Source organism: Ruditapes philippinarum, unplaced genomic scaffold (assembly GCF_026571515.1).
Source record: "Ruditapes philippinarum isolate M1 unplaced genomic scaffold, ASM2657151v2 ctg3441_1_1_1_1, whole genome shotgun sequence".
Taxonomy (NCBI): Eukaryota; Metazoa; Mollusca; class Bivalvia; order Venerida; family Veneridae; genus Ruditapes; species Ruditapes philippinarum.
This window is the reverse complement of record NW_026856432.1, coordinates 34,547-106,635: the sequence shown is the minus strand read 5'-3', so window position 1 is coordinate 106,635 and position 72,089 is coordinate 34,547. Positions and strand designations below refer to the sequence as shown.

General features: G+C 33.4%; 3 protein-coding genes across 3 annotated transcripts in view; 2 read left to right on the top strand and 1 right to left on the bottom strand.

The window, feature by feature from the left end:
* The window catches only part of LOC132746507 (ras GTPase-activating-like protein IQGAP1), a gene marked incomplete at its 5' end in the record, with an annotated part of 20,811 nt that extends 19,092 nt beyond the window's left edge, over positions 1-1,719 (top strand). The window contains 2 exon segments of the mRNA XM_060735690.1: positions 379-487; positions 1,181-1,719. Of these exon segments, the coding sequence (XP_060591673.1) occupies positions 379-487; positions 1,181-1,300 (229 nt within the window).
* Positions 1,720-20,043: 18,324 nt separating this feature from the next.
* LOC132746506 (adenosine deaminase-like protein) lies at positions 20,044-70,558 on the bottom strand. Its single transcript, XM_060735688.1, has 10 exons — positions 70,457-70,558; positions 63,646-63,715; positions 62,889-63,016; positions 62,583-62,643; positions 61,909-62,153; positions 24,480-24,529; positions 23,217-23,299; positions 22,101-22,239; positions 20,588-20,688; positions 20,044-20,294 (listed from the first exon to the last, which is right to left on the bottom strand). The coding sequence occupies exons 2-10, from the start codon at positions 63,679-63,681 to the stop codon at positions 20,097-20,099; spliced, it is 1,041 nt and encodes a 346-aa protein (XP_060591671.1). The 5' UTR covers positions 63,682-63,715; positions 70,457-70,558; the 3' UTR covers positions 20,044-20,096.
* On the top strand, positions 55,794-60,151 carry LOC132746505 (uncharacterized). The gene has a single exon (XM_060735687.1). It carries the CDS (start codon positions 56,382-56,384, stop codon positions 57,966-57,968), a length of 1,587 nt encoding a protein of 528 aa, XP_060591670.1. The 5' UTR covers positions 55,794-56,381; the 3' UTR covers positions 57,969-60,151.
* Positions 70,559-72,089: the final 1,531 nt, after the last annotated feature.

Here is a 72,089-nt window from a genome sequence, read left to right as displayed (position 1 = left end):
CAAAACGATTGATTAGTCAATGGATTAGATAATTAAACAATTATAGCATGGGCATGTGAAACATTACAGGTGCAACATTTGCAGACAGAACAATTACTTCTTTACAACAACAATATCTTTCCTTACAAAAGTGCAATTTTATTATCAATTTAAATTTAAATTCTAACACCTTTCTGCAACAACCAAAATCTTTATATCTCATATGTTTTTGGTCTGTCATGATTGTACTGCTATTCATAATGATATTACTTATAATGAGCTACTTTGAAAAAGGCACATATGACAAGAAAATGACTTACATAAAAAAAAAAAAGAATAACGAGGAGAACATGACATTTAACTTTATGTATGAATAAACTATGCTATGATATGTTACAGATTTAAGAATGCCCAGTTTGAGATTGCAGCTACAGCAGATCCTGGTATATTCCAAGTCAGTGCTAAATTTATGGGTATTGATGTAGAAAAAGTAGAACTTGTCTTCCAGGTAATATACCAACTATTTAACTTAACAAAATATACCATATCAGTGTTGTTATATCTTATTGGTCCTTTGGGTTCATTAATTCCATTACATAATGATTGTTGATGAATGAATACTGCTTTGACCAGTGCAACGGGAGAGCACTTTTCATCAACTTGCATGTTCAATGTTTCTTGCCCCTAAATATCGGGTTCAAATCCCTTTAGGAACATGGATTGCTTTCATGTTACATAAACTATCATGTAACATAAAGCTCACAGAAGGTCAATGGTTCTACTCTGCTGCCGACTTTTTTTTTGTTTATGGTTTTACGTCACATCGACACAGTATAGGTCATATCGCGACGTTCCAGCTTTACTGGTTGAGGAAGACCTCGGGTGCCCTTCCGTGCATTATTTCAGGCATGAACGGGCACCTGAGTAGAACCACCGACATTCCGTAAGCTAGCTTAAGGATAGCTTCCTCACATGAAAGAATCCAAAGTCCCTGTCGGGATTCGAACCCACAGCGATGAGGCGCAAGTGGTTAGAAGTCAATGACCTTAACCACTCGGCCACGGACGCCCTTGTACCAGAAAAAAGTAAAAATTGGATATCAAAAGGTCTTCCTGCAGCAGTAAATCTGGAAAGTCATCATATGACATCATCATCGATTTTGCAGCTTTAAAATAATGAAATATTGTTTCCTCTTTTGCAGGACTTGTTACAGCTACAGTATGAGGGTGTGGCCGTGATGGAAATGTTTGGAAAGACAAAGATTAATGTAAATCTTCTCATTTTCTTAATAAATAAGAAATTCTACAGTGGTGGGAAATAAAACTTCAAGTGACTTGTGGAGGAGAACATTATTTCTAAGGTGTTTCAGGATGCTGCCAAAATGTGTTATTATAGTTTGTACCATAACACAAGAAAGATGACTTGTTGAGGTCATTGTATTGAAGGCAGGATGATAAATTGAATGTCTCTCAATTTTTACCATTTATTGATTTTTTTTTACAATTTGATAAGAATATATATATATATATCTTATTTTAATATGGCATTTCTGCATATACTTTTTTTTGTATCAAGCTATATAGAATTGCCTGCTAGATCTATATATACAAAATTTATAAACCCTTAATATACATAGTTGATAATGAATTTACTTATTTATTGGTTTAAGAGCATATTAGGCAAGTTGTTAAATATTACGATTGGTCATTCGGGGTTTTTTTAGCCACAATATGTGTGAATAAAAGTTAATAAATATATTTTTATGCCCCCACAATGTGGGAGCATATAGCGTTGCACTTGTCCGTCCGTCCGTCAGTCTGTCCGTACGTCCCGAAATCTTGTGAACGCAATTCCTCTTAAACCGGATGGCAGATTTTGCTTAAACTTACAGGGATGAACAACCTTAATGTGTAGATGGTAGTAAAGGAAGGAATTTTCGCTTAGACCAAATTTAACAGAATTATGGCCCTTTGTTGATTTTTTCACTAGATACATGTACTATGTAGAAATTTTGTGAACGCAACTCCTCTTAAACCGTATGGCAGATTTTGCTTAAACTTACAGGGATGAACAACCTTAATGTGTAGATGGTAGTAAAGGAAGGAATTTTTGCTGCGACCAAATTTAACAGAATTATGGCCCTTTGTTGATTTTTTCACTATATACTATGTAGAAATTTTGTGAACGCAACTCCTCTTAAACCGCATGGCAGATTTTGCTTAAACTTACAGGGATGAACAACCTTAAGGTGAGATGGTAGTAAAGGAAGGAATTTTCGCTGCGACCAAATTTTACAGAATTATGGCCCTTTGTTGATTTTTTTTCACTATATACTATGTAGAAATTTTGTGAATGCAACTCCTCTTAAACCGCGATGGCAGATTTTGCTTAAACTTCCAAGGATGAACAACCTTTATGTGTAGATGGCAGTAAGGAAGGAATTTTTGCTGCAATCAAATTTAACAGAATTATGGCCCTTTGTTGATTTTTTCATTATATACTATGTAGAAATTTTGTGAACGCAACTCCTCTTAAACCGGATGGCAGATTTTGCTGAAACTTCCAGGGATTGTAACAACCTTAATGTGTAGATGGTAGTAAAGGTAGGAATTTTTGCTGCGACCAAATTTAACAGAATTATGGCCCTTTGTTGATTTTTAGTTTTCAACTTGTGGCACATGTAGTCCAAAAAATATTTGACCTAGAGTCATAAGATTGACAAAACAGTGGCGTGTGGGGGCATCCGTGTCCTATGGACACATTTCTAGTTTTTAGCTCGACTTTTCTATGAAAAGGGGAGCTATCCTACTCGCCCCGGCGTCGGCGTTGGCGTCACACCTTGGTTAAGTTTTTCGTACCACCCACACTTTATTTCAGAAGTATTACAAGTATGGCTTTGAAACTTACCATACTTGTTCACCATCATAACCTCCATCTACAGACAAGAGTACATAACTCTGTCAAGGTTTTTGACAGAATTATGGCCCTTTTTTGACTTAGAAAGTGTATTGAGCTTGGTTAAGTTTTTTGTACCACCTCACTTTATTTCAAAACCATTGGAGGTATTGCTTTGAAACTGACCATACTTGTTTACCATCACGACCTTCATCCACAGACAAGAGGACATAACTCTGTCAAGGTTTTTGACAGAATTATGCCCCTTTTTGACTTAGAAAATACATTGAATATGGGTAAAATCCACTTATTGCCTTAACCCTTTGAGATATTGCTTTGAAACTTTTAATGCTATTTCACATCATTACCCCCATCTGTACGCAAGAGAAGGTAACTCTGTCAAGGATTTGTTTTAAAAATTAAGGCCTTTTATCGACTTAGAATCTTGGTTAAGTTTTTAGTACCAGTCCACTTTTTGACTGAACTGTTTGAGATATTAATTTGAAAGTTGGAATACTTGTTTACAATCATGATTCCCAAACATGTCCAGGAGAAGGTAATTCTGTCAAAGATTTTATTTGAATTATGGCCCTTAACTGTCAATGTTTTGTATTATAGGCAAGCACTAAAAAACTTAAAAAAATCTAAAAAAATTCATTCCTATCCACTTGTTCACTTTACCATAAATTATGTCATATAAACATTGCTGTAATATTCAAGGGTATCAAACAACTAGTTCACTTTAAAAATACAAAGATTCTTGTATTGCCTTTTACTGCAAAAACTTTTTTTATTGGCAAGCAATAAAAAAGTCGAGCGCGCTGTCTTACGGACAGCTCTTGTTAGCTCACCTGTCACAAAGTGACAGGGTGAGCTTTTGTGATCGCTTTTCGTCCAGCGTCCGTCCGTCGTCCGTCCGTAAACTTTTGCTTTAAATGACATCTCCTCATAAACCACTGAGCCAATTTCATCCAAACTTCACAGGAATGTTCCTTTGGTGGTCACCTTTAAAAATTGTTCAAAGAATTTAATTCCATGCAGAACTCTGGTTGCCATGGCAACCAAAAGAAAAAACTTTAAATATCTTCTTTTAAAAAACCCTAAGAGCTAGAGCTTAGATATTTGGCATGAAACATCTTCTAGTAAGTGTCTACCAAGTTTGTTCAAATAAAAGCCCTGGGGTCAAAATTGGCCCCGCCCCAGGGGGGCATTGATTTTCCCTATATGCATATAGTAAAAACTTAAAAAATCATCTCTTAAAGAACCCAAAGAGCTAGAGCTAAGATATTGGCCATGAAACATCTTCTAGTGAGTGTCTACCAAGTTTGTTCAAATAAAAGCCCTGGGGTCAAAATTGGCCCCGCCACTGGGGGTCATTGATTTTCCCTATATGCATATAGTAAAAACTTAAAAAATCTTTTTTTAAAGAACCGTAAGAGCTAGAGCTTAGATATTTGGCATGAAACATCTTCTAGTGAATGTCTACCAAGTTTGTTCAAATAAAAGCCCTGGGGTCAAAATTGGCCCCGCCCCAGGGGGTCATTGATTTTCCCTATATGCATATAGTAAAAACTTAAAAAATCTTCTTTTAAAGAACCTAAAGAGCTAGAGCTAAGATATTGGGCATGAAACATCTTCTAATGAGTGTCTACCAAGTTTGTTCAAATAAAAGCCCTGGGGTCAAAATTGGCCCCGCCCCAGGGGGTCATTGATTTTCCCTATATGCATATAGTAAAAACTTAAAAAATCTTCTTTTAAAGAACTCAAAGAGCTAGAGCTAAGATATTTAGCATGAAACATGTTCTAATGGGTGTCTACCAAGTATGTTCAAATAAAAGCCCTGGGGTCAAAACTGGCCCCACCCGGGGGGGGTCATTGATTTTCCTTATATGTGTATAGCAAAAACTTAAAAATCTTCTTTTAAAACAGCCAATGAGCTAGAACTTAGATGTTTAGCATGAAACATCTTCTTATGGGTGTCTACCAAGTCTGTTCAAATAAACAAATAAAAGCCCTTGGGTAAAAATTGGCCCGGGGTTGGGGGGGGGCCTATATACAGGTGAGCGACCTCAGGGCCATCATGGCCCTCTTGTTTCAGTCTTGCCAAGAAATATAAAATTAAAATCGTAATATTTGAGCTTATCTTTGGACAGTTTGTCTCAATATTTTGACAATAAGTTTTTATTGACCTTTTATATCAAGTTATATTTTTTTATAATTGACATAAGCTCACTTTGGGTTAGTCCAATTTTGCCTTATAGTTTTTAGTTCCAAATAAATCACAGGTAAGAACTAGAAAAGTGTTGAAATATAATATAGTATAAAATTGTTTGCTTCAATTTAATGTGGAAATGTAGGGATTGATCGTTTTCTTGTTATATTTTCATTGAATAGAATTTTTTTTTTCTGAAATGCACTGTTAAACAGTACCAAGTAAGTTTTATTGTTGACTTTGTATTTTTATTATTTGATAATCTTTGTTAAGAAATGAGCCGCGTCATGACAAAACCAACATAATGGGTTTGTGACCAGCATGGATCCAGACCAGCCTGCGCATCCGCGCACGGGATCCATGCTGTTCGCTTACAAAACCTATAGCAAGTAGAGAAACTGATAGGGAACAGCATGGATCCTGATCAGACTGCGCGGATGCGCAGGCTGGTCTGGATCCATGCTGGTCGCAAACACACTATGTTGGTTTTTTCGTGACGCGGCTCAAATATTGTTATGAATATGTTATTTAGAGCTAGTCTCTCAGTTTGTTGATGCATTTACTAAGATCTGCCTTACTCTATTTTGTACTGTTACACATATAGTGCTTTTGTTGAAAGATTAAATTAATTGTTCAGAGATATAAACTATGTCAGGTTCTACATTTTGTATATTAGTTTGTTTTCTTCAGCTTGTATTTAATCATGTTAAATATGTTTGCTTTTTTCAAGGACAGATATTCAGAAGGTGTGCAACAATACTGTCAAATCTCTATTGCGATGAAGGCAACCCATATTGCAATACATAAATTGTTCTTAAACTAGAAAACGAAAGCTATGGTTTATTTCTGAAATAGTTAAAAGCTCTACAAACTTTTAATAACACTGTCTTTTTAGAGTAAATGTATGTTTGGAGGCTTTTCAGGTCTTTATCAAACCATAAAAATTAAAGTTGCCAGTTAACTTACAAGATTGAAGGGCCTTAAATAGTCACAATATTTTATAGTACAAATGTTTATTTTTATCAAATATTAAAGAAGTACGAGGGTTCTATAGCACAATATTTATAAACCAACTTGCATCTCAACATAAATACTGTTTAAACCAATATAGCAGTAAATATTCAGCAATTAAGATAAAGTTATAGTGTGAAGAATGCTAGCGGCGTTAATTCTAGAGTTCTATTCTGTCTACTGCTCTCTCTGGCGTAGGTTCGATCCCTGGGAGATGCTTTGGTAGTTTAGCGCGGAGGATGGTAGTCTAGTAGTGGTGTAACTCTCCAGGAACGATGGTTAGGAAACTACCCGCCTATATGACTGAAATACTGTTGGGAAAAGGCGTAAAATGAAACAAACAAATAAAACTGTCTACTGCTTATATTTAGCATTTTAACCCTTACCCTGCTGAATTACTTGGATGGACTTGTCCAGATTCCATTTTTGGAACTGTCCACTTTCAGTGTAGGGATATTTGAAGTTGGTCAGCAAACAGTATAGAGCCAGGTGAGTCTGCGCATCTTGTACTGATTGCTATATACTGATGATAAAAGCTTATCACTTATTGTTCCACTAGGGTAAAGGCTAATATTCAAATACCTTTTACTGGTAAATGATAATGAAAGACAAATTTATTTTATTTATTTAGCATTGCAAGGGAGATTAGACAGTAAAAGTTTGATGTTTTGTAAAAGACTGAAAAATCTGTACATTGTATTTAGCAATTTTGCGTAGTTTCATGTTGAAAAAAAGATGATATTCCGAAGTCCAAAAGTCATGAATTCAGGAATAACCTTGAAAACTTTCATGGAATACTATCAAGACTTTGTTCTCTATGTAAAGCTTTTTATAATAGTAGAGCATCAGTATGTTGATCATGCTGTAGATAGTTTATTTAAAAGTGATTTAGGCGATGGATGTTGAGAATTTAGTATCATTGAAAGAGTAGCACCACCAAAACACTAGTTTAGTTGAGATGATTCTGTAAAGTTAAGACTTGATTGAAAAGTTGTATTTCTGCCTTTCTGTTATTGTCTGTCTGTTTGATAAAACAAGCAAACATTCTTTTCTTTGTAAGTTTTATCTAAGATCTTACATTACTTCTATGCATACTGTTCTTTCATGAATTCTTTTATGAACAATAAAAAGAATCTCAAATTTTCATATATCAAATAATTGATATTCCAACTTTTTTCAGCTTTTGTTTGTGCCATTCAGTTTACTGATGTATCTTCATATTTTTTCACAATAGTAGGAGGTACCCTAGAGTCATGGAAGTCTTTAGTCGGGACCAATTTTTTCTCATATTTTGTAATATAGATTTTGATGTATATTTTATTTATTTAATACTTGCACATATTCCCATTTTTGTGGACCAAAATACGTCTTTTGTAGCCCCAGAATGATGTATTTACAAAATATGACTGTTATTTTCACTATATAGCATTGTTTATTGTTCAATAATACATGTTTATACATTTGTAAGTGCTTATAGTTATTCAATTACCCAGAAGTGCTTTTTTTGTTATTATATATTTATGCATTTTGACTTCAAAGGATTCAAGTATAAATTTGAGGATTAAATTTTGTCATTTTTACTTTATATTTCGAAAAAAGATAAAAACATGGCAAGTAATCAAGTACTACTATGTTAAGCTGGTTTGTTTATTATTTATTGTTTAACATGAATTGTTTGTAGGTTTAAAGCAACAATGTGTTACTTAAAGGCCTATTATGCCTCAGATATAGAATGTACTTTTATTTTTATTTCTCAAAAGCTTTTTTATTTTGGTGTACTTTTATAGTATCAAAAATGTTACTCATTGGTCAATTGCCTGAACCATCTTTTTTATCTGTTGCTTTTTGGCATAAAGTACAGTTATAGTGAATTAGTATTTTGTATGGAAATCAAAATTCTATACTTTGTTAACATTTTGATACTTTTATTACAAATAATTTAACATTTATCGCTACTCACATTCTCTAAAACCATTATTTAAACATTAAAAAATGTTTTTTCCTTTCTCAAGATAAAAACATTAATTTGGTTCTGAGGCATAATGGTCCTTTTATTTATATTTCAAAGTGGCAAAACTCTAGATGAGGTAAAAAAAAAAGCTCTTGGAATAATTTAACTCAAGAAAAATTCAATTCCAGTTTTAAGAAAAATAAAGTTATTCACAATCCAGGACTGGTATAACTTTGAATCCATTATTCAAAATTTGACAGTATTTTTATTCCTAAAAATTTACTTGGATATTAACTGCCCTAAGAGAACTTGATCAACAGAATACTGGCATTTCAACTATGACAATAGCTTTGTAACATTTAATATAATTCTCTGTTATTTTTTATATCAGTCAAAGTAACCATATTTTACTAATTCTACGCAAATTCAATGCCTTTTGTGTTACTAATAAGATAAACTTAATTTATTAATTTATATGCCTCGAGATTGCCATTTTAAAACTTTGTAGCTTTTTGTTATAGCTAGATGTTTAATTGTATATGCAATTTTCATTTTATTTATTTTTTGTATCTTTAAAAAAAAATTCTTTAAAGAAATATGAAAAAAAAGTACATCTGTATAAGAAAGGTATTTCATTGAATGATTTTCTGTTAGACTTTTTTTATTTGACATTATGTCGTTTTTTTGTTGTTGTTGTTTTCCCCCTTTCAGTTTAATTCTTTCTTAAAAGCTAATTTACTTTAATATGATTTTCTCGGAGTTGTTCATTAATTAGGTTTATGTTTGGTACGTATTTCAATTCATGAAGGAGCGTAGTTGTTTCCTAGAAGAATCTGTTACGCACATAATTATATTTTCACTTTTTATTGTAGAAATGCCTTGTTGAATCTGTGTTTAACACATTGTTTATATAATTATAATGGTCATATTGGGGTAAAGTAACTCGTTATTTTATATTATCTTCCAAACTGTGTGTTCATCTTGATGCAATACTTATACTAGATAACAAACTGGAGAAGATTGTATATATAAACAGCTTTCAATAAAACAATTAAAAGAATGTGTTGCCTTAGTGATTGTATTTTCTATGCAAGAGCAGATTTTGGAATAAGAGGTCTGGTGCCAACTGATATTTAGCATTTGCTTCTTAACCAGCGTTGGGAAACATACAAGTTTGAACTTTGTTCAAGAATTTTTAGACCTAATGTATATTTCCATGAAAACATTTTAAATCACTTAAAAACACTTATGTCACAATTAGGAAAGGCCGTCTGTGATTTATGGAACAAACAGGAGCATTGTCAATGGCTACTAGATAATGCCATTTGTAATATTGTCAAAGGTCAAGGACACTGTGGCCTTGACAACTAAGAACTTGTCGAACCAAGGAAAATAGAGGTTGGTTGTCTCCTATTGTTTTTGCAGTAAAAAATCTGAAAATGGCCTTGACCACTTTAACCTCATCAGACCAATAATTAGAGAATGCTTTGAAGGCAAGGCCAATGTGGCCACTAGAACCTTGCCAAGCAAATAAATAAAGAATGTTGTGGCTAACAGGCCTATGATTGGGTGTGTAAGTTGGTCATGACTAGTATAGATCAGCCCCATTTATTTTGAGGTCAAAGGACAAGGTCACAATGGCTTTGACCTTCAAAAGCTTGTCAGTACAATAACTAGTGAACACTGGCCTACAGTTCTAAGATTTGGTGTGTAGGTTGGTCATGACAAATAGATGATCCCTGTCAATATCAATCTAAGTATGTCAAAGGTCACCATTGCCTTGGACATTAAAAGCTTTCTGACAAGCTACTAAAAGAATGCTAAGGCTTGCAGATTAAGATTTAATGAAATTGATCATGCCAAGTAGACAAGACCGATTGATTTTTAGGTCAAGGTAATTCTGGCTCAGACAAATAACTAGAGTATGCTTTGGCTTACAACCCTAAGATTTCGTACATAGGTTGTTAATGACTAGAACATGATCCCTGTTGATTTTGAGGTCAAATCATTGACTTTCAAAACCTAGTCAGACCAATAAGTAAAGAACACTTTGGCCTGCAGTCCTAAGATTTGGTGTGTAGGTTGATCAAGACTAGAAGATAATCCTTATCAATTTTAAGGTTAGTAGGTCAAAGGTCACCATAGCGTTGACCATTGAAAGCATGTCTGATAAGCTACTTTAAGAAAACTTAGGCTTGCAGTTTTAAGATTTGAAGGAAGGTCGATCATGCTTAGAAGATTAGCCCTGTTGATTATGAGTTCAAAGGTCAATTTGGCCTTGACCACTGAAACCTTGTCAGACATATAGTAAGAGAACGCTTAGGCTAACAGTCTGAAGATTCAGTGCATAGGTTGTTCATCACAAGTACAGGAAAATATAAGAACAAAGATCAACAATGCAAAGCAACATTAGGCCAATGCAACCCACGACAAAAACAGTCACACTGGACTACAGCAAAGGTATTCATTAGGGCACCGAACATAAACCAGGAGAGGCACAAAAGTCTGGATTTGAGTGGCCGTACCAATAAATGATAACAATTGACAATTAAATAAAGAAACCCCTCAATGTCAAATCTATGTAAAAAGCTTTTTAAAAGCAAATGAAAAAAAAACACAGTTGCATGTATAAAAATAAATTTTCATGGAATATCTGTGACTAATCAATATGATCTTCGTTGAATCCTTTGGCAGTTTAATATTTGACATTTTATTTGGAACATGCAAATTCAAACATTTACGCAGTATTGAAAGATACATATTTTGTCTTATTTGGTGAACTTCAAAACTTACAGATGCGATTAAATGAGCATAAAAGTCGCCCTGGACTGTCACTTGTCAAATCTCAAAATATGCTCATAACCAGTTTATATCTTCAATAGCTTCGTCATATCAGAAGCTAGGAAGCTGAGACCTTAAACTGAGTATGCCATAAACATTGCTTTAAAGAAATGGCATATTAATTTCAAAATAACATACAAACTAACTTACCTGAAGAAAATATATGCGAATGTTGTAAATATTTATGACTCAGTAGCCATTTTGTCAAGTTTGCAACCATTTTTCTTGCTTAAACCAAGTGTGCAACCACTTCACGTCCTGCCCCTTGTTTATACAATACTGTATCACATTACATTATTTTTTTTGTTACTGTTAATCTGTTAATCTAGATTTTGCCCTAGTGGACTACTGTTTGTATTGAAACTTAAGCTGTAAATTTTACCTTATATCTTAAGCTAAAAATTTTGACTTATACATTTGTATATCAGTTGACCTACATTTTGACCCAATAGCTGCTTTTTCATTAATAGTTATTAATATTAATTGCCCCTTGTATTTTAACCATGTGACCTGCCAATGGGTCTTAACGGTAGAGCGAATCAAACATTGTGGAATTTGAAGGCTATAGAAGGAACACAATGTGACCTTCAAGTAAGTCTTGATAAGATGCGTTCAATATTCTATGATCACGGTAAATATTGGCTATTTCATCGTGCATATCCAGTAACGCAGGAATGTGCAATTGACGTAAAAGAAACGCCGAATCTGTACAATGCTTTTGCCAAAACGAATAACACAGCAAGTAAATGAACCAAAATATTTGATTCTTTTTTAAATTTTTTGATTCAATTTTAAAGAAATGAATTAGCGCATAAGGTTGCTACGACATTATACTTTAACCAGCATTACAATTTATTTCAGGAATATGTTTGCTTCTTAAGATCATTCGTGAGAAAGACAACGTGATTACCGTTTTGAAGGTGACTTTTGTGTTTCGTCAAATAAATATGTTCATTGACCACATTTAAAACATTATTTTTTTCATAGTCTGTATACCTAAGACATTTGTCAAACTACGTACATGTGTCGTATAACAATAGAAGGAGGCTTGTAAAATACGATTTAGCTACTTTTAATGAGATAACCGCCGATGCTTCAGTGCTTTTTGCACGAATTCGGCGTTACCTGTAAAATTGGTCTTAATTATGTTTTATCTTCTAAATTAAGTGTAATATGACACGAGTAAATTGAAAAATGTCTCAGGTACACGGAATATGAAAAATAAACATAAAGTAATATGTATGTTATTGTAATAAAATATGTCAACGAAACTATCCATACGCTAGTCAGGTCGTCATTTTCACAAATGATTTTGAAAATTAAACAACTTCATGGAAATATTTTTGACAAGGTTTTAAGTATAATGTCTTAGTAACCGTATGCGCTAATTCATTTCTTCCAATCTGGTATAGAATGAAAAATAATGGTCCATTTACTTATCTCGGTGCTCGTTTTAGCCACTTAATTGCACAATTCTGCGTTACTTTTGCATAATTCCTTCGTTATTTACACATTCCTGCATTACTGGATATACACGGTGTATTTGGTGACCTTGACTTTTGGTGGATAGTATGGTCAAGATTAAAAGTTTAGAGTCAAATAAAAACAAACTTACAAACCTTGGACAATATTCTCCCGATCTATCAATCTCGGAGCATATAATACGCCTTGATGTTCTCTACAGCTTTCGAAAACTTTCATTCTTACTTAAAGTACAATGTACTATAAAAGAAACATTTTCAGCGGCACACGAGGAGGACAAGGACCTCTTAAATGATTAATCTGCTGCTTATCCAATAAAAATGACAAGTTTTGCATGAAATATTACACATGAAATATAACAAATTCCTGAAATTTACACAATGTTGCTAACAAAATATGTTGAATTGCGCAATGGAAACTGGGTCAAAGCCTTGTAGCTTCAGAACAGTTGAAGATGAGGAACCAAGATAGTAACCAACACCAAAGATTATAATTTCAGTAAGTGTTAAAGATCTTATGTTATGAAAATTGCAATCGAATAAAAGAAATTTTGTAAAAATACTTTATTCATACTGATTTATTTTCCATCGATGAAATAAAAGTCTTCTGCTTGAAAGACCGCAATAGAACCAAAGAGAAAGCATCACATCATCTGGGACATTATTTAGAAACTTGACCCCATCCATGAGTATCATGCATTTTAAAAAATCGAAATTTATATCGCATATATATTCGTTTATGTTTTATTAGTAACCATCACTAATTTCTATTTGAAATGTATTTCTAGCTTATATTGTAACGTTAATTAATCTGTTCCACAAGTCTGGAATTTACAACTGTATGTTTGGGACAGTGTGGTGGTTTTTGTTGTCCAACTTTGTGTCATCTATTATTACGTTTGCAACATTTGTTTTCTATATGAAAACGTATTTGAAGTTTTTGGTTAATCATTTGATTATATCATAATCTATTCTTAGATAATAAAGACGTCTGGCTCTGCCAGACATTAGCAATCAAAGTTTTGTGTTTGTGATAACTTTACTGATAATGACACAAAGTAACAAGGAGGAACATGTACCGTGGTAATAGTAAAACATAAATAAAATCATAAGTAATGCATCGGTCAATGGTGTAAATCTTCACAAAATGCTCAACACCGCGAAGTGAACACCCCCATCCTCTCTTCATTTCATCAAGCAGTGTATATAGGAATGACCATAAAAGTATACCCCGCTAACCCAATGCTTCCTTGGGGCGGGGTGTGATTTTGACTATAAATGGCTGGTAAATAATAATAATAAATGTTAGCACATCTTGATATTTCTATAGAAGACTACATTGTGTATGTACCACCTCTCTAAAGTCATGTAACTTACTAAGGGAGATAACTTACAATGTAGATTTTCAAGTAAGATTAGTTTCCCTTGATTTCAAATGAAATTTTGTTTTCCTAAGGCTAGATTAGAAAAAACAATGTGGTTCCTGTCTCCATATTAATAAAAAAACGTGTGCGTGCTCTTAAAATGATGAATTACTGATTTTAAGGCATATATTATTGATGTTAGTATCATTTTAGTTCAAAATATTTTTGAAACCATCAATAAAATCTTCGATTACACACGCTTTCATTGAAAAATCAGTCTTTGTCATTCTGCCCTCAGAAATTTCAAGTAGATTCACTGAAATGTGAAAATAATACTTGATGTAGCTTAATATTCCTTTTAAAATACTTGTAAGGGGTAAAAACTATGCTCTAGGTACAAAAATATGGATGGAAGCTGAAGGGCACACAGGAAACACATCGACTTTTTTCATTGGCCTAGCAATATACAGAAATTCATTTCAAAATGAGGGAGACAAATCGTACATGCATAATAGAAAAATCTGATCTGTGGTAGTTACTTCCCTTGGATCATAAGCCCTTTCTGGGCAGAATTCGGTAAGGGATCGCAAACCCATCTCACTCGGCTGTTGCGAGCTGAAAAAAACTCAAATAACAGAGGCACACGCGTAGCATGAGTTGTGTTTTCTAGATGTATGTCACAATTTGATAGCGATTTTTTTTTGACAATTTTACAAACACACATCTATATACACGTTGCACAACTCATGAACATTTCCTTTCGTTAATTTTTTTGACACCGCATTCAGCATGTTTTACTTTTAAGCAAACGCTAATCACCAGCACAAAGCAAGAAGAATAAGCCTTGCCTGATTTTGCACCATTTACTCATATCCTCAATTTCCCTTATATCTTAAAATAGTCAGGACTTTCAGAAAAACAAAACAGTTAAATACCTACCATCTGCTCATTACCCCTGGACATTGCAATAAGGATTTCTTAAACGTGTTCAATATCACAGTAACAACTTAAATTAAAAAATAAATAATAAATTCTGATTTTTATAAATTGGCGAATTCCAAAAAAAGTTAATCCAGTCATCATTCAAAACACTGTACCTCGTCAGTTCACTATGTTACATCATTTTATAAGTTAAGGATATCCAACTTTTTGGCGCCAAACATATTCCCCGCTTTGACAAGACAGTTCAGAAATCACGGGGAGGAACTGTTAAATTGAATGGAGTTTTTATGATAACTTGTCAGGAGTTCTTCGGATAATTCTGATAACTGCCACGGAGTGTCTGGAAAAACGGCTTCAGTACAGTTGAAGATGAGTGACCTAGATAGTAACCAACACCAAAGATCATAATTTCAGTAAGTGTAAATGATATAATATTATGAAAATTGAAATTGAATTAAAGAAATCTTATAAAGATACTTTATTCATTCTGATTTTTTACTATCGATGAAATAAAGTCTTCTGTTGAAACCCAAGAGAAAGCATCACATCATCTGGGACATTTTTTTTAAAAACTTAACTCCATCCATGAGTATCATGCATTTTAAAAAATCGTAATTTATATCGCATATATATTGGTTTATGTTTGATTAGTAACCATCACTTATTTCTATTTGAAATGTATTTCTAGCTTATTTTGTAACGTTAATTAATCTGTTCCACATGTCTGGAATTTACAACTGTATGTTTGGGACAGTGTGGTGACTTTTGTTGTCCAACTTTGTGTCATCTATTAGAACATTTTCTACGAGTATATGAAAACGTATTTGAAGTTTTTGGTTAATCATTTTATTATATCATAATATATTCTTGGACAGTAAAGACCTCTGGCCTTACCAGACATTATCAACCAAAGTTTTGTGTTTGTGTTAACTCTACTGATTATGACACAGTTTAACAAAGAGGAACATGTACCGTGGTAATAGTAAAACATAAATACAATCAAAAGAAATGCATCGGTCAATGGTATAAATCTTAGCACGTCTTGATATTTGAATACCACTTCTCTAAATTTATATTACACAATTTAAAAATAAAGTCACTTTACACACGGGGAACCTAACTAAGGGAGATAACTTACAGCGTATATTTTCAGGTAAGATTAGTTTCCCTTGATTTCAAATGAAATTTTGTTTTACTAAGGCCAGATTAGAAAAAGCAATGTGGTTCCTGTCTCCATATTAATAAGCAAACGTGTGTGTGCTCTTAAAATGTTGAATTACCGATTTTAAGGCATATATTATTGATGTTAGTTTCATTTTAGTTCAAAATATTTTTGAAACCATCAATAAAATCTTCGAATACACACGCTTTCATTGAAAACTCAGTCTTTGTCATACTGCCCTCAGAAATTTCAAGTAGATCCACTGAAATGTGAAAACAATACTTGATGTAACTTGTTATTCCTTTTAAAATACTTGTAGGGTGTAAAAACTATGCTCTAGGTACAAAATATGGATGGTAGCAAAAGGACACACAGGAAACACGTCGACTTTTTTCATTGGCCTAGCAATATACAGAAATTCATTTCAAAATGAGGGAGACAAATCTTACATTCATAATAGAAAAATTTGATAGTGGTAGTTACTTCCCTTTAATCATAAGACTTTCTGTCATAACCATCTGTGCAGCATTTTCTGGCAGAATTCAGTAAGGGATCGCAAACCATTTAACAATAATACATCTCATTCGGCTGTTGCGAGCTGAAAACCTCAAATAACAGAGGCAGAAGCGTAGCACGTGTTATACTTTCTAGATGTATTTTTTTTGACAATTTTACAAACACACATTTATATATACGTACGTTGCAGGACTCATGAAAATTTCATTTTGTTAATTTTTTTGACACCACATTCAGCATGATTTACTTTAAATCAAATGCTTATCACCAGCACAAAGCAACAAGAATAAGCCTTGTCTGATTTTGCACCATTTACTTATATATATCTAAGAATAAGTCAGGACTTTCAGAAAAACAAAACCGTTAAATATCTACCATCTGTTCATTTCCCCTGGAAATTTCAATAAGAATTTCTTGAACGTGTTCAATGTTACAGAAAGAACTTAAATTAAAAGATAAATAATAAATTTTGAATTTTATAAATCGGCAAATTAAAAGAATGAATCCAGTCTTCACCTTGTCAGTTCACTATGTTAGTTCAGGATATCCGACTTTTTGGCGCCAAACATATTCCCCGCTTTGACAAGACAGTTCAGAAATCACGGGGGAGGAACTTTTACACGGAGAACGGAGTTTTTATGATAATTTGTCAGGCGTTCCTCTGATAATTCTGATAACTGCCACGTACGGAGTTTCTGGAAAACGGTAGGATTTCGTCGGAAAATATTTGTATTTTCTGAAGAAACACTCGTCAAAATGGTTATTGTAACTATTAAAAAAGAGAGTTTAAACTTTGATGATTAAGCTTGCCTTACAAATTGTATTATGTGTCAGAAAACACCCACACACACAACATTTTATAGTGCATTTTTCATCGCCTCGAGTTTGAGTAAAATTTCAAAATTATTTGTTCATTCGTACATATTGACTTGTTCATTTATGATCTTCTTCCTTGCAATACATAGTTACCTAATCATAACGGAAATTTGCAAACATAAAACCCCGGCTAACAAGTTTATGCCCGATTTTTCAGAGTTCTTTAACTCTGAAGATGTCCTAGAGCTTTGTTACTGCCAGTGTCTTTCTTGCGCTAAGTTACGTTACGTGTTAGGGTTTTTTTATTACTAAGTATTCGATAAGGGTGTGAACTGTAAGCACACAGGGAACACATTTACTGTTTCCATTGGTCCAGCAAAACACAGAAATTCATTTTCAAAATGAGGGAGAGAATTCTTGCTTTCATAATTGATGATTTGATTTGTGATAGTTACTTCCATAAGTGGTTAAGTCGTTGACTTCAAACCATTTGCCCCTCACCGCTGGAACTTTTTAGTTTGGATTCTTCTTTTAAGTGAGAAAGCTATCCAGTTCCCCTGAACTGCGTGAAGACGCCGTTATGTCTCAATGTCATAAAGAATTTCAGATTTTTGTTAAATTTAACAACGCCGTACAAGTGAAAGCGCAGTCTAGTGTGGCAGGGCCTTACGGAACTTCTTTGGTTCTATTAAGGTGCCCACTTGGGTCTAAAATAATGTACCAAGGAGCACCTGAGATCTTCCTCCACCAGCAAAGCTGGAAAATATTTTGTTTTTGTCGGTATCAATAAACTGTTTCTACCAGTATAGAACTCTTTTAGATTCTTAGGGACTTCTTCCTTAAATGTAAAGAACATACAAGCTCATTTAATTTCTTTCAGGCTTCTTACTTTAAAAATTTACAATATTCATTATTTTAAGCACTTAAAGGCCCCTGACTCTAAATACTTACAAGCTCCTTACTTTAAGAACTAACAAGCTAAAACTTGAAATTGCCATAGCTTGCACTAACAGACCCTTTTTAAAGGCTCTGTCCTGCGGGGACAATCATAAATATGGTAAAACTTTTGCTCAAAGTCCTTCACTCTGCAACTTGGAAAAATAGCCTTTGCTATTTTGCACCAAACTACAAACCTAATGGCCCAATAGACGGATTTTCAGAAGCACATTTTCACTGCGCTGGCCAATGGTGCGATAGAAGTCCGTGCTTTGATATGGATCAAATCTGTGGCGTTAGTGTATGTGAGGTATAATTTCGGTGTTGTATAAAAATAAAACATTATAAGAACTGGAAATATAAATGAAAATTCTTTTTTATTGTTGCTTTAAAAGGCTTTGTAAACTAGATGTATACATAGGTGGTATGTTAGGATCACAGACTCTTTATACCCAAGGCAAACTCTTGATATTGAATCATTTTAGGTGACCTTGTTCATGTGCATGACGCAAAGTCGCATGACAAGCATTTGTGACTAAAAAAACTCAATTCATGTTATTTGAAAATTCCTATATGCAAGAAGTTATGACATGGACAAGTTTAGGCACACACGCAAACCCTGAACAGCCATTCTCACAACTATGTCAAGCTCAGTGCAAGCGGGCTTGACAAAAATCCTCTGACCCCTAAGCATAATACTTCAAAGCATAAGCAAGATACAGCGCCAACAAATTTTAATATATTTTTTTACCTTTGACCTAGTGTGACCTTGACCTTCATTTTGCACAAAACAACTCAACATGAAGAACATTTTTGCTCAGTTATATTAAAATCAATCCATGTATATAGATGTTATACTCGCAAATGATTGATTAATTTTGCTATTTGACCTTTGACCCCTATGTGTGACATTGACCTTTGCTACAGACACCCGAGTTTTCGGCGCAACACTCCGCCTAACTATTTGTCCCAAGTTGTATTAAAATTCCTCCACAATGGCTTTGACCTTCAAAAGCTTGTCAGACCAATCACTAGTGAACACTGGCCTGCAGTTCTAAGATTTGGTGTGTAGCTTGTTCATCACAAGTAGATGATCTATATTGATTTTGAGGTCAAAATACAAAGTTACCATGGCCTTGACCATTAAAAGCTTGTCTGACCAGTAACAACAAGAACATTTTGGCCATCAGACCCAAGATCTGGTGTGGAAGTTGGGCAGCAGTAAATAACCGTTATTGACTAAGGTCAGAGATCATGGTCACCATGGCCGTGACCACTAAGACTGTTGAAATGCTTTGGGCTACAGTCCTAAGAATTGGCGGGTAGATTGGTAATGTCAAGATGATTCCTTGTGATTTTGAGGTCAGAGGACAAGGTCACCATGGCTGTCAACAGACCAATATTAAACTTGAGAATTCTTAACCCTTTCGCTGCCAGAGGGTTATTTATTTATTGATCACCTATTTGCCAGGTTTTCTAAGAAATTACTATATTATTAATTAATATTATTATTTGTTACTAGTATTATAATAATTATAAATCTTTCCAAATCTGCTAGAATAATAATAATTATTGTCGATGGTATAATTATCTATATATTTATTATGATTTATTATTATAATTATAATTATTATTATTATAATTATTATTATAGAAAGGGCAAAAACCATCCATATGGCAAATACGCCGAAAATAATAGGGACGGCATATGGCAGTGAAAGGGTTGAGCCTGGTGTAGTAGATGATCCCATTTATAATTAATTTTGATGTCAGTAGGTTATGGTCACCATGGCTTTTACCACTAAAAGCTTGTCTGACCAATAACCAGAGAAGGTTTTGGCCTAAAATTGGTGTGGAGGTTGGTCATGACTGTTGATTTTGAAATTATAATTTCAAACATGTTCAATTGGCCAATAAGCTAGTAACTAATGAACAAGTTGAAAAAATAAAATTTATTTACGCTGCAAGCAACAAAACAATGAAAATAATATTAACTTTTCAATAACAAATTCTCTTTTAAAGTCTTCCATTTTTCTCTAAGTAATTGTTTAGTTGTCTCGTCAGAGAATATACTGTCAATACTATTGTAAGATAGCTGCCAAACTTGGTCAGATGATAACTGGAAGGTATCTGCTGCTATGCTGTACTCTTCAGTGATGGAGGTAGAAAACACACCTTTATCATCCGTCTGAAATAAATGTGTAAAAAAAACTAAAACCTAAACTTGTATTCTTTACACATAAGCATTTATACTTATTACTACATTTATACATGTATGTGGTACCAGGCCTGGCTGCAGCGTGCTCATTTTTCGTGTGATTTTTCTGCTTGTTAGTGAACAAGGTGTAATTTTCACGTATATTACAATAAAATTACATTCATGTTACAAAGTCATTCACTGTGTTATAAAGATACACATATGTTACAAGTTTAACACATATTTCACATACATATTTATGCATATTTTACAAAATTACTTACACATATAATACATGGATGTTCCAAATCATACCAGAATTTAAAGTGGTGGTTATCATACCCTGGTACTGTCATATTGATAATGTTTGACGATAAACACAACTCTGAAATAAAAAAACCTTACCATAGAATAAACACAAATAAGACTGAAATATTAATGTTAAATAACAACCTTTTTTACACTTAAAAACTTAAGTTTCAAAAACATTTTAAATCTGTCATCCGCCAAATTACAGTGAGGGCTGATCCTTCAAGTAAGATCCCTTATAATACATAACTCATCTATTCAAGAGAATCTAGTTGTCATTAGTTTTTATAACACTGCATGTTTATAAACATGCTTTTCATCAGATCATCTTTATGTTTATATATCCTATACACACAGCTGTTGTTGAGTTAAGAATTAATATGATTTTCATCTCTACAATTATAAATTCTTTATACTGGTTCATGACAGGATATATGGCCATATTTGAACAATCATTTGCAATATAACAATTATAACAATATAATATAAACAACTATTTATACACTAATAGGGCCATATAACCTGCCAAAAAAATCTTTATAACTAATAATATATCATGTAATAACACAACCATGGGTAAGTTAAAGAAGTTAATGAGATAAGCAATCAAATAATTTCTAAAATTTACATACAACCTAGATTACTGGTATTTAATTTTTGCAAATATTATGACAACAAGACAAAATGTTATGGTAAATTCAATCAGTCACCTGATTTTTTCAAGGACAGTCTGGGACCTTATGGCATCTATGTTATAATTAACAACAATTGCTGCTAGTCGGACTGTGTGTACAACTTTTCTCAGTAAAAAAGTATGGAATATGCAGGACTTGAATAAATTTACAAAGCAAAATAATTATTCAGTGAAAAACAATGACAGAGTTATTTGTCTTTGACAACAACCTGTAATAATGACTCATAGGACACATGCAATATTTTTGATGACATCAAAATTGAAGGCAAAACCTTAAACCAAAATTTTTCACATAGTCCAGATAAAACTTGCATTACAATAGCATAAACAAGAACTGATGGTAGAACAACATGTTCAACTATTCTCAGTGTTGATAGTAAAACAAGAACCTAGATAATGTAGAATTTTTATGAACAAAAACGTCCATAATTCTGTAACAGTAGTTTTAGAGATACCAGCTTCCACACAAAAAATTAACTAATGTTATGCCAATGTCTGTTTAATAGCTCTCCATATTTTTCAAATAGTCAAGCCAAAATCCATTCATTTACATGTAAAACAAAATTTTATGAGCAGTATTTATTTTGATGTGGTTTTCAAACATTTCTAACAGACATTGTCATATCTACAGATATCTCAGATCATTGAATCATTACTGTATTCTAATTCAATACCTAATGGAATTCTTAATTCATTACCTAATGGAATTCTTAATTCATTACCTAATGGAATTCTTAATTCATTACCTAATGGAATTCTTAATTCATTACCTAATGGAATTCTTAATTCATTACCTAATGGAATTCTATGACTTTCAACAAACTCTACAATATCTTTGGTCCCACCAGCATCAGGCTGTAAACATGTTCCATGTCCTATTCTATCTGGTATAATTTCTCTTAACAAGGTTATAGTTTCTTCTGGTGCTGGAACCTAAAAATTTAAAATAAGTAACAACATTTAATACATTAGATTTAAACATAAACTGTATTGTATAAGCTTGATTGCAAAACAAGTTATTGAAACTTATATTAATCACTTTCAAGTCTGCTTCTTGGAACTACATAAGCAGTACTGGTGTCATATGTAGAAGCGTGAGTGTAACACAAGTAGGCTTGAACAAAAGATCCCTGGGTTGAGAGGCATCCATCTTAATCATTTGGCAACCATTCCCTTTTATTACATTTTATGGATGTATTAAAAAGAGCTCTTTACATGTACACAGTGTTTGATTATCATTTCTTCTTTTATACTGCTGTTAATTCACCAATTTTATCCATTCATCATCCTAGTTAATTTAACAAATTCTACAAAATCATATTTTGTGTTTATCTTCTGTTTTCACTACAGCTAAAACAATAGTGGTGACAGCAAAGGTGCTTGCATGTACAATTTTGGTCACAGTTAAATAAGAAACATTGCTAAACTGAAAGAGAATGCAGAAGAATCTATTTTAGCCTGTATCTGTTAATAAGTTTGAATGAAGCAAACCAGACGCAGAGCTGCAGATGCAATTAGCACCTCAGCCCATTTTTATAGGCAGGACATTAATCCTTTTTACTGACATTCAAGCAATATACATTTACTTTGGATAAGTACTGAATTATAAATAATAAATTGACAACTTGATAGAAATTGACAAATTGATAATAATATCTATGTGACATCTTATTTCCATTTACTTAGAGTAAAATGCTTCACATTCTATTCAAACTACATGAACTGGTAAATTATCTTTCCTAGAAAATTTAACTATACAAGTTGGCAAAGAAGATTTTACTATACAACTTGTAAAAGGACCATCTCATGAAATCAGTGGTAAGATTAACATGCATTACCCTGACTGACAATTAACATTTCAATAAAGGTAATCTCATTTTAAATCAATCAAATAAAACCCCACAATTCACCTCAGCCAGATGAAGTGCTAACTTTAACCCATGTTTCTGGGCCTCTTTAAACGCTGGAATGAAAATATCTGCATTACCAACCTGAAAAGAGAAAGTTGTCAAATATCAGACATGCATTATTGACCAACATTTTATTAAAGTGTAAATGAGTACCTGCGAGAATGACAAAATTTTGTCATAATGTGAGTTACCACCAGCGGACAGAATAACTTGTACGGGTAAATCTATAGCTGAATACTAGTAGCCGGATGATCAGTGGTAAAGTTATATTACTACATGTAGTAAGAAGACATGCCAACAGTCTGTAAATTTAATTATGGAAAATACCATAACTTAACTTTATTTTTTAGCCTGCTGACAGGAAGTGAATTTACCTATGTGACCAGTGCAGAACAAGTTCTACATTGTATGCAGTGTTTATTATTCCAACCGTACTTATATTAAATTTCTCCTAAAAATGATAACTGGTTTTGTCCAGATTTAAAGATGAATAACTCCATGTAATCTATTAAGCATGACCAGCCTTAACATTTGGGTATTAAGCATTGGTGTAGTATACCATACACAAAATACATAAATCTATATAATTACATATACACGTATGTTAGCTATCGTATTACATTAACCTTTCATCTACATAATTTCCCAAATGTTTTAGTCCAACTTCCATTATAAAACAGTACATTATCAAATTTTGCAGGTAACAAAATGATTGTTAGGAAGAAGGTGAAATAGTATGGAGTTAAGTCACAGTTCATGGATGTAAAGACTGGCCTAGCTCTATATGAGCCGCGTCACGACAAAACCAACATAGTGCGTTTCCCACCAGCATGGATCCAGACCAACCTGCGCAGGCTGGTCTGGATCCATGCTGGTTGCAAACCCATTATGTTGGTTTTGTCATTACGCGGCTCATATATAAGTGGCATTGCAGTTTTCTTTCAGTTTTATATAAGATTAAAATATAAATCACAACACATGTCTTACCTGATTGTAAACATCTTGTCTTGTTGGGAAAACTTCAATTTATTTACCCTTACACTATACTAACCTTTGTCAGAAAGAAATATGTCAGACCTGTCTGCAGATCTGTGTAATCTTACTGTATAAAGATGGCAGACAAACTTTCAAATTCTTCATAGTAATAACCCTTAAGTTGATAATGTACTGTTTCAAAATTGATGCTTGGTCAAATCTTTCTAAAACATTCATCAGTATAAATGTTAAATGATTGTTTTCATTATAAAATAATTAACTTACATTTTGGATCTCCACTTAGATCAATACCAACTATAACACCATTGCTCTTTTCCCTGTTAAAAATATACGTAAAAACTCCATATAACCTAAACTACTAAAAAAATAGGAACTTATATATTATAATTATTTCTATCATACATACATGTATGGCCAAATTATATTGATTTTTCACAAAATAATTTAAGAATCTTGCCTTTTAAACTTGAACTGTTAACATCTAAATTATTCAAATATGCTTGTTTTTGGTTGCAAGTCAAATTCATCTTAATAATGGAAACATAGGCACATTAGTAACATTTTTCATACCAAGGTCAAAGGGTTAACAAGCATACGAAGGTCAAACGTTTAACAAGCATAACAAGGTCAAACGGCTTAATGAGCAGTCTTGTTTCACACTTCACAGAAAAATATTGATGGGAGAATTTCATGACTGACGATCTTAACAAATTATAAAAAAGAGGCCCCGGTTTGAGCTGGGTGATGCTCCCCGAATAGGTTTTTGGACACAGGAAGAGTACACCTCTTGTAGTTTCAGAGTTATGTCCCTGGAAAAAGTTCAAACTGCAATAATTCCAAAATTAGGCAAGGCAGAGTTACTGTTTTTTTGCACTGCACTTCTAATCAATGTGATCTATCAACTTTCAAAGTTTCTTGATGATATCTCTTATGATTTCCGAGTTATGTCCCAGACAACTTCAAAAAGTAAAACTAAACAAAGGGCAATTTCTCCAGAATAAGGCAAGGCAGAGTTATTATTCTTGTGCACTGCACATCTACCCATTGAGATATATCTACCTACAAAGTTTCATGTTGATATCTCTTATAGTTTTACAGCTATGTCCTGGACAAGATTTTTCTAAAAGGGGAGATAATTAAAAAATGAGGCTTAACAAAGTTTATGGTTCTTTTGCACTGTACCCCTTCTTTAATGAGATTCTTCTTTTACCCTTAAAAATTTTCATTTTTTGATTTCTCTTTATAAAGGTTTTTAGAAGGTTTAAATTTCCCCGGGAAAAGTTCAAAGGGTTAAAAAAAATTTAAAAAAAAGGGCAATAAATTTTCCCAAAAATTTGGACAAAAAGGAGTTTTTTTGTTCTTAATTTTCCCCTGGGACATCCCAACCCCTTGAGTTAAATTTTACACCAACAAGTTTTCATGTTTTTTAAATTCCACTTTAAAAGTTTTTGGTTTTAATTTGCCCCGGGCGGAAAACCAAAAAATTAATTTCTTAAAAAGGGAAAATAAAATTAAAAAATGAGGCCCTTTTTCTTTGAGTTTTTGAAATTTTTTGACACTGCCCCTTCCCCCCCCAATGCCCTCTACCCCCCCGTAAATCGAAGTTTTAAACCAAAAATTTTATCTTCCCCAAGGGTTTTCAAGTTATGCTCCGGACAAGACAACGGATGGACAGACGGACGGATGTACCAACTTTTGACATTTATGAGGCAAATCAGCTCATAAACACCACCTGGACCAACGTCCATAAGCAAAATGGACAGACGGACGGACGGACGGACAAGGCGCCGACTATATGCTCCCCCGAAATTTTTCGGGGAGCATAACAAGAGCACCGCTAGGCGGAGCATTATATGCCCAAAAAGTGTTATTTTTTAGTAAGGATAAAGCATTTGTAAGACATGGGAATATTTCATATGAATATCATATTATGAACGAAGTAGAGATAAAAGATACCATTCAGAATGCTCCTTCAAAAAGCAATCCTCCTTTATAGCTGAAGAACCTTCATTTTATATATAATATATATATATTATTTTTTTTTGAACATATAAAATGAGAACAGAACTGACCACCATTTCGATAGAGCTGACTCATTATTGAAATACAAATAGAAGATGTCAACTGTTTGTTTTCTTATGAAGAAATCTATCGGACTTATTCATTGCTATCTTTGACTTATTCATGGTCTATCTTGTCTTATTTATTTTTTATTAATCTTGATTTATTCATAGGCCTATGTTAACTTTAATATTCATAACAATCATTACATAACCACATAAAAACACGTAAATATAGTGTACAACATTATAAAACCTAATTTACCAATTTTGAGCTGTAATAAAAGTTATTCAGATAATACTGTTGTTTATATTTGATAACTTTTATATTAAAACCAATGAAAATTTTTAAAGTTTAGTGATTGCAAATTATAAAAATTGTTTACAAGGAAATCAGGCTAAAAGTTAAACGTGGGAAAAATATTTACAAAAATTTCAAAATGTTTACAAAGATGACAATTACAATTTATACGAAAAATGAATAAAAACAAATTAAAACATGCTGCAAAGTTAAATCAGTTGTTTAATATTTTGACATCCATTTTATAATCTCACAACCCAGTAGAAATTTACCTTAACAACTGCTATTTATAAATCCATTATAAATAACATGAAATAGCAAATAGACACCAGTTAACTACCGTCTCTACACACAGTTTAAATAAGAGTAATCAATTTGTCAGTGTAAAGATTTAAACTTCCTCATTTGAACCATTTGAAACAGAACTAGATAGACAGTACTGCATAGTTTATTCATATTTTAAATTAAAAAAAACATGGCACAATCCAGGATAGACTTCAGTGCTTCATTAACACAGGACTCTGATGAAGTTCAGGAAATGTTTTGTGAACATTTGAAAAAACATGACAAGCCAATTTTGTTTTTTCCCGCCTAGGGATTTTGTTTTAAGAGTTTTTTTCGAGTTAAATTGTGTGGAACATTTTGTGAAGTTCCCCTAAAAGATTTGGTTCCCCATACTATCAAGGTTTTTAAAAGGGTAACATGCCCCCCGGATTTCTTCTTTGGGGAAATGTTTTTGTTTACAAGGGTGAACTTTGGGCAAGTTCTATTTTCAAGCTTGGTTTAAAAATTTTTCCTGTTAAATGGGAATCAAAAAATAAAAAACCCTTTGGGAAATGGGGGTATGGTCAGCCAAATTTTCCCCGCTCTTGTTCCAGGGATTTTTTAAAACACCAAGAAATTAAAGAACTCACTGAAAATCTTGATACTTTAATGAAAGATTTGGAATATACAGAAAAACATGTTAACATAAACATGAAATGTGTCGCTTCACAAGATACAAAGATATTAGATACGATCATGAAAAAAAAGAAAGAAATATTGTCAGCGTTTGAAAAACATCAGACGATTATAATTCAAAACTTTGAGAGAAAAATAGAAGAAACCTTACAAAGACTGGAAGAAGAGAAAAAAGAGAAAATTGACAAATTACAAGAAAATAAAAGGAAATTAGAAAAGTTATTAAATGATGAGGAAAATGAAATTAAGAAGAAAATTGAAATCATAAAAAAGAATGACAAGAAAGTTTTGCAGACAATCATTGAAGAAACCTCAAAAGTGAAAACAAAATTGAACAAGATATCAACAGAGCTAGCTCATCATCAAGGTACAGATCAAAGATGTCAACTGTTTATTGCTATGAAGATGGGGCAAGAAATCATTGATCAACTGAAACCAGATGCAGATAAACAATATAAAAACTATTCAATTCATTATTACAAAGTTGAATGCAAAGCTTCTGAACAAAATATAACCAATTTACAAGACTGTGACAAATTTTTCAACTATCAAGAAATACATGAATCTGAAGTAAAAAGAACTGCAAGTTATTACACAGATACTAAAGTCACATTTGACTCCTGGTCATCTCTATGCTTGTTATCAGAAAACAGTCTTCTTATATATAACTTTGATGATTCAAAACTAATTATATTCAAGGATATGTCGGTCAGCACTACATCATATGATACAATAGACCTGCCTTCATACCCTTGGGCTGTTGCTAAAGTTGACAGTACTAAAGTTGCTGTCACATTTCCTAGATTTGGAATAATAAGTTTAATAACATTTTCAAAGAGCATGACTGTGACTAACACTGAAGCTATAAAAGCAGAAGCAGGTTGTCATGGTGTTGCCTACAGTAACAACAACCTTATAGTATCTTACACAGACAGTCCAGCAACAGTGAAGATAATTGACATGTCTGGTAAAGTATTGAAAACATTTGATAAAGATCATCATGGGAAATGTCTGTTTGCTGATCCTCATTTCTTAACAATCAGTGCAAACAACACAGTTATATATGTATCTGACTTTGCCAAACAATGTGTGATAGGTTTAACCTTTGATGGGGAAGTCAAGGCCATTTATAAGGATGACATGTTGAAGGAGCCATGTCAACTGACTGTAGATACGTCTGGAGCAGTGTTTGTATGTGGACATTGGTCAAACAATATACATCAATTATCACCTGACTTGACCAAGGTGAAGATTCTACTGGATAAAGAACAAGGAATAAAAGGACCAGTGGGTGTGGCATACTGCCAGGATAAAAACAGATTGTATGTGAGTCAATATGCTGATAACATGAAAGTGTATGATTTATCACTGGAATAAACTATTCTATTTCTTCCACTTCTTGAAACTTACACCACAAAATGCTACAGGCTTCTAGCCTATTACATGACAAAAACTGCAACACATAGAATAAATAAAGTTGGTTCATTATTTACAAAGTATAAATGATTACAAACTGTTGAAAAAATGAATAATGGCAAGTCTGCATTGACTCCATTCAAATGTTACAAAGCTTTATAATTTTAAAAGGTGTCCATTACTATCCTTTAACAAAACGAAATATAAAGGGAAGTGTTAACACTTACATGAAGCAATATTTATATAAGAATTGATGTAAAAATATGAAATAGCTCTACATTCATTTGTAAGAATGTGGGCTGTTTGTTTTGCTTATGTTTAAAGTAACTTTGAAATTTACTAACATTTTATATTGTGTAGTTTTATCAGCATATCAAAACAATTAATCATTAAATAGATAAGCTTTAGACTTTAGTATAATCTATAATTATCGTCGAAATGCTTGACACATGGTCTTAGTTTGTCTTGTTTGGTCTTACGGCACACCAACACAATTTTGGTCACAATGCACCAGAACAGGAAAGATAATTTTGGCTAAACTTCTGGTGTTATAAACTTTAAAGTCAAAACAACCTCACCTCCTGGAGCTGAGAAATGCATAGACTCCAGTAATTCAAACCCATTTAGTGGCCCTTACTATCATGCAGGGGTAAACAGTGGCTGCAATTCTGATCACTCAACCCTTAAAGGCATTGAAGTAAAGAAAAGTAATTACTAGATGCTCAAGGGCAACTAGTTGAGCCCGCTGACAAGCTGTCTCATGATGTTGAACATTTGTACTAGGTTTTTAAAGTTCCACCAGCTAGTGATAGAGGATAGACGGATGCAGGGCACGCATGTACATACACCAAACCGCCATTGTGATAACTATGTTGGGTGCTTCCGCAAGCGGGCTCAACAAAAAATGAGGAGAATGAAATAAAGAAGAAAATTGAAATGATAAAACAGGATGACAAGAAATGTTGAAGACATAGACTATCTTGATTTATTCATATACCTTATAAGACTATTAAGTACCTTTTTCTGCGGGAACTTTATTTCTGCTAAATCTGCTGTTCATAACGACACTGCAGATTTAAAAACCGCAGAAAATTAAGCCTTTCCTATTTTTTATCGCATGGTTTGGAACTTTTCTTTGTTCTTACTAACCCATTATACTCAGTACACTTCAATGAGCATTTGAAAACTGCATTGATATATTTTCATTGATCCATATAGGAAAGATATAGCGGTTGAGTTTTTTTTCGCACCTTGCATATATCAATGTAGTTTTTTTTCACAGAGGCTCCAATGGGGCAGTGGTAACGAACATTCCCACTAGCAAAAAATATGGAATCAATAAAATAAAATAAATAAATAAATACAATGAAAACATAAAGATAATTATTCCTCTCATTCAATCAAAAGGTTCATCCCCTGAATGAATTATTTTCACTGAAAAAAGCCATTTAATATTGAATCAATATTGGTAACAGTTTACAGTCCGCCTCTAACATTGGATGTTTTTTGTGTATCTTCTTTTTTTTTCTGCAGCGAAAACAACTTGAAAAAAATGCCTTATCATAAATAACTGTAATGTAGCTAACGAATTTTTATTTTCTTATTTACTTATTTATCTATTTATTTATTTATTTCTATTACAAAAAAAGAAAACATTATGCTATTGCGATAAAACAGTTATAGTATGTGAAACTCGTTAGTTACGAGGATATAACACATCTTGTGATGTTTCTGCAAAAAATTGTCTTGGCCTTACGACCTCGCCATGTTTTAGCAAAAACATCCCTTGATGTCGCCCCAGCCAGTGTTATATTCTCGTAACTAACGAGTTTCATATACTATAACTATAACATATGTCGAAATATTTCAACTACAGGGATAGTATAATTACATTACCATGTATTGTTATTGACTTTTGTAGAGGTATTTTTTCTGGGAAACGGACAAAAGCCCTCCCAGACAAAAGCCCTCCCGCCCAAAAATGACAAGGCGGAGAAAAGCCCTTCCGTGAAAATGACAAGGCGGACAAAAGCCCTCCCGTGAAATTGACAGGGCGGACAAAAGCCCTCCCGTCAAAATGACAGGGCGGACAAAAGCCCTCCCATGAAATTAACAATGCGGACAAAAGCCCTCCCGTAACAAAATATATATGTATGTTACATACCTGTGTTTTTTTTCAACGCACTTAAGATATTAAATTTGTAACATTTATATTTGTTGTTGTTTTCTATCGGTCTAAGTATTTTATGAGCTAGAACCAGCTTTCATTCAGAATATACCTTTCAGAAATGTTTAGCGAGGTAATATTTTCACACGAATGTCGTTTAAAACAAAGTCACTTTCTAAAGTAATTGACTCATTACAAGGCACTTGGACTTTCAATTTTAGTTAATTTTAACATCTTTTCATCATTTATTATTCTATTAATCATAATTTCATATGTGAGTAATCCTTCATTTTTACGTGAATAAATATGCACTTACAGAATTTAGTACTTATTATTCAGATGTCAGTCAGGAATGTACTCAAGCTCATATAAACACATTTATGTCAATGGAAAACAATGGAAAACAAAAATATTCATGATTACAATTTTAATATGTTGAGTGCATTGAATTGAAAATACAAACTATTCAATGTACATATGATGATACAATGTATATGTATTTGCTGCGGGAGGGCTTTTGTCCGCCCTGTTATTTTCACGGGAGGGCTTCTGTCCGCCCAGTCATTTTTACGGGAGGGCTTTTGTCCGCCCTGTTATTTTTACGGGAGGGCTTTTGTACGCCCTGTCATTTTCACGGGAGGGCTTTTGTCCGCCTTGTCAATTTTGGACGGGATGGCTTTTGTCCGGGAGGGCTTTTGTCCTACACTCATTTTTTCTTTATGTATCCGTCATGAACAAAATATTAATTACGGAAAAAACTTACTTTGCTTGTTCTTTTTGTTAAAATAAATAATTATCATGATTGTATGATTTTCGCTTACACCCCAAGATTGATGGGTTTTTTTTGTGTGAATAGTTTTAAAGAAAAACTATTATAGTTTGACAGGTGATACAAAAATTACCCTCGTTTGTTTTTTTCATTCAAACCTGCTATAAACATACCTTTTATGTATGTGTACAATATATCGTGTCGACATGCGATTTTGCCATTGTTTATTTTCACACTCCATATTCATACAATTACAGTATTAATATTTGTCATTGCACATTGTTTTCTTGTTTGTTTTAATGTGTATTGACCGATACATGTTGATTACGACGAAACACATTATCAGTCTTGGAAGTAATGTAACATCATCAAATCTTGAAATATTGTCTGTTTTAATCAGTTAATTTTGAACAAATACATGTATCTTAGTTAAAACGCAGAAATAAAACTCATCAATGCGAGAATGATGACACCGTAGAAAAAAGAAACGCAGAAATTTAAAACCCCTTATTTTAACAAAATTCGCAGAATATTAAGCCTGCAGAAATAAGTACTTATACGGTATAGTCTATCTTGATTAATTTATAATCTATCTTGACTTATTTATAATCTATCTTGATTTATTCATGATCTATCTGATTCATGTTCTATCTGATTCATGTTCTATCTTATTCATGATCTATCTTATTCATGATCTATCTTATTCATGATCTATCTTATTCATGTTCTATCTGATTCATGTTCTATCTTATTCATGTTCAATCTTATTCATGTTCTATCTTATTCATGTTCTATCTGATTCATGTTCTATCTTATTCATGTTCTATCTTATTCATGGTCTATCTTATTCATGTACTATCTTATTCATGTTCTATCTTATTCAAAATACAGTAAATGTAGTGTACAACATTGTAACCTAATTACCCATTTGAGATGTAATAAAAAGTTATTCAGACAATACTGTGTTTATATTTTGATAACTTTTATATCAAAACCAATGTAAATTATTGTTTAGCGATTTCAAACTGTAAGTTTGTTTACAATGAAATCAGGCTAAAAGTTAAATGATATATATGGGAAAATATACACAAATTTCAAAATATTACAAAAACATGAAAATTATATTTTTCATATATATTTATTTTGCATGAAAAATGAGTCAAAACAAATTAAAACAGGTTGTAAAGTTAAATCAGATGTTTTATAATCTCATGCCTTAGTTGTAGTAGTTTATGATAACAACTGCTATTTAACTGTATCTATTGTCAATATGAAAAGGCGTACTTACAAGCATTTTAAACAAGAACAAGTATGCCCCCTATCAGCAGCCAATTATTCATGTGATAAGGTAATTATGCATGACTTCTGACCCAGTGATCAAACAATTAATAAGGGTTATCAAGTATCTACTGGTCATGACCTTGACCTTTGACCCCTTGACCCAAAACTCAATAGGGGTCATCTGCTGGTCAAGACAAATCATCATACAAAGTTTGAAGTTCCTAGGCCTAAGCTTTTTTACTTAATTGATCAGAAACCGTTTTTACTTACAAGGTCAATATGACCTTGACCTTTGACCCCTTGACCCCAAAATCAATAGGGGTCATTTGCTGGTCATGACTAATCACCATGCCAAGTTTGAAGTTCCTAGGCCTAAGGGTTCTTTTATTATTGATCCGAAACCCTTTTAACATACAAGGTCAATGTGACCTTGACCTTTGACCCCAAAATCAATAGGGGTCATCTGCTGATCATGACCAATCACTATGCCAAGTTTGAAGTTCCTAGGCCGAAGTGTTCTTTAGTTATTGATCAGAAACCGTTTTTACTTACAAGGTCAATGTGACCTTGACCTTTGACCCCTTGATCCCAAAATCGAAAGGGGTAATCTGCTGGTCATGAACAATCACCATACGAAGTTTGAAGTTCCTAGGCCTAAGCGTTCTTAAGTTATTGATCAGAAACCGTTTTTACTTACAAGGTCGATGTGACCTTGACCTTTGACCCCTTGACCCAAAACTCAATAGGGGTCATCTGCTGGTCACCACCAATCATCATACAAAGTTTGAAGTTCCTAGGCCTAAGCGTTTTTAGTTAATTGATCGGAAACCGTTTTTACCTACAAGGTCAATGTTACATGACCTTTGACCCCTTGACCCTAAAAACAATAGGTCATCTGCTGGTCATGACCAATCACCATACCAAGTTTGAAGTTCCTAGGCCTAAGGGTTCTTAAGTTATTGATCGGAAAGCATTTTTACCTACAAGGTCAATGTGACCTTTCCCTTTGACCCCTTAACCCCAAAATCAGTAGGGGTCATCTGCTGGTCATGACCAATCACCATACCAAGTTTGAAGTTCCTAGGCCTAAGGGTTCTTTAGTTATTGATCGAAAACTGCTTTTACCTAAGAGGTCAATGTGACCTTGACCTTTGACCCCTTGACCCCAAAATCAATAGGGGTCATCTACTGATCATGACCAATCACCATACCAAGTTTGAAGTTCCTAGGCCTAAGGGTTCTTTAGTTATTGATCCGAAACTGTTTTTACCTAAGAGGTCAATGTGACCTTGACCTTTGACCCCTTGACCTCAAAATCAATAGGGGTCATCTACTGATCATGACCAATCACCATATCAAGTTTGTAGTCCCTAGGCCTAAGGGTTCTTTCGTTATTGATCGGAAACCGTTTTTACCTACAAGGTCAATGTGACCTTGACCTTTGACCCCTTAACTCCAAAATCAATAGGGGTCATCTACTGATCATGACCAATCACCATATCAAGTTTGAAGTCCCTTGGCCTAAGGGTTCTTACGTTATTGATCGGAAACCGTTTTTACCTACAAGGTCAATGTGACCTTGACCTTTGACCCCTTTACCCCAAAATCAATAGGGGTCATCTGCTGGTCATAACCAATCACCATACCAAGTTTGAAGTTCCTAGGCCTAAGGGTTCTTTTGTTATTGATCGGAAACCGTTTTTACCTAAGAGGTCAATGTGACCTTGACCTTTGACCCCTTGACCCCAAAATCAATAGGGGTCATCTACTGATCATGACCAATCACCATACCAAGTTTGAAGTTCCTAGGCCTTAAGGTTCTTTACTTATTGATCGGAAACCGTTTTTGCTTACAAGGTCAATGTGACCTTGACCTTTGACCCCTTGACCCCAAAATCAATAGGGGTCATCTACTGATCATGACAAATCACCATACCAAGTTTGAAGTTCCTAGGCCTTAAGGTTCTTTAGTTATTGATCGGAAACCGTTTTTGCTTACAAGGTCAATGTGACCTTGACCTTTGACCCCTTGACCCCAAAATCAATAGGGGTCATCTACTTGTCATGACCAATCACCATACCAAGTTTGAAGTTCCTAGGCCTTAAGGTTCTTTAGTTATTGATCGGAAACCGTTTTTGCTTACAAGGTCAATGTGACCTTGACCTTTGACCCCTTGACCCCAAAATCAATAGGGGTCATCTACTTGTCATGACCAATCACCATACCAAGTTTGAAGTTCCTAGGCCTAAGGGTTCTTTAGTTATCACTCGGAAACCATTTGGTCTACGGACCGACGGACCGACGGACCGACAGACCGACGGACCGACAAGTGCAAAGCAATATACCCCCTTTTCTTCGAAACGGGGGCATAATAATAAATTATGTCAGTGTAAAGATTTATACTTCTTCATTTGAACCATTTTAAACACAACTTTGCCATAGACAGTATTGCATATTTAGTTTTAAAAAAAATGCTATGCCACCGCATTAATACAACACTAAATAGTAGTGTAGGAACAGATTTTTTTTTGTTTCTATACAATTGAAGATTGTCATAATGCATAGATCCCTGACCTATCTAATTCTTATTATCAGATTAGTGGTTAAATCTATTGTTAATCCAATAAAAGATCAGAGTAGGAATATATCAATGCACTTGAGTCTGGTGAATTTGGTGGTGAAGGTCATATTTCACACAGCCTAAATATCATGACTACATCAAAGGACAACACAGTAAGACACTTTGTCAAAATCTAGGTCAGCTGATATCAAAGTTCACTTTACAACTTAAACTGTGCACATGGTCAAAATTCCATTGCTGTACATCAAAGGACAAGAAAGTCGGTCACTTTCCCCTTGGGCAAGGCAAAATTTTGACCCAAGGGTTTAATTCAAAACAATCTTGATACAGGTCCACCAAACAACATTTCAAGTCAAATATCTAAGCTGTAGCTTTCTCCCATTCAGAAAACATTTGTTTTATTTTCTGTTTTTACAATGTGTACATAATGAGAATCATTGCCCCCTGGCAGGGCCAATTTTGACACCGAGGGAAAATTTGAACAACTTTGGTAGAGGACCTATAGATGATATTATATAGCAAACATCAAAGCTCTATGCCTTGTACCTTCAGACAAAAATATATTTTTTTTTTACTATATGTACATAATGAAAATCAATGACCCCTGGGGTGGAACCAATTTTGACCCCAGGGCTATAATTTGAACAATCTTGGTAGAGGTTCAAGCCTCATAAAGTCTCATGCCATATATTTAACCTCTAGCCTTTGTCAATTCAGAGAAGAAGTTTTCAAGTTTTTACTTTATACATATAAGGAAAACTATCGCCTCTGGGGCAGGGCAATTAAAACAACTTTAGTAGAGGACCCATAGATGATATTATATACCAAATATCAAAGCTCTAAGCCTTGTACCTCCAGACAAGAAGTTTTTTTACTATATGTACATAGTGAAAATCAATGACCCCTGTGCCAATTTTGACCCCAGGGCTTTAATTTGTACAATTTTGCTAGAGGTTCACTACACAATGTTTCATGCAAAAAATCTTAACTCTAGCCTTTGTAAATTCAGAGAAGATGATTTTTTAAGTTTTTACTATATACATATAAGGAAAACCTATGGCCCCCGGGGCAGGGCTAATTTTGACACTAGAGGCAAAATTTGAACAACTTAGGTAGAGTACCTATAGATGATATCATTTAACAAATATTAAAGCTCTAAGCCTTGTACCTTCAGACAATAAGATTTTTACTATATGTATACATTGAAAATCAATGACCCCCGGGGCGGGGGCAATTTTGACCCCAGGGCTATAATTTGAACAATCTTGCTGGAGGTTCACTTCACAATGTTTCATGCAAAATATCTAACCTCTAGCATTTGTCAATTGCTAGAAAAAGTTTTTTAAAGTTTTTACTATATACATATAAGAAAAACCAATGACCCCCGGGGCGGGGCCGATTTTGACCCTAGGGCTATAATTTGAACAATCTGGGTAGAGGTCTACTAGACAATGCCTTATGCAAAATATCTAAGCTCTAGGCCTTTTGGGTCTTTACAAGAAGGTATTTTAAGTTTTTACTATATGTACATATAGTGAAAATCAATGACCCCCGGGGCGGGGCCGATTTTGACCCCAGGGCTATCATTAAAACAATCTTGGTAAGGGTCTACCAGACAATGCCTTATGCAAAATATCTAAGCTCTAGGCCTTTTGAGTCTTTACATGAAGGTATTTTAAGTTTTTACTATATGTACATATAGTGAAAATCAATGACCCTCGGGCGGGGCCGATTTTGACCCAAGGGCTATAATTTGAACAATCTTGGTAGAGGTCTACCAGACAATGCTTTATGCAAAATATCTAAGCTCTAGGCATTTTGGGTCTTTACAAGAAGATTTTTTAAATTTATTCTTATAATTCCTTTTGGTTGCCATGGCAACCAGATTTCTGCATGGAATGAAATTCTTTGAACAACTTTGGAAGCCCTTCACCCAAGGATCAATCCTGCCAAGTTTGGTTGAAATTGGACAAGTGGTTTTTCACAAGAAGATTTTTGAAGTTCACTATATAATCTATATAACACACAAACAAACAAACACACACACAGGTGAATCGCTATATGCCACCGCATCGCAGATGCTGCGGTGTCATAAAAAAAACATGGCACAATCCAGGATAGACTTCAGTGCTTCGTTAACACAGGACTCTGATGAAGTTCAAGAGATGTTTTGTGAACATTGTGATAAACATGACAAGCAATACGTTCCTGCCGAAGGATTTTGTGAGGAGTGTTTTGAGTACTTGTGTGGGAATTGCCTTAAATTTCATAAACGATATATGCCTTCTCATACTATCAAGGATAAGGATAACATGTCACAGGATTTCTGTCTACAGAAATGTTCTATTCATCAAAATGAATTAGTCAAGTTCTATTGTCAAGATTGTAAGAAAGTTGCCTGTACTGAATGCAAGACACAAGACCATGGGAACTGTAGTATGGTCAGCCATTTGCCAGCTCTTGTTCCCGGAATTGAAAACAGCAAAGAAATCAAAGAACTTAATGAAAATCTTGATATGTTAATGAAAGATTTAGAAAATACAGAAAAACATGTGAACATTAACATGAAATATGTCGCTTCACAAGAAACAAATATATTAAATATGGTCATGAAAAAAAAGACAGAAATATTGTCAGTGTTTGAAAAACATTACACAGATATAATTAAAAACTTTGAGAAAAAAATAAGAGAAGCCTTACAAAAACTTGAAGAAGAGAAAAAAAAGAAAATAAACACATTACAAGAAAATCAAAGAAAATTAGAAAAGTTATTAAATGGTGAGGAGAATGAAATAAAGAAGAAAATTGAAGTCATAAAAAAGAATGACAAGAAAGTTTTGCAGACAATCATAGAAGAAACCTCAAAAATGAAAACAAAATTGAACACGATATCAACAGAGCTGGCTCACCATCAAGGTACAGATCAAAGATGTCAAATGTTTGTTGCTATGAAGATGGGGCAAGGAATCATTGAACAATTGAAACCAGATACAGATAAACAATGTAAAAACAATTCAATTCATTATTACAAAGTTGAATGCAAAGCTTCTGAACAAAATGTAACCAATTTACAAGACTGTGACAAATTTTTCACCTATCAAGAAATACATGAGTATGAAGTACCAAGAACTGCAAGTTATCACACAGATGCAAAATTCATATGTCGCTTCAGGTCATCTTTATGTTTATTATCAGAAAACTGTCTTATGGTTACTAATTTTAATTCTAGTAAGCTGTTGCTAAGGTTGACAATAACACAGTTGCTGTCACATTTCCTGGTCATGGAATAATAAAACTGATAACATTCTCTAAGTCTATGACAGTGACCAACCCTGAAGAATTAAAAGTAGGAAAATGGTGTTTTGGTGTTGCCTATAGTGACAACAAGCTTATAGTATCATTCACAACCAGACCAGCAGCAGTGAAGATACTTGATATGTCTGGTAAAGTATTGAAAACATTTGATAAAGATCAACATGGGAAATGTCTGTTTGCTAATCCACATTACTTAACAATCAGTGCAGACAACACAGTTATATATGTATCTGACTTTGAGAAGGACTGTGTGATAGGTTTAACCTTTGATGGGAAAGTCAAGGCCATTTACAAGGATGACAAGTTGAAGGAGCCATGTCAACTGACAGTTGATAGGTCGGGAGCTGTGTTTGTATGTGGACGCTGGTCAAGAAATATACATCAATTATCATCTGACCTGACCAAGGTGAAGATTATACTGGATTATAAAGATCAAGGTATAAAAAGTCCCACAGGTGTGGCATACTGCCAGGATAATAACAGGTTATATGTGAGTCAACAAGATGCTCACATTATAGTGTATGATTTATCACTGGAATAAACTATTCTATTTCTTCCACTTCTTGAAACTTACACTAAAAATGCTTCAGGCCTCTAGCCTATTACATGACAAAAAGTGCAACACATAGAATTAATAAAGTTGGTTTATTATTTACAAAGTCAAAATGATTTAGATCACTGATAATTACATACTATTAAAAAATAAATAATGGCAAGTCTGCTTTGACTCAATTCAAATGTAATACTGTAAATCACTTTATATTCGTGTGATCTTTATTTCGCGAAAACCCCATCCCCAGAATATTTCGTGTATTTATGAATTCACGATGGCAGCGTCAGAAATTTATATTCACGATTTATTTGAATTTTATTTCCGCAATAATATAACAGGGTAGGTTTAAGTTAATTTCCATACCGTGCCGTAATTATTCAAGGTAAATGTTAATGGTGTTAATAAGAGACGGTTTTCATTTATTTATTTTATATACAAAATGTACCTACATACAATGTACATGTAATTGACTTATAATGAATGGTTTTTCAAATCATTTGTCAAATTTGGTTTTTGTTTGCAAGTAGCGTGTTTGATTAAACGTTAAATGTTTGTAAGAAGGTGTAATATACTTGTTTATTGTACTTTATCTACCATATGAAAATTGTCCGTTGATATGTTTAACCGTAACCTATTGTTATCTAAACAATATGTGTTCACATTTGTCTGTAAAGATCAAAATTATGTTTGTGTTTTTTTGTGTTTGATATGCATGTATTCATGAGGAAAAAGGAATGGAAAAAATCTGTTGTTAAACATTCATATCTTTATTATGATGCAAATAAAATGTTGCACATATTAATTTTTTTGTATTCAGTTATTGTATTCATTATTAAACTTAATCACAATTCCAAAAAGAAATGTCATCAGATTTATTCTTTTATAATGTATGTTATGTTATAAAATTTACACAGCATCATGAATTTGTGACGCAGCCGATTCGTGAATAATAGCGAAAATTAAAACATCGTGAAAAATACTGGATTTACAGAAAAATACTGGATTTACAGTAAAGCTTTATAATCTAAAAAGGTGTCCATTACTATCCTATAACAAACCAAAATATAAAGGGAAGTGTTAACACTTTAGGTATTAGCACCCTAATGCATTACCTCCGCTTTGAAGAGTATTCCAATAGGCTAGAACTACTGCATTCGGAACTGCCTCGGCTATTATCTATAATAACCTCGGAAACAATACGGATTGAAAGTAGTTCTACCACGTGGTTTCAGATGTAAACAGAAACAAAGATAATGTAAAACGAATGTATATATTTGATTACTAATGTTTGTTCCGGTACTCTTTTGCTTGAAAATATGTCTGACAACAATTTGTAATTTAAATATGCCCACTAATGTTCAATTTTAAACAAATCCGACTAAATGTCAACAGGTTGGTTTTTTGTACTTTCGGTTTCTACAACTATAATAACAAGCAAATTCGTTGAATTTATATCCCCCGCCGAGTACTGGTTATTATTAACACAACAACTGAAGACATAAGGCTTTACTTATATATTAATCATGGCATAAACTGTAATATTCTTTGAACTTGAAGCCTTGTACTTTCAAACAAGAAGAATTTTTAAGTTTTCACTATATACATATAAGGAAAATCTATGACCCCCTGGAGTGGGGCCAATTTTGACCCCAGGGCTAAAATTTGAACAATTTTGGTAGAGGACCTATAGGTTATATCATATACCAAATATCAAAGCTCTAGGCCTTGTACTTTCAGACAAGATTTTTTAATTTTGCATTTTTGAAACTCCTTTTCTGGCCCTGTGACCTACTTATGCAACAGACCGGAACCATTTGATCAACTTTGGCAGGGGACCACCCTAGGATCATTCCTGTAAAGTTTGGTTGCTGTGCAGTCATTTGTTTCTGAGGAGATGTTGTTTAAAGAAATTGCTGACGACGCACGACAACGGACGGTGGGGGATCACAATAGCTCACCTAGATGTAAAAACATCTTAATCTCCAGACTTCATTGCCATATTCAAGGCATAAAGAAGGGATCTCACAATTTTCAAATATTTTTAAGTGTTATTGTAACAAATCATTTTAATTCTTCTTTAATAAAAACTAGAAATGTGTCCATAGGACACGGGTGCCCCCACCGCGCCACTGTTCTGTCAATCTTATGACTCTAGGTCAAATATTTTTTGAAAACTAAAAATCTTTTTACTAAGTAAAGGGCAAGAACTTTACAATTTATACTGAATAAATCCCCAAGCAAACCCCAAGTTGAAAATTGCAAATTTATACTACTGTAATTCAAGGGCAATAACTCTAACAAAACTGAAAAAAATCCACATGCAAAGTCTCAGGTTCATAGCTTCACAGTGAGGTGAATCATTATTCCTGTAATTTAGTGATGTTGATCATTATTCCTGTAAAGTTATGGTCGATTCTAACACTCAAGGATCAAATAACAACATAATGAAACAGTTTTTACTAAGTCAAGGGAAATAACTCTACAAATACTGGATAAATCCACAAGCGAAACCCCAGGAACACACTAAATATGCTGAGCAACTTTCCAATAAGGTTTAATGACTCTATGTCAAATCCTTTTTGAGTTACATGCGACACATGTTGAAAATTGCAAACATTTTCTAAGTCAAGGGCAATAACTCTAAAAATACTAAATAAATCCAGACGAAAATACCCAGGTGCACAACTACACATGCTGATCAACATTCCTGTGAAGTTTCATGGCTCTAGGTCAAATCCTTTTTGAGTTACGTGCGACACAAGTTGAAAATTACAAAATTTTACTAAGTCAAGGGCAATAACTCTAAAAATACTTATAATATCCAGACGAAAATACCCAGGTGCACAACTTCACATGCTGATCAACATTCCTGTAAAGTATCATGACTCTAGGTCAAATACTTTTTGAGTTACATGCGACACAAGTTGAAAATTGCAAAATTTTACTAAGTCAAGGGCAATAACTCTAAAAATACTAATAATATCCAGACGAAAATACCCAGGTGCACAACAACACATACTGATCAACATTCCTGTAAAGTTGCATGACTCTAGGTCAAATACTTTTTGAATTACGTGCGACACAAGTTGAAAATTGCAAAATTTTACTAAGTCAAGGGCAATAACTCTAAAAATACTAAAAATATCCCGACGAAAATACCCAGGTGCACAACTACACATACTGATCAACATTCCTGTAAAGTATCATGACTCTAGGTCAAATACTTTTTGAGTTACATGCGACACAAGTTGAAAATTGCAAAATTTTACTAAGTCAAGGGCAATAACTCTAAAAATACTAAAAATATCCAGACGAAAATACCCAGGTGCACAACTTCACATGCTGATCAACATTCCCATTAAGTTTTGTTGAATTCCAGCCATTAGTTGCAGAGAACTACTCCGGAAACGAAAAAAAATTTTTTACTAAGTCAAGGGCAATAACTCTAACAAGAGGGCCATGATGGCCCTGAGGTCGCTCACCTGTATATAGGCCCCCAAAGCGGGGCCACTTTAAACCCCAGGGCTTTTATTTGAGCAAACTTGGAAGACACCTATTAGAAGATGTTTCATGATGTTAAGTTTTTACTACACACATATAATGAAAAACAATGACCTCCGCCCCTTTGGCAGGGTCAATTTAAACCCAAGGGCTTTTATTTGGACAAACTTGGTAGACACCAACAAAAAGATGTTTCCTGCTTAAAATCTAACCTCTAGCTCATTGGGTTTTTTTAAAAGAAGATTTTTTAAGTTTTTACTATACACATATAGTTAAAAACAATGACACCTATGGGGTGGGGCCAGTTTTAACCCCAGGGCTTTTATTTGAACAAACTTTGTAGACACTTACTAGAAGATGTTTCATTCTTAATATCTAAGCTCTAGCTATTAAGGTTTTTTCAAAGAAGAGTTTTAAGTTTTTGCCATACACATATAAGGAAAATCAATGACCCCCGGGTGGGGCCAATTTTGACCCCAGGGCTTTTATTTGAACAAACTTTGTAGACACCCATTAGAACATGTTTCATGCTAAATATCTAAGCTCTAGCTCTTTGGGTGCTTTAAAAGAAGATTTTTTAAGTTTTTAATATATGCATATAGGGAAAATCAATGACCCCCTGGGGCGGGGCCAATTTTGACCCCAGGGCTTTTATTTGAACAAACTTGGTAGACACTCACTAGAAGATGTTTCATGCTTAATATCTAAACTCTAGCTATTTGGGTTTTTTCAAAGAAGATTTTTTAAGTTTTTGCTATACACATATAAGGAAAATCAATGACCCCTGGGGCGGGGCCAATTTTGACCCCAGAGCTTTTATTTGAACAAACTTTGTAGACACCCATTAGAACATGTTTCATGCTAAATATCTTAGCTCTAGCTCTTTGAGTTCTTTAAAAGAGATTTTTTAAGTTTTTACTATATGCATATAGGGAAAATCAATGACCCCCTGGGGCGGGGCCAATTTTGACCCTAGGACTTTTATTTGAACAAACTTTGTAGACACTCACTAGAAGATGTTTCATGCTTAATATCTAAACTCTAGCTATATGGGTTTTTTCAAAGAAGATTTTTTAAGTTTTTGCTATACACATATAAGGAAAATCAATGACCCTCGGGGCGGGGCCAATTTTGACCCCAGGACTTTTATTTGAACAAACTTTGTAGACACCCATTAGAACATGTTTCATGCTAAATATCTTAGTTCTAGCTCTTTGGGTTCTTTAAAAGAAGATTTTTTAAGTTTTTACTATATGCATATAGGGAAAATCAATGACCCCCTGGGGCTGGGCCAATTTTGACCCCAGGGCTTTTATTTGAACAAACTTGGTAGACACCCATTAGAACATGTTTCATGCTAAATATCTTAGCTCTAGCTCTTTGGGTTCTTTTAAAGAAGATTTTTTAAGTTTTTACTATATGCATATAGGGAAAATCAATGACCCCTTGGGGCGGGGCCAATTTTGACCCCAGGGCTTTTATTTGAACAAACTTGGTAGACACTCACTAGAAGATGTTTCATGCCAAATATCTAAGCTCTAGCTCTTTGGGTTTTTTAAAAGAAGATATTTAAAGTTTTTTCTTTTGGTTGCCATGGCAACCAGAGTTCTGCATGGAATTAAATTCTTTGAACAATTTTTAAAGGTGACCACCAAAGGAACATTCCTGTGAAGTTTGGATGAAATTGTCTAAGTGGTTTATGAGGAGATGTCATTTAAAGTAAAAGTTTACGGACGGACGCCGGATGACAGACGGACGGACGCCGGACGGACGGACGCCGGACGAAAAGCGATCACAAAAGCTCACCCTGTCACTTTGTGACAGGTGAGCTAAAAATACTAAAAATATCCAGAAGAAAATACCCAGGTGCACAACTTCACATGCTGATCAACATTCCCATAAAGTTTCGTTGAATTCCAGCCATTAGTTGCAGAGAACTACTCCGGAAACGAAATTCGGACGGACGGATGGACGGACGGACGGACGGAAGGACGGACAACGCCAAAACTATATCCCCCTCCCGATTCCATTGGCGGGGGATAATAAATATATAAATAATGTATTGTTTGCTTTTGCACCAATGAATTCACTTATTTTAGGTGGACTTTAACTACATATAATGGAAATAAACTTGTCAACAACTCCCAGCATTAAATTACTGTTTGTTTACATGTTTAGTTTCTTAGCGTAGATTAGACCGAAATACCGCATCCGTTCTGTGTATTCATACTATTGTGTTCGAGGTCCTTATCCGAAGACTGACGGAAAGGGCCGAGTAGTTGCGATTGGAACTACTGTTAACTACATTGAAAATGAGGGCCATGGGTTCAATCCCCAGAAGGGTCAACTTTTTTTTTCTTTCTTTTTTTCTTTTAACATTATTTATGTATCTCTCATTTCCCATTTGGAAACAAAAAGTGTTTAATTTTGATTTTTTAATTTATATAGGTATTTATTGGCTAAATTATGCTAAATATAGTAATAAATATGGTACCTGATATTTTCAAAGTGTTAAATAATCAAAACTAGACGGTAAAAGTATTTCATATTTTACAAGATCAACCAATATACTTTTTTAAAAACTTAGGGAAACTTTGAAAACAGGCACTCATTTGGGTAAATTTTAAGAATTTTTTAAATAAGGCTCCCTAAGTAGAAAAATGGTCAGACACGTGGTAAAAATGGGTGGGGTAGGGTAACATTTTTATACAGATTTCATAAATTTTAAGTAGAAACCATAATTTTGCTTATTTGGATTGTTAGCTGAATAGTACTATTTGTTTCTTACCAAAAATTAATGGGAAAACATTTTTCATTAGAATGTTATTGCAGATTATTTAAAGGTTCCTACTTTCTAAAAAAAGGCCCTCAAACATCCTTGCTTGAGTTCAGAAAAGTGGCCATAACTTGATTTCCGTACGGTAAACTTTGTTTAAATTTTGCATACAGGTGTACTTTAAGGTATACATCTGACTTATGATGTCAATTTTTTAGTTCCTGATAGTGCCCATTAGGGTCCTAATACCTTAAATCAAGCAATATTTATATAAGTTTTGATTAAACAATATAGAATAGCTCTACATTCATTTGTAAGAATGTGGGCTGTATGTTTTGCTTATATTTAAAGTTCATCTGAAATTTAATAACACTTGATAATGTGTAGTTTTATCAGTCAGATCAAAAGAATAAATTTTTAACATATAAGCTTAAATATAAGTAATGAATATATGATTATCATTGAAATGCTTAACACTGAAGTCTTTGTTTGTCTTGTTTGGTTTTACGGCACACCAACACTATTTTGGTCACAATGCACCAGAACAGAAAAGATAATTTTGCCTAACCTCTGGTGTTACAAACTTTAAAGTCAAAACCATCTCACCTCCTGGAGCTGAGAAATGCATAGACTCCAGTAATTCAAACCCATTTAGAAGTCTATAAAATCATGCAGTGATAAACAATGGCTGCAATTCTGATCCCTCAACCCTTAAAGACAGTGAAGTAAAGATATTCATTAAAGAGAGGTAATATTGTGATCATGTAAGTATTCATATGACTAAGAGTGTATATTAATAAACAATAAATATTGCCTGAATAGAAAAAAATATTTTCACCATTATGTGAATTAAAAAAAAAAGAAAAAAATTTTTTATTGTACACTGTCAACTATGTATGAATACTAAGATGACAAGCCAGATAACAGGAGAAATTTTGGGACACTGAAAAATATTTGGATTTCAGAAGTTTCTGGATTTTAGAAGTTTTGGAATTTGGAAGTTACACTGTAATGTGTAGCATCAACATGTAAGTATGACCTTGACCTTCCAGGTAGGGGTGTGTTTCTTGGACGCAACACAACGTCATGATGTGATAGACATTTGTGCCAAGCTTTTTCAAAATCCCATAAGGATTTCAAACTCCAATAAAGTTCGGCACATTACACCACATTACGTACTATTACGCTATTCCATGAAATACCGGGCTTTATCGGAAAAATGCTATGATTTCGTACCCGGACGACCTGCCACTGTTGTTGTAAACAAAAAAAAGGTTTACCACATCTAAACAGCATAAAAGAGTTAACTAGAACTCCGCGAGTCAGATGTGTCGCCTTGTGAACAATATAGTTTAGGAGAAATTTTGCTTGTTTGTTTCATTTTACGCCTTTTCCCAACAGTATTTCAGTCATTTTAGGCGAGTAGTTTCCTAACCATCATTCCTGGAGAGTTACACCAGTACTAGACTACCTTCCTCCGCGCTAAACTACCAAATTATCTACTGGGGATCGAATCCACGCCAGAGAGGTAACTGGATTAGAAGTCATCGACTCTAACCCCTCAACCACTGAGGCGGTTTTTGGAGAAATGGACTGGACAAAAATGAAATATGAAAATTAACAAAGGGCAATAACTCAAAAAATAAAAAAAAGCAGAGCAGCAGTTCTTGAGCACTGCACTTCTTATCAATAAGATCTATCATCCTATGAAGTTTCAAGTCCATAGCTTTTATAATTTATGAAATATGGCCTGGACAAAAATAAAGTATGAAAATAAATAAAGGGTGATATATCAAAAATAAGAAGTGCAGAGTAAATGACATGGACAAAAATAAAGTATGAAAATAAATAAAGGGTGATAACTCAAAAATAAGAAGTGCAGAGTACCAGTTCTTGTACACTGCACTTTTTCTTAATGAGATCTATCATCCTATGAAGTTTAAAGACCATAGCTTTTATACTTTAAGAGTAATGGCCTGGACATAAATAAAGTATGAAAATAAACAAAGGGCAATAACTCAAAAAATAAGAAATGCAGAGTACCGGTTTTTGTGCACTGCACTTCTTCTTAATGAGATCTATCATCCTATGAAGTTTGAAGTCAATAGCTTTTATACTTTAGGAGAAATGGCCTGGACAAAAATAAAGTATGAAAATTAACAAAGGGCAATAACTCAAAAAATAAGAAATGCAGAGTACCGGTTCTTGTGCACTGCACTTCTTCTTAATGAGATCTATCATCCTATGAAGTTTGAAGTCAATAGCTTTTATACTTTAGGAGAAATGGCCTGGACAAAAATAAAGTATGAAAATTAACACAGGGCAATAACTCAAAAAATAAGAAATGCAGAGTACCGATTCTTGTGCACTGCACTCCTTCTTAATGAGATCTATAATCCTATGAAGTTTCAAGTCCATAGCTTTTATTCTTTAGGAGAAATAGCCCGGACAAAAATAATGTATGAAAATTAACAAAGGGCAATAACTCAAAAAATAAGAAATGCAGAGTACCGGTTCTTGTGCATTGCACTTCGAATCATTATAAGAAGCATGCATACCAAGTTTGAAGTCAATCTGACTTACAATGACTGACTTATGTTCCGGACAAGCTTAAGGGGATGCCGACGCCGCCGACAAAAGTAACCCCTATATGTCGCCTTTTTCAAGGCGACACAAAAAAATGGGTCAAAGACAGAAAATGCCGGGTTGCATTTGTATACCAAATATCATGAGACTGTGATGTTACAAAAAATGTTTACCATTGACCGCTAATGTCGAAAATTTAACTTAGTCAGTAAACAGGAAGTGGATGAGCGACAGACCTGAAATCGGTTCCCACGATATGGGACCATATGTCAATGCTGTATGCCAAATATCAAGAGGCTGTGATAAGTAGGTTTTGAGAAAACTGTTACGAAAATTTCCTACCATTCAATTTCACCATTATTGTTTAAAATTTAACTAAGTCGTAAACAGGAAGTGGATGAGCGACAGACCGGAAATCAAATCACACGGTATGGGATCACATGTTGAAGCTGTATACCAAATATCAAGAGGCTGTGATAAGTAGCTGCTGAGAAAACTTACCAAAATATTTTCCCCGCCTGCCCGCCACCCGACATTCACTATTTTATAACCTGGGTTTGCACCTGTGCAACCTAGTCTAAAAGGGTTTATTTTTCATCCACTGACCACAATAATTCATCTGGACTTAAACATTCTTCCTGCAAAATTGTCAGTGGTATCTTTGGTAAAAACTTTAATAAATACTGGTAAGAAGGTCGTTGCTGTGTTGAATTTGGTATCCTCCTACAAAATTCACGGTTTTGTCAATCTTGTGGCCTTGGACCAGTGCCTTTAACCCATTACTTCATGAGCATTTTGTAAAAATGGCTGTTTTCTTTGAAAAGTCTCCCGTTACAAGTTCAAATTGCTATAATACTATAAAAACTGCTTCAACACTAATCAAACTTGGCACAAATGTTGACTGGACCATTGCACTTGCAACAACATGCTCAGGCTTAAATTTTCTGTTACCATGGCAATGAGGGGACATCTCAAAATTGCCCAAAATCACTATTTTGCGTTGATTTTTTTCCATAAAAATTGATTTCAAAGTGCTGCAACTTCTCAATGGATTGAGATAGAGTCAAATGCTTTTCAGCGTTGGTTACATGTTACCTTATGATCAATCTGGGGTCATTTATAGCCTCTCACAAGTCCAAAATTTTCTTGGCGATGAGGGGGACTCCAACCCCTTCAAACCCCCCAAACAAAATGTGCCCCCTTCTGGCAATCCCCTGATGTATCTTTTGGTTGGGGGCCGCGCCGAAAAAGAGGTCACTTTTTAACAAACATTTCTTAAACAAAAAACAAGTGTTGGGGGCCTAAATAAGGCATTTTTTCACCATTTGAGACAACAAAAAGGGGGTGGGGTTGGGGGGGGGGGGGGGGTGAAAAAGGCGTTTAAAGGCGTGTATATAGCGTAATGGGTTAACTTCGTATAATATAGTTGGTGAACAGAACAAGAGCTGTCCGTAAGACAGCGCGCTCGACTTTTTTATTGCTTGCCAATAAAAAAAGTTTTTGCAGTAAAAGGCAATACAAGAATCTCTGTATTTTTAAAGTGAACTAGTTGTTTGATACCCTTGAATATTACAGCAATGTTTATATGACATAATTTATGGTAAAGTGAACAAGTGGATAGGAATGAATTTTTTTAGATTTTTTAAGTTTTTTAGTGCTTGCCTATAATACAAAACATTGACAGTTAAGGGCCATAATTCAAATAAAATCTTTGACAGAATTACCTTCTCCTGGACATGTTTGGGAATCATGATTGTAAACAAGTATTCCAACTTTCAAATTAATATCTCAAACAGTTCAGTCAAAAAGTGGACTGGTACTAAAAACTTAACCAAGATTCTAAGTCGATAAAAGGCCTTAATTTTTAAAACAAATCCTTGACAGAGTTACCTTCTCTTGCGTACAGATGGGGTAATGATGTGAAATAGCATTAAAAGTTTCAAAGCAATATCTCAAAGGGTTAAGGCAATAAGTGGATTTTACCCATATTCAATGTATTTTCTAAGTCAAAAAGGGGCATAATTCTGTCAAAAACCTTGACAGAGTTATGTCCTCTTGTCTGTTGATGAAGGTCGTGATGGTAAACAAGTATGGTCAGTTTCAAAGCAATACCTCCAATGGTTTTGAAATAAAGTGAGGTGGTACAAAAAACTTAACCAAGCTCAATACACTTTCTAAGTCAAACAAGAGCTGTCCGTAAGACAGCGCGCTCGACTTTTTTATTGCTTGCCAATAAAAAAAGTTTTTGCAGTAAAAGGAAATACAAGAATCTCTGTATTTTTAAAGTGAACAATGGCCATGAGCATTAAGATATTTAGTGAAGAATTATTTTACTGAATTGTGTGATACCCTTGAACACTGCAGCAAAGTTTGAAATGTTTAAGTCAAAAGAGGGCTGGTACTAAAAACTAAAAAATTAATATCTCAAACAGTTCAGTCAAAAAGTGGACTGGTACTAAAAACTTAACCAAGATTCTAAGTCGATAAAAGGCCTTAATTTTTAAAACAAATCCTTGACAGAGTTACCTTCTCTTGCGTACAGATGGGGGTAATGATGTGAAATAGCATTAAAAGTTTCAAAGCAATATCTCAAAGGGTTAAGGCAATAAGTGGATTTTACCCATATTCAATGTATTTTCTAAGTCAAAAAGGGGCATAATTCTGTCAAAAACCTTGACAGAGTTATGTCCTCTTGTCTGTTGATGAAGGTCGTGATGGTAAACAAGTATGGTCAGTTTCAAAGCAATACCTCCAATGGTTTTGAAATAAAGTGAGGTGGTACAAAAAACTTAACCAAGCTCAATACACTTTCTAAGTCAAAAAAGGGCCATAATTCTGTCAAAAACCTTGACAGAGTTATGTACTCTTGTCTGTAGATGGAGGTTATGATGGTGAACAAGTATGGTAAGTTTCAAAGCCATACTTGTAATACTTCTGAAATAAAGTGGGGTGGTACGAAAAACTTAACCAAGGTGTGACGCCGACGCCGACGCCGACGCCGGGGCGAGTAGGATAGCTCCCCTTTTCATAGAAAAGTCGAGCTAAAAAGGGCCATAATTCTGTCAAAAACCTTGACAGAGTTATGTACTCTTGTCTGTAGATGGAGGTTATGATGGTGAACAAGTATGGTAAGTTTCAAAGCCATACTTGTAATACTTCTGAAATAAAGTGGGGTGGTACGAAAAACTTAACCAAGGTGTGACGCCAACGCCGACGCCAACGCCGACGCCGACGCCGGGGCGAGTAGGATAGCTCCCCTTTTCATAGAAAAGTCGAGCTAAAAAGGGACTTAGTGGATATTTGTATATTCAATGTGATTTTTGTGAATCGTGTGGCCTATGGTAAAACCCATCATGTTAAGAAAAGAGGAATGCCCTGTTTCGCAGCCAATACAAAGATAGCCATTTCATACTTTACATCTATTTATTTTCAATTTTTGTTTTCTATAATAGTATCAGATGGATAATATATGTGTTGGGAAAATAAAAATATTTATTTAGCCTATTATCATGATCAGTGATTATGCCTGTATAGCACATATTTTTTTCAAGCAATGATTTGTTCCATTATATTTAATAATTCTTAAAAAGAAAAGCTATTTATTAACTTTCATTTTGAACCAAATAAATTCAAATTACAATATACCCCCAATAACCTGTTTTTAATGTTTTTACTTTACACTTAGCTATTCAGCTAGCATGCTGAACATCGGTGGTGGTACACAGGTGCCTATTTGATCCTATAAAATACCAGTTAAGCTGTAAGTCGCCACATGACTTATGCTGTATGGGTGCCATGTTAAACCAAGCAAGAGGGCCCAGAGGGCCCTGGATTGCTCACCTGAGAAATAGGTCAAAAGGTCAAATTTGAAAATTTGCAAAATTTGAAAACAAGGGACTGCTAAATCTGAAAAAAATTTGTACACTATCACCAAGGAAATTTTTGTTCAAAACTAAACCAGAGGTTAAGATGTTGTTTAGATGTTGTTGTTTTCAAATTTTAACTCTGGCAGCCATTTTATTAAACAGTTCAGCCTGTCACTAAGTGAGAGGTGAGCTAATAAATAGAGAGGGAAATCAAACATTGACCTGGCTGGGGATTGAAGTGTTGATCTTGATCCCCTGGGGTAGGGCCAATTTTCACCCTAGGGGTTTTATTTCAACAAACATGGTAGACATACACTGTTTGTTGAATGCCAAATATCTGAGCTTTATGTCTTAAGAATTTTCACAAGAAGATTTTTAAGTTTTTACTATATATACATAAGGAATATCAATGATCCCTGGGGCAGGGTCAAATTTGACCCTAGGGCTTTTATTTGAACAAACAAAGATATTTTGTTTAGTTTTTACTTTATATTTATAAATATATAATATAATTATATATTAAAAGTTGTTTGATGCCAAAAATCTAAGCTCTACCTCTTTTATATTTTCACAAGAAGATTTTTTTAAGTTTTTACTATATACATACAGTAAACTCCGCTTATAACAAACTCATCGGGACTATATACATACAGTAAACTCCACTTATAACAAACTCATCGGGACATTCAAAAATTTGTTCCTTATAACCAGAGTTTTTTGTAAGCATATAGCGAATTAGTTCCTTGTATCAGAAGTTTTTACAGCGAACAGATTAAGATATAAATAACTAATTGTTTACCATCGTCCTCAATTTTGAAGAGCATTTGATTAAGAAAAATTAGTCATTTAATTATATTTTAGACACAATACCCCGGAGTGTACTTTTTGGAATTTGAAAATCCTTTGCTATTTCAGTTTTAGTTTTACTCCAATACTCAATTTCTCGTCAAATATCATATTTTTTTCTAAACTCAGTGCTTTTTGTTTTCTTTCCATGATTAAGAATGAAGAAGATTTTCGAGTTTTTTCAGAGAATTGCATTGTTGTATCACATTGATATTATTCCATGATGAATAAAGAAAAGTGTTGAAATCTAATCTGCGCATTCTTGACTATATATTTAACCGAAAACATCTACACACGCAATTCTAAAAATAGAAACACACAATACTATAAATAGAAACACGCAATTCTATAAATAGAAACACACAATTCTATAATGTTGTTGTTGAAGTTGTTGTTGATGATGATGATGATGATAAATATCTATATATATATATATATAATAATAATATAGCCAATAATAGCCATAAAAATGAAAGATTCAATAATTTGACCTTCAAAGTCAAAGTCATTTATGAGTGAAGATCAAGGTCTGTTTGGTTATTTTTAAGGGATATCCTTGAAGATTATTATGTTCAAGTTTGAAGACAATCCATTCAAAAATAACAAAGTTACAGCCAATAATAGCAAGAACAAGCAAAATTTGGACTTTTAACCTTGAAGGTCAAGGTCATTTATGGATGAAGGTCAAGGTTAGTGTGGTCTACTGAAAGGTCTTGTCCAAAAGGGTTGTTGTGGCCAAGTATGAAGACAATACACCAAGAACTAAAAAAGTTATGAACAAGGTACAAGTTTGCGGGTGGCAACGGCATTGGCAACAGCAACGCCACAGGGACTATTACAATACCTCTACTTTTTTTATAAAGAAAAGTTGGGCTAAAAATTATTCAGACAATACTGTGTTTTTATTATGCTACCTTTTATATTAAAACCGATGTAAACTAGAGGATGCTTTTGTAAAAAAGCGCATGTCTCCCCCACTGCTGAGAATAACTGTGAATGGAAACAGGAATGGAAATGGAGATAAGATAATGTAAATACCCGGTAGTCACTTCAATGAAGGCTGTCTATGGATGGTTTCTATTGTTAAGGTTGTATGAGAAGATGCTTCCTAAACTGTTTGTTTTTAACCAGGTATTCAATTTTGAAAATCCTGGTTATTCAATCAGCGTATGGCAGGCGGGCGTCAAACGAAATTGCACTTGATGGTCATATCATATATAGTTTCACAAATGAAATTAAATGAAATTGTGTCTGCTCCATAATTCTTCAAACCTTTAAAGGATTTTGATGATACTTGAAACAAACGTTCATATTGTCAGATTTTTTTACACTATTGAAAGACAACTCAAATTACAATGTATGTAAAATCATGATAACTGTAGTGTGTTGGGATGACTCCACTCGTTTTCACAATGAAGCCTCTCTGGTAGATACTTGAAACAAAAATTCACCACATCCAGAGAACGTGTAGAGTACATGTTTCGTATGGCTGGTTCCAAGGTCAAGGTCTACTTGACACTTGAATGTCATATCATATATAGTTTCACAAACGAAATTAAAGGAAATTGTGTCTGCTCCATAACTCTTCAACCCTTTGAAGGATTTTGATGATACTTGAAACAAACGTTCATATTGTCAGATTTTTTTACACTATTGAAAGACAACTCAAATTTCAATGTATGTCAAATCATGATAACTGTAGTGTGTTGGGATGACTCCACTCGTTTTCACAATCAAGCCTCTCTGGTAGATATGGTCAATAAGTGTGTTGTGTGCTGTAGTAGCCTTGTTTATTATTTGTTTAAAGCGATGTCGTAACATAGTGTGGGTCAATGGATGTTCTAAATATTGAATGAGGTCAATGTTGAAGTCTCCTAGAACTATGCAGTTTTCTGTTGGTGAATTTTCCAAGACAAGGGTAAGCTTTTGAAGGAACAAGTTAATCGGCAATGACGGAGGTTTATATACAGAGTAGACAGACAGTTGTTTAGCTAAAAGTTTTACAGCAACACACTCGATTCCACATGCATCCATGGGTATTCGTTCATAAGCAAAGTCTTGATGAATGAAGAGGGCTACACCACCTTTAACAGTTGACTGATTAGTGTCCAATGTATTCAGATGATTATTATTATAATCTCGACACTGACCTACTGACCATTAAAACAATAGGGATCATTTGATTAATAAGACTAATCATCCTATGAAGTTTGAGGGTTGTAGGTCAAAAGGAACTCTAGTTATCATCCGGAAATGAGAAATTGACCAACGGTCACTGTGACCTTGACCTTTGACCTACTGACCCCAAAAACAATAGGGATCATCTGCTCTATAAGACCATTCATCCTATGAAGTTTGAGAGCTGTAGGTCAAAAGGAACTCTAGTTATCGTCCGGAAACGAAGAATGGACGGACGGACGGACTGACGGACTGACGGACGGACGGACTGACGGACGGACAGGGCAAAAACAATATGTCTCCCCCCGAGGTGGGGGAGACATTATTAAAGTTTAGCGATTGCAAAGTTGCAAACTATAAAATTGTTTATAATGAAAACAGGGTAAAAGTCAAAGGTTAAACATGGGAAAATTTGAAAATATTACAAAAACATGACAATTACATGTTTTATATATCTTTATTTTGCATGAAAATGGGTCGAAACAAATTAAAACATGTTGCAAAGTTAAATCAGTTGTTTCATATTTTGACACGCATTTATAATCCCATGCCCTAGTAGTAGTTTATGGTAACAAGTAATAACTGCTATTTATAAATCTATTGTCAATATCATGAAAAGGTGTATAGATACCAGTACACTCTACACGCATTTTAAACAAGAATAATAAACCTCTCAATGTATAGATTTATACTTCCTAATTTAAACCATTTTAAACACAACTTTTTGATAAGACAGTATTGCATATTTATTTCATGTTTTAAATTAAAAAAAAATCATGGCATATTCCAGGATAGACTTCAGTGGTTCAGTTACACAGGACTCTGATGAAGTTCAGGAAATGTTTTGTGAACATTGTGATAAACATGACAAGCAATATGTTCCTGCTGAAGGATTTTGTGAGGAATGTTTAGAGTACTTGTGTGCTATATGTCTGAAATTCCATAAAAGATTATTGGTCTCCCATACTATCAAGGATAAGGATAACATGCCACAGGATATCTGTCTGAAGAAATGTTCTTTCATCAAGATGAATTAGTCAAGTTCTATTGTCAAGCTTGTAAGAAATTTGCCTGTACTGAATGCAAGATACAAGGCCATGGGAACTGTAGTGTGATCAGCCATTTGCCAGCTCTTGTTCCAGGGATTGAAAACAGCCAAGAAATCAAAGAACTTAATGAAAATCTTGATGAGTTAATGAAAGATTTGGAACATACAGAAAAACATGTGAACATAAACATGAAATATGTTGCTTCACAAGAAACAAAGATATTAGATACGGTCATGAAAAAAAAGAAAGAAATATTGTCAGTGTTTGAAAAACATCAGACAGATATAATTCAAAACTTTGAGAAAAAAATAAAAGAAACCTTACAAAGACTTGAAGAAGAGAAAAAAGAGAAAATTAACAAATTACAAGAAAATCAAAGGAAATTAGAAAAGTTGTTAAATGATCAGGAGAATGAAATAAAGAAGAAAATTGAAATCATAAAAAAGGAAGACGAGAAGGTTTTGCAGGCAATCATTGAAGAAACCTCAAAAATGAAAACAAAATTGAACACAATATCAACAGAGCTGGCTCATCATCAAGGTACAGATCAAAGATGTCAACTGTTTGTTGCTATGAAGAAGGGGCAAGAAATCATTGAACAATTGAAACCAGATGCAGATAAACAATGTAAGAACAATTCAATTCATTATTACAAAGTTGAATGCAAAGCTTCTGAACAAAATATTACCAATTTACAAGACTGTGACAATTTTTTCACCTATCAAGAAATACACGAGTCAGAAGTAAAAAGAACTGCAAGTTATTACACAGATATTAAATGCACATTTGACTCCTGGTCATCTCTATGCTTGTTATCAGAAAACTGTCTTCTTATTAGTGACAAAAATTATTCAAAACTAATTATATTCAAGGATTTGTCAGTCAGCACTACATCATATGATACAATAGACCTGCCACCAGAACCTTGGGCTGTTGCTAAAGTTGACAATAATAAAGCTGCTGTAACATTTCCTGGTCCTGGAATATTAAAACTGATAACATTCTCTAAGTCTATGACAGTGACCAGCATTGAAGATATAAAAGTAGGAGAAGGTTGTAATGGTGTTGCCTACAGTAACAACAAGCTTATAGTATCATTCACAGACAGTAAAGCAACAGTGAAGATAATTGACATGTCTGGTAAAGTAATGAAAACATATGATAAAGATCATCATGGGAAATATCTGTTTGGTGATCCTCATTTCTTAACAATCAGTGCAGACAACACAGTTATATATGTATCTGACTTTGAGAAGAACTGTGTGATGGGTTTAACCTTTGATGGGAAAGTCAAGGCCATTTACAAGGATGACCAGTTGAAGGGGCCATGTCAACTGACTGTAGATAGGTCTGGAGCAGTGTTTGTATGTGGATATTGGTCACACAATATACATCAATTATCACCTGACCTGACCAAGGTGAAGATTCTACTGGATAAAGAACAAGGAATAAAAGGACCAGTGGGTGTGGCATACTGCCAGAATAATAACAGATTGTATGTGAGTCAATATGCTGATAACATTAAAGTGTATGATTTATCACTGGAATAAACTATTCTATTTCTTCCACTTCTTGAAACTTACACTTCAAAATGCTTCAGGCCTCTAGCCTATTACATGACAAAAAGTGCAACACATAGAATGAATAAAGTTGGTTCATTATTAACAAAGTATAAAATGATTTAGAACACTGATAACATACTATTAAAAAAATGAATAATGGCAGGTCTGCTTCAACTCAATTCAAATGTAATAAAGCTTTATAATTTAAAAAGGTGTCTATTACTATCCTATAACAAAACGAAGTTAACACTTACATAAAGCAATATTTATATAAGTTTTGATTAAACAATATGAAATAGCTCTACATTCATTTGTAAGAATGTGGGCTGTTTGTTTTGCTTATATTTAAAGTTAATTTGAAATTTACTAACATTTGATATTGTGTAGTTTTATCAGCATATCAAAACAATAAATCATTAAACTGATAAGCTTTAGTATAAATAATGAATCTATAATTATTGTTGAAATGCTTGACATGTGGTCTTTGTTTATCTTGTTTGGTTTTATGGCACACCAACACTATTTTGGTCACAATGCACCAGAACAGGAAAGATCATTTTGGCTAACTTCTGGTGTTACAAACTTTAAAGCCAAAACCATCTCGCTTACTGGAGCTAAGAGATGCATAGACTCCAGTAATTCGAACCCATTTAGTGGCTCTTACTATCATGCAGGGATAAATAGTAGCTGCAATTCTGATCCCTCAACCCTTAAAAACAGTGAACTCAATATATTCATTAAACGGAGGTAATATTGTGATCATGTTGATATTCATTTGACCAAAAGTGTATGTAAATAAACGATAATTATTAACAAGAGCACCGCTAGGCGGAGCATTATATGCCCGAAAGTGAGTTGTTTTTTTTTAGTTAAGATTAAGCATTTGTAAGATATGGGAATTAAATAAAGTATAACCTCCTTCAAATAACAATCCTATGAAGTTTGAATATTGTGGGCCAAATGGAACTTAAGTTATGCTCCGGAAACTGTTTTCAGTTTTAAAGTAATAGTGACCTTGACCTTTGACATTGTGACCCCAAATAAATAGGGGTCTTCTACCCAATATAGACAATCATACTATGAAGTTTGAACACTGTGGGCCAAATAGAACTTAAGTTATGTTCCGGAAACTGTTTTCAATTTCTAAATAATAGTGACCTTGACCTTGTGACCCCAAAATCAATAGGGGTCTTCCACCCAATATGAACAATCATCCTATGAAGTTTGAACACTGTGGGCCAAATGGAACTTAGTTATGCTCCAGAATATTAAGATCATTGTGATCCTGACCTCTGACCTTATGACCCTAAAATCAATAGGGGTCATGTATTGAACATGGCTGTTCACCCTATAAAATTTTACAGCTGTAAATTGATTAATACTTAAGTTATTGAGCAGAAATTGTTTTCAATTTTAAGGTTATAGTGACCTTGACCTTTGACCTTGTGACCCCAAAATCAATAGGGGTCTTCTACCCAATATGGACAATCATCCTATAAAGTTTGAATATTGTGGACCAAATGGAACTTAAGTTATGCTCCGGAAACCAAATTCCTAACGGACAGAAGTCCTTACGAATGCTTTTCCTTTTTAGCCACACAAGGCTAAAAAAAGACACACAAGTAAAACCTAGGACTGGATCAATATACCGGTAAATCGGTATTTATCGATTTTCTGTTTTTCAATATGGTATGGTTATCGGGTTTTAGCTATACCGATACAAAGGGAGACAACCTAATAAGTGTGTAACTTATAAACATGATCATTAAAACTATTGTATTTAATATGTCAGCTCGAAAGTTAAAACTGGGGAATTTTCTCTTAAAGTTAATGATAAGAAGGCACTCTGAAATATTTGCAAGGCTAAGTGGCTAGTTCAGGTGGAACAACAATTGTCAATACATAACAATTAATCCAGCCATTTAATCTCCTATTTCTAACACATTGGTAAAAATATACCTTCAGGTCGGCGGTAGTTTTTATTAGACCAAACAGTTACTTGTAATTTAATCAAACACATATTGTTAATACATAAATTCTACAAATTTATTGATTTTCCAAGATGTAGGTAGCTAAATAAATGCGACAGTGCAAAGACCTAGCTAAACACCGTTTTCCGGTACATTACATATTTAGCTCTTGGAAATTACGACACCAAATGAAGTCCACAACATCATTACATCATTTTTTTATTCTTTTTGGTCATTATTATACCACTTTTGATAGACAAAAACTTGATTTGTTAAAGAATTTCAAATGTTCCATTACTATCTCAGCATATATATTTCAAATTTTACAAAAAATGATTATATTTTAAAAATCTAAGAATTTAGAACAGTTGACTTGTAGACACCTGCCATAATAAATAGAGATATTTTGATTGTTTTCTGCTTTAACTTGTGTATTTACTAGGGATGGCAAAGAGTAACTGGTTAACTGAGTACTCGATCAAACGTCCAAATATCGGTTAACAAAATTGATATTCGATCAGCCGGAAAAAATATTTAATTTCTACTTTTTTTGCGATTTAGAAAGATTGGTGTATCCAATTAGTTCAAGAATTCGGAGATGTAGACATATCTTCATAAATACTTGTTAAATGCAATCAAAACATCCTTGCAGAGGTGTGAAAATGATAGAGATCAACAGTTAGACACGCGTATGGGATTGAACACAGTCCTGTGTCGCTTACGTCATTCGGCCTCTTATGATATTAAATCACCTTTAATTGTGTGACAGTTTGTAGTCGAAACTTGTTAATTATAAAAACATAAATATATGCCATCATTGACATTTCTTATGTTTATATTTATAAGATGTATTTGCTAACTATATCAATTGCCGCCGATCAGTCTATATTATTTCAATTATGAACTGCTATACTTGTTTTAAACTTGATATTGCAATTATCATTATGTTGTAAAATATAATGTTGTTGATTTAATTTTTATCAGTTTGTTATTGGTTATTCTATGTTACCTTTCTTGCAGTCCTATTTATAGTTACGAATTCTATGAATAAAAATAGAAAACGAAAGTAGAATGCAGACGGTGTTGACATTGTGTGATAAAACTTAAAAGATCATTGGAAATCATCCGAGTAACCGAGTACTTGATCGAAAAATTGACTGAGTATTTGAGTATTGATTTTTGTATTCATTGCCATCCCTAGTATTTACATATATTTTTGCCTTGAATTATTTGTTCAATTTTTTAAATATTTTTTTTCAAATAATTATTTTATCTAAGAGTATCACAAATGTAGTAATTAAGGTTCCTATGCACATGCTATATATTATATCACATCATTAATAAAGTCATTCTCTTCAGATGTAAGAAAAAATCAATAATATTTCACATACATCCTAAAAAATAAGCATTATTGTACTGTATCGCAATACTTATCGTATCGAAAATTTCTGATCCAGCCCTAGTAAAAACAGATTGAATAGGATAAAAAAGAATTTACTGTTACCCATTGTTCTCCAAGTCTCAGACTACTCATAAGCTACTCATCCAAAAAACTTCATTTTTATCACATTTCTTCTTCTGCAATTACTTAGTTTACATCATATCTTGAAAATAGATCACAGAAGGTCAGTGTATCTGGCAACCTATAAATTATGTTTATTTTATGTATATTTATGTTTTTGAGGCCCACATGGAAGATTGGGTAACCAAATGTGTAGCCTCAGTAAATAAAGACTTTACTTACTTACTTACTCTATTGTTACGGAATGAACTCTATTGTTCTCTTCAGTTAGATGGCCCCCTATCCCTATTAGGTAGTGCGGAGGGACGCCAAGGGGTATAACATAATATGCTTGAAATTCTTTTGGGCATATAAAAATATGGGATTGTTTTGTTTATTGCATTGCTCATAATGCTGTACATTCTTTGGGCATTTTTATTCTGATATAAAAGTATACCTATATTTCACTGCAAGTTGTACAGTATCCATGGCAACCTGTAGACTCTGTCTTCTGTCAACAGCCAGTAGTAATTTTACAATAATGTCTAAATTTTCCTTTGCACAGTCATCTATTGCACGTAAAACAGTCTCAACATATGAAATTGTTGTCATTCCTGTTGACGGTTCTTCTCTAGGTGTTGTTCGTAACTCTATATATTTCACATTCTCCTCTGCAAACTCATGTATCACATCATATGTTACCTGAAACATATCAGATAGTAATTTAAAAGAATTACTCCGGAGTTAAGAATATTTGGGTTTTTCCCAGCTAGGAACAAATTTTTACAATTACAGCCTCGAAAATAAGCGCAACATATTGACTAACCTATTTTAACAGGTAATGCACCATGAAGCTTTGATGGTAAAAATCTGTTTGCACCTATGGATTAGCTGGGGAAAACCCACATTTGCTGATTTCCAGATAACATCTATTCAATTAAGGACAAGACATATAGAAAACTATGCAAAATGATACAGTGAACATAACCTGGTGGAATTTCAAAGGCTTTCTGCTGTGAAAGTGTTTAATAACTATCAGTGATATAAAATGAAGTGAGTGCAGTCTCCTACATTTTTTTAATTAAGCTTGCTTGTTATTATCACTGCCAGTTACATTTTAAGAAGGTTTACCTTATAAACAGCTTTCTCGTTATTTATAACATCATGAATCTGTCTGAATAACTTGAACACTCTGAAAAATAAGATAAAGCTATCATAAATACATCACTTTGAATTTGAATTAACAAAATAAATGGAATGAATGATAATAAAAACTAGTGATAATTAGAACTGCCAATGTCCTAGTGCAAACACCCATCTTATTCTTAGTCATTTATGTGACAAAAAAGAGAATTGTTTACTCATAATAAATTTTCATTTTAAATTTTTTATTAATTTGTATAATTTATTTAATAACATCATGAGTTTTATACTTACTCTTTCAATGTTCCAGTTTCACCCTTTTTGAACTTGAGGGAGTCTGGATTATATGATGTAGACATGCCTGCCACAAGCTGACTCATTGTTGATACACTAATTGAACCATTTATATGGGCATGAAGCTCCTGTAAAATATTGTAGGAATAAACGCAGGAAATAAATGTGCTTGACTACCATCTATTTTTACTTTTGTTGGGTTTTACATTGCACAAACACAGTATAGGTCATATGGCAACTTTCCCTCTTCACTGGTGAAGGAAGACCTCAGGTGCTCTTTCGTGCCTTATTTCATCCACAAATAGGCACCTGAGTAGAACCATGACATTCCTTAAGCAATAAGCTAGCTGGATAGCTTCTTCACATGAAAGAATCAAAAGTCCCTGTTGCCAGGGATTCTAACCCACAGTGGTGAGGGGCAAGTGGTTTAAAGTCAACCACTCAGCCACAGACACCCTAACTATTCTATTATAGTTGCTTAAAGTGACCAGGAACAAAATATTTTGATTTATGTAATTAATTTTGATATAATGTTTAACAGCACACAATTGTCATGTAGTTTACTCTAGGAATCCTTCATAAGAATATCAAAACTATATATACTTTCATTGGTTTGCATTTACATGAAAAACACAGTGAAAACATACTACATGTACTTTAAACCCATTCACTTTAAAAAGGATGACATTTATTTCATATGTACCTAAAAAACTCAATAAAAGTTAGAGAAATAAATAAAATAAAACATTTAGCATACCACTTTTGGTAACTTTCTAAAGAAATCCGCATCCATTTTCTTTCACAAACCAAAAAAGCCAATGTCAAAACTGAAAAAGACATATTTGTGTGTGTCACTAAGTAACCCTCTTAAAACATTTTGCTATAAAGATCTGCATCATACTATGAATAAATTGGAAGGTCTTGTATCAGAACCTCATACATGTAAACATATTACTAGTAGTTAAAAAGATTTCTGCAGAAACTTTTTCTCTAATGACCTTAAAATGAGTGTGACACATAGAACTTATCAAGGTTCATCCACATATCAAGTTTAAAGATTTTTTCCATATCTTTAAAAGAAATTCCCAATTGAACTGAAATTCTCAATATCAAAACTGACAAATTTGCTGAGTTCATTCCAGTACGGTATCAGACAGATGCACATTTCATTGTCAAATTTTAATGTATCTTTTAAGCTTTGAATGATATTTGTGCTGGTTGGAATAACAATTTTGCATATTTCAAAATACTATGCTAAAAGAGCATGAAGGAGGTTACAAAAAGTACCTAATATTTTTCCCAATCAAGCAATTTACAACGTAAAATTTTGCAAACTGGGCAATGAACTTTTTCATAAAATGGCTAGGAAAAGGCCTGGGTACATCTGTATATTATCCAACAGTCATGCAAAATTCTACCTTTCCATTAGACACTTAACTCAGTCTCAAAAATGTCATAAGCTAACAAGCAAATTCGTTGAATTTATATCCCCTGCCGAGTACTGGTTATTACTAACACAACAACTGAAGACATAAGGCTTTATTTACATTTTTATCATCGCGTAAACAGTAATATTCTTTGTACATAATAAATATTCAGGGCAATAACAGAGCCTTAACTCGGTGTTAAATAGTTGTATCTGGACATGGCAATGAGATGTAAATTGCCTTTTTGTATCTATGGTTCCCATAAAGTTTTGTTGAAATCAATACAGCAGTTGCAAAGAAATAGCAATATTGCTCTATATGCATACTACATACTTAGTAACTAATCAAGGGCCATAACTCTGTAATGAAGGGCCTGATCTGAATAAAGTAACACATTATGCACAGCTCATCTTGGTATTAATGGTTCCCATAAAGTTTAATAGAATTCCAGCCAGTAGTTGCAAAGAAGAAGTGCAGAAATGATTATTGCTCTATATGCATACTAATCAAGGGCCATAACTCTTGAGTTAAAGAGTCTGACCGGAACAAGCCGATGAAATGGCATCTCCTCTTGATATTGATGATTCCCATCTTGATATTGAAGGTTCCAATAAAGTTTTGTTGAATTCCAGCCAGTAGTTGCAGAGAAGTAGCCCGGAAACGATTATTACTCTATATGCATACTGCATAATTAATCAAAGGCCATAACTCTGAGGTAAAGTGTCTGACCGGACACTTATCAAGGGCCATAACTCTTGAGTTAAAGGGTCTGACTGGAACAAGACGATGATATGTGCATCTCCTCTAGATATTGATGATTCCCATCTTGATAACGAACGTTCCCATAAAGCTTCATTAAATTCCAGCCAGTAGTTGCAGAGAAGGGCCATAACTCTGAATTAAAGTGTCTGACCGGAACAAGGCGACGATATGAGCATCTCCTCTTGGTATTAAAGGTTTCCATAAAGTTTTGTTGAATTCCAGCCACTAGTTGCAAAGAAGTAGCGCGAAAACAATTATTGCTCTGTAGGCATAAGTACTGCATAATTAATCAAGGACCATAACTCTGAGTTAAAGTGTCAACAAGGCAACGATAAACACATTTCCTCTTTGTATTGAAAGTTCCCATAAAGTTTGGTTGATTTCCACCCAGTAGTTGCAGAGAAGTAGTGCATAAACAATTATTGCTCTCTATGTATACTGCATTACTAACCAAGGGCCATAACTCTGAGTTAAAGTGTATGACCGGAACAAGCGGATGATATGCCCATCTCCTTTTGGTATTAAAGTTTCCCATAAAGTTTCGTTGAATTCCAGCCAGTAGTTGCAGAGAAGTAGCGTGAAAAGCGAAAACAATTTTTGCTCTATATGCATAATGCTTAATTAATTAAGGGCCATAACTCTGAGTTAAAAGGTCTGACTGGAACAAGCCAATGATATGAGCATCTCCTGTTGGTATTGAAGGTTCCCATAAAGTTTCATTAAATTCCAGCCAATAGTTGCTGAGAACTACCGGAAAAGAAATTCAGACAGACGGATGGACAGAAGGAAGCACGGATGGATGGACAACACCAAAACATTATCCCCCTGCCAATTCCATTGGCTGGGGATAACAAGAGCAATGATATGTTTGATATTCATTGAAATTTTTATCTGAATACAGGAAAATTAAAAAAAAAAAAAAAGATGTTTATAGCAACAAACTAACAAGAACCACATTCAGGCAGGGAAAGCGCTCGACTGTTTTTACTTTTGCAAAAAGCAAACAAATATACAATGTAGACAAATCTCTAAAAGCAAATTAATGAAAATAAAAATTAACTTCTTCCTTGTTTTGGTTTTTATTTGGTTTGTCTAGTCACACATGTTGTTTAGTCCAAGTATGAATCATTTCCATGAATAAATGACAAACTTCTGTTCATAAATAACAAAATTATGACAACTTAACCAAAATGATATAATTTGACCTTAATGGTCAAGGTCATTTAAGGCTCAAGGTCAAAGTCAGTTCCACCACATAGAAGGCCTTGACCAAAAGGTTGTTATGTCCCAAGTATGAAGATAATCCATTAATTAATTACCAAGTTACAGCCAATTATAGCAATTATCAAAGAAAATTCAATAATTTGACCTTCAAGGTCAATGTAAAACATTAGCCAAGGTCATTTGAGTTTGATATTCATTAAGGTCCTAACCTAAAATCAAAAGTTTAAATATGAAGTTAATCCATCTAAAAATAAGTTATAGCCAATGACAGGAAAAAACAATAGAATTTCATTAATTTGTACTTGATGGTCAAGATCAATTAAAGGTTAAGGTCACATCTAAAAATCTTCAATAAGCTTGTTTGGTAGCAAGTCTTATTTTGTCCAAGTATAAAGCTCAAGATCAGTGTGTCTTAATATGTAGTCAATCCATTTATAAGTAACAAAGTTAGAGCCAGTAACAGCAAAAAAAAAAGAAAATTTCAATAATCTGACCTTCAAGGTCAAGGTCATTTATGAGTGAAGGTCAAGGTCTGACTGGTAAACTTGGAGGCCTATCATACGGGGAAGTCAAAGACCGGGCCCGCGAAGCGGGTTCGGGCTTTGGCTTGCCCGGCTATAGACTACACGTGAATATTTAAAAGAAAATCAAATAAAAAACAATTAAAAAATATATAGAATTCTATACCTATCAATGAAATTTTCAGTGTCAGTTCTAGTCGGGCGCCGCCATTTACAATGTATGTCAATGATAATAGGCGGGGTATTCCGATAACGGAACAAATCTCAACTTTTCGGATTAGTAATAATCGTCGAGTGTTCCGAGTGAAAACGGAAGCGGTGTATGTAATATCGAATGACACCTTTAAAACGGAAAGAATGAAAGGATTTCTTTAACGACTTCCCCGTTCATAGGCTTTGCCTAATTTCATATTAAAAGATTGTTGTGTTCACATATGAAGATAATTCCTTTAAAAAAATAACAAAGTTATAGCCAATAATAACAAAAATCAAGCAAACTTTTGACCTTTAAGGTCAAGGTCATCTATGAATGAAGGTCAGGTTTAGTCCTGTATATCTGGAGGTATTCACAGACACTTGGGGTTTGGAGCTCAAAACGCCTTTAAAATCCAAATAAAATGCATATTTGTCAATCCCAGCACATGTACTGATCAGATATATCAAAAAAACTTAATATAAGCCGTTTTGAAAAAAAATTCATATTTCAACATCTATAATAATACACAAGATAAAAATGTTCGCCGGAAAAAATCCGTACCCCTACCGTCATAATCACCATGTATTTTATTCCATTTCCAATATTTTCACATAATCCTTTGGTCCATCGACACAGAAGATATAATTCTTCACGATGATGGTCAATTTTAAACTTCAACGGTAATATAAACAACGCAACAGCCGAAATAAACATCAATATTATCGCCGTTTTCCTCCAACTACAAAATCTTTCGATAAATTCAATGGACCAGACGGCTATGAACGAAGCTATCCGATTATGTGGTTCCCAAACTTAAAAGCGCTGCGCATTTTGCACACAGCAAAATATTGATGTTTATTTCGGCTGTTGCGTTGTTTATATTACCGTTGAAGTTTAAAATTGACCATCATCGTGAAGAATTATATCTTCTGTATCGATGGACCAAAGGATTATGTGAAAATATTGGAAATGGAATAAAATACATGGTGATTATGACGGTAGGGGTGGCGGATTTTTTCCGGCGAACATTTTTATCTTGTGTATTATTATAGATGTTGAATTATGAATTTTTTTTTTTTGTATATATTGATCAAAACGGCTTATATAAAGTTTTTTATATATGATCAGTACATGTCTGGGGCACTTGGACCCCAAATATGCCCCCCCCTTTTTTTTTTTATTTTTTTTATTTGGATTTTTTAAGGCGTTTTAATGTTTAAAAAAAAAAAAAAAAAAAAAAAAAAAAAAAAAAAAAAAAAAAAAAAAAAAAAAAAAAAAAAAAAAAAAAAAAAAAAAAAAAAAAAAAAAAAAAAAAAAAAAAAAAAAAAAAAAAAAAAAAAAAAAAAAAAAAAAAAAAAAAAAAAAAAAAAAAAAAAAAAAAAAAAAAAAAAAAAAAAAAAAAAAAAAAAAAAAAAAAAAAAAAAAAAAAAAAAAAAAAAAAAAAAAAAAAAAAAAAAAAAAAAAAAAAAAAAAAAAAAAAAAAAAAAAAAAAAAAAAAAAAAAAAAAAAAAAAAAAAAAAAAAAAAAAAAAAAAAAAAAAAAAAAAAAAAAAAAAAAAAAAAAAAAAAAAAAAAAAAAAAAAAAAAAAAAAAAAAAAAAAAAAAAAAAAAAAAAAAAAAAAAAAAAAAAAAAAAAAAAAAAAAAAAAAAAAAAAAAAAAAAAAAAAAAAAAAAAAAAAAAAAAAAAAAAAAAAAAAAAAAAAAAAAAAAAAAAAAAAAAAAAAAAAAAAAAAAAAAAAAAAAAAAAAAAAAAAAAAAAAAAAAAAAAAAAAAAAAAAAAAAAAAAAAAAAAATTTAAAAAAAAAAAAAAAAAAAAAAAAAAAAAAAAAAAAAAAAAAAAAAAAAAAAAAAAAAAAAAAAAAAAAAAAAAAAAAAAAAAAAAAAAAAAAAAAAAAAAAAAAAAAAAAAAAAAAAAAAAAAAAAAAAAAAAAAAAAAACATTTATAAACAAACAAATAGCACCAGTTATGTAAATTAAGCACAAGGTTAAAGCACAAACCATCACCAAATGAACGTAACTCAATGATTATTATATGGTAAGGATCAAACGGAAAACAAACTTAAGTATCAAAACTTCAAGAATTAAATCAACTCAAAATTTATTAGACAATGGGTTAAAACAATAAACATACTCAATCACTATTGAATGTATTTAACATAGTCTACCAGGCCTAGACATTAACTTTTGAATCAGGTTGTCCTGTCGGGCAAGTAGTTTTTAAAACTACTTGCCCGTGACCTAAGACTTACTTGTCCTGACCTAAAAATGGTAAAAATGTATAAATCAGAAAAACAAACAAGCTCATAAATATTTTTTGTATTTAGTAGTTTTTCTAAAACATCGGTTCATCTGTTTATTCAATGTGAATATACTACGGTCATGTACATTTGTTGATATAGGAAACGGAAGGAAAAATATGAGCATGCGCCGCGGTAAGGAAATTCCCAGTTCAATCATCAAGTCAACAGCCGTAAACGAGTCTTCGTTTACTAAGTTCATAATGTTGTTATATTAGATTAAACAATAAATCATTTTTAATGCAAAAACTTTATTTAACAATTATATTTAAAGATCAATATGATTATCTACATATTTTCAATGATATCTTTACATGCAAACATCAAAATTTAAACAACAGCATAACCCGGGAATTACCTTGTACAAAATTAGATATAGTCTATTATTAGAACAGAGAATTACCTTACCGCGGCGCATGCTCATATTTTTGCTTCCGTTTCCTATATCAACAAATGTACATGACCGTAGTATATTCACATTATTGATAATAATTCATGGTGTATTTTTGTTTTAAAGATGTTTATAAATGAAAAGATGTTATTTCTATTCATTTTGTACATGCATTTGTCAATGATGCTCTTTATTTTCACTTGCCCTGTCGGACAAGTGCTTTTCAAAATAACTTGCCCGGACCAAACTTTTAGTTGTCCCGGGCAGTCGGACAACTGTTAATGTCGAGCCCTGTCTACATAAATAATTGTTAAACACAAAATAAAAAAAAATGAGGGGTGAAGTGTCTCAATCAAATTTTTTAAAATGAGGGGTGAACTGTCTGAGGGGTGAAGTGTCTGCAAAAAAGGGCCTAGGGTGAAGTGTCTGGGGGGTGAAGTGTCTGTAAGCCGTCCAAAGTGTTGTTCCATACATGTATGAAGATGATTCACGTACAACTTGTATGGTTATTACCAAGGTTAAAAGTTTCCGGATGGCAACGGCAACGCCGCCGTGACTGTAACAATACCTCTTTCTTTTCTTCGAAAAAAAGTCGAGCTTAAACAGGTAATGTGAGGATATTTATGTGTGGTTCGAAAAGTTTTGGGTTCGATGTGACCTCCATTTAAGACGACAGTTTCCAAAAGAATACTTGAGTAATTGCGTTTGTCATTTCTAGAATATTTGACGGTATTTGTAAAGAAACACTTACGCAAATTAAACCTCAAACGTTAAAGACTTTTAACAATGCAAACGTAACAATGTGTTAAAATATTATGGGAGCATCCATTTTGAGAGTTGTGCCAAACGTGTTTTTATTACATGTTATTTCATTGGTGCATTCAATTACCGTCAATCTACTTCATTGGTTAATATTTACAGATAGCTTATAATAAATTCCGTATCGCAATTGTGCCGTTTACATACGGTATCATTCCGGCTCATTGAAAGTTACCGCCAAGGAATTTAATTTATATTGTCTTTAATTAAATAGAACACTCATAGTAAATATTTGGGTTTACTGTCATTTCTCTGCTTCTTTGGTATCATTGTTTGGTAATAATTCAGAAATCTTTGTCTTTTTAAACCATAATCTGTCTTTAAAAATTTTGGAATGCTATATGATATTAAGTTTTCTCTACCAGAGATGTAGATAATATCTATGTCTCTGCTCTGACATTAAAATCTTCTGTCTAAGGATGCAAGTGTTCAGTGTTTTTATTTGTTTGGGTCGTCAGACCAAACAAATAATGGTAGCGAAATTTCAGAGTCTAATGTTCTTAATTGCAAATGCCGAAAGTAGTCCACTTTTTTGAAGCGGTTACTTCCCTTTTGTATGTACACTAAAGCCGAAAAATTCAGGGGAGATCACTGCGTAAAGATGGTCAAAGACAGGCGCATCAATTTTCAAGCAATGTAATTCCCGAATGGTCGAAGATTTCTAATATTGTTTTTCTGGTATTTTCTGATCGAAAATAACTAAATACAAAGCGGACATTCAATCTCTGACACAGAAGTTTATGACAAACCTAACAACAAGTAGTTCTCAAACAGCTTAAAACTAGCGATTTAAAAGAAAGAAATATTTTATTTTGTTACAAGTATCCAACAAATTACAACGCATTTAAAGTTAAACAATAGCGTTGGCTTATAGAATTGTCAATAAATGCACAATCACAAATTACGCGGATGAATATGATTTTATCAATGAAAAACTATTTTTAGCCATGTAGATTACCGAATACTACACAAACCGAGTATTGGAATATATAGATTCTACATGTCGGACTGTTTGGGCGAGAGGATTTTCGCTAAAATATTTACTTCAATTTTAAACAACAGGTTTACCCTGAACAAAATACCTCGAAATTAATAAGGATTACAAACCTGAATGCAATGGAAGTTCTAAATTTAGAATGACTTGATATTATTCAGACATACTGCGTATAACTTCTCCGTGGTACAGTGGTAACGCGCTCGCTTAGTGAGTGAGAGGTCTCGAGTTCGAATCCCAGTCAAGGAAATTTTTTTTTGGTTAAATTCTTTTTTTAATTGTTTTTGTTAAGGAAGTAGCCATGATTTACAAGGATAAAGTGTGGCTGTCGTAAAAAAAGTACATAAATGTTTTTTTGATGCAACTCTAGTTATGCCTTACAAAATGAATTATAATACATAAAAATAAACTTATACAGGAAAATGCATACAGATATACAGTACGATTTAGATTGCAAAGATCAGAAAATACCAAAGAACATGAAGCCCTTTGATTCTTTATAAATATACATGCTTATAGTAAGCTTCAGGATTATTTACATCTGTGTTAAACAACAGTTAAAAGTCGTTAC

Excerpts from the sequence above, each read along its gene's own strand:
- LOC132746505 (XM_060735687.1), top strand. The coding sequence starts at position 56,382 with ATGTTCTTTCATCAAGATGAATTAGTCAAGTTCTATTGTCAAGCTTGT.
- LOC132746506 (XM_060735688.1), bottom strand. The coding sequence starts at position 63,681 with ATGGATGCGGATTTCTTTAGAAAGTTACCAAAAGTG. Across the intron at positions 23,300-24,479 it reads TGATCTAAGTGGAGATCCAA|AGGTTGGTAATGCAGATATT; the intron begins AATGTAAGTTAA and ends CTTTCTCTTTTC. Across the intron at positions 20,689-22,100 it reads AAGTCATAGAATTCCATTAG|AGTTGTGTTTATCGTCAAAC; the intron begins GTAATGAATTAA and ends TTTTTATTTCAG.